Source organism: Bos grunniens, chromosome 18, assembly GCF_055505025.1.
Source record: "Bos grunniens cultivar Pamir isolate PY7600 chromosome 18, Bosgru_T2T1.0, whole genome shotgun sequence".
In the NCBI taxonomy this organism is placed as follows: Eukaryota; Metazoa; Chordata; class Mammalia; order Artiodactyla; family Bovidae; genus Bos; species Bos grunniens.
The window spans coordinates 48,803,945-48,873,631 of NC_141182.1; the positions used below are offsets into that span (position 1 = coordinate 48,803,945).

Here is a 69,687-nt window from a genome sequence, read left to right on the forward strand (position 1 = left end):
CGGGGGCCCAAGTTTGAACTAGGTCTCCTATGCCGCAACTAAGAGTTCGCCTGCCACAACTAAGACCCATTGCAGCCAAATAAATAAAAAAAATTTTAAACCATGTAAAGTCTCTTTTGCAATATGAGAGAGTATTTACATGTTCCAGGGGTGAGGACCTAGGTCATTTGGGGGCCAAATTCAGCTGACCACAAACCATGGTTCTTTTACTTATTTAACTTTATTAAATAATTTTTTTTCACAGGCATAATTCTCTTACAATTAATACTTGCTACAAAAATGACTTGAACATCATCTACAATTACACCACCATTCAGAGGCTGAATATCATATGCATGACAGTGTACTCAGATCACAAAAAATCTTTTCATACTTTCCAAATAGTCTTTTCTTTCAGCTATAAAGGTCAGTTACCTGAGCCAAACTTGTTCTTAATAAGTAGAATTTCTGTGTCCATTCCAAAAGTCTCTGATGTCTTTCTGGGCCTATTCATTTGCAGACAGGAATAGAAACTATGACCAGGGTTTTCACATCATGCATTGACAGGTGATGCCTGCTCTTCTTAGGCTGTCCGATTTCTCAAAGATAAAAGGAGTGACTCTCGGCAGGGCCACGTGGATGAGGAAGTTCCGTGCGGAGGAGATCACATCCTTGCGCATCTTCTCTGCAGGGTCCAGCTTCAGATTCAGGCTCTTGATGCAAAATACTGTGGCTCGGCTTCACCCATGGCTCTATTTTCTTCTTTTTTGACTGTGCCTCAGTGCATGCGGGATCTTAGTTCCCTGACCAGGGATCAAACCCACGCGCCCTGCAGTGGAAGTGCAGAGTACCAACCATGGTTCTTTTTATTTCAAGAGTCGTCATCATCTGGACTTCCCTGATGGCTTAGCAGTGAGGACTCCACCTGCGGATGAGAGACACGGGTTCGATCCCTGGGTTGGGGAGATCTCCTAGAGAAGGAAATAGCAACCCTCTCCAGTATTCTTGCCTAGGAAAATCCCCTGGACAGAGAGGCCTGGTGGGCTACAGTCCATGGAGTCGCAAAAAGTCAGACGCGACTTAAGGACTAAACCACAAGTCATCATCCTAATAGATATTACACAAGAATGTTCTGTAGTAATGGCTCTTAGGTGCCAGGTGCTGGGCTAAGTGCTTTAGGTATGTTATCTCATCTAATCCTTCCAGCAACCCTCGGAGGCAGGTACCACTGCTGTCCTGAAGATTCAGGCAAAGACAACACAGGGAAGGGATGAGAAGAGCTCTGACCCCGGAGCCCACCAGCTGGGCTGGTCCACCTGAGAGCATGAGAGCCATGGCTACCTCAGACGCCCCCTTCCCTGGACAGAGGTTTCCTAGGGCTTCGCACACTGAATTTTGTTCCTTGTTCTTCATGTGCTGGCCCCTTCACAAACTCCTCCTGCCATTATTTGATGAAGCTGGCCCACTCAGCAGGAGAAGCCCTGCTGAATCAGAGATCTAAGGGCTGCGGGGTTACCTGTCGGTGCCAGGTGCACAATGGGGAATCTCTGAAAGCCTCAGGCTCAGGTACGCCTACACAAGTCAGACTTGCTGGGAATTACTGCATGTGATTTTCTGTAAGGCAGTGCTTGCCAAGTATCCAGTGTCTGTAATCGGGATCACCTTTGAAGATCTATGCTTAGGAAGAAAGACAGCCCGAAGTTTTTGTCAAGCTGGCCAGCTGAGCCACCAGGAGACCATGGGTTGCCAGAGGATTGCTGGTGCAGGAGAAGATTTTGAAAAGAAATGTATGAATATAGCCTTCACAAGCAATACTTCCCTGGGGCAACGAAACGGAAGAGCAGCACTTACATGATTGATGGCACATGTGCTGGTAGGGGGTTGCCTTATGACTTATGTGAAAAAAAAACATGTACTTATCAACAATTGTAACGTTTTGGGGAAAACACTGAAAACTCATACAAAGCATGCCAAACTATAAGGTCTTCATTATCATTGATGAAAATGAGGCTAGTAAGAGAGAGAATATTGATTAAAAGATGAGGTGGGGGTTTGGGAAAAGCTGAGATTTATCTGTCAAACAGAGATCCAAGTTCGAAGTTTATTTTTCTCTTCCTCTTTCTCTCCAGGTTGACAAAACAACTCTGCCCCATGAAGTTATTCAGGGATCTTGGTTCCTCCTAGGTGCTGGTCTTATCTTTGTGGTCAGAAGGCTCATCACGACTACCATACCGCACAAGACCATGCCTGGCTGCATGGGAGGATGGGAAATGTAGGTTTTCTATCTGCAGGATCTTATGCCCAATAAGATACTATTACGATTGTATTAGTTAGCTATTACTGTGTAACAAATCACTCCCCTACAGCATTATGCGTGCGTGCTGTCACTTCAGTCATGTCTGACTCTTGCAACCCTGTGGACAGTAGCCCACCAGTCTCCTCTGTCCATGGGATTCTCCAGGCAAGAATACTGGAGTGGGTTGCCATGCCTTTCTCCAGGGGATCTTCCCAACCCAGGAATTGAAGCTGAGTCTCTTTTGTTTCCTGCACTGGCAGACGGGTTCTTTACCACTAGTGCCATCTGTGAAGACCCCTAAACACTTAGTGATTTAAAACAATGAACACTTTTTATCTTATGTTTTCTAAGGTCAGGAATCAGTCCCTCTGGGTCAGAGTCTCTTCCAAAACTACAAGTAAGGTGTTGGCCAAGGCTGCAGTCATTTCAAAGCAACAGGGGGAAGACACTTTTCCAAGATTTCCGGCATGCTTGTTGGCAGGTCCCAGGTCCTCACTGGTTATTGGTCAGTGACATCAATTCCTTGCCATCCGGGCCTCTCTGCAGGGTGGCTCAGAGTGTGGCTTCCCTCTGAGCAAGACAGCAAGTGAGAGAGACTTCACTGGTGGTCTGGTGACTAAAAATCTCCCTGCCAATGCAGGAGACACGGGTTTGATCCCTAGTCTGGAAGGATCACTCATGCCATGGAACAACTAAGCCCGTAGGCCACAATTACTGAACTCACACAACTATTGAGACCTGGAAACCTAGAACCCATGCTCTGTAACAAGAGAAACTGTCATGAGGAGCTTGCACATGCAACTAGAGTGTAGCCTCTGCTCTCTGCAAGCAGAGAAAGCCTGCATGTGCAGCAGTGAAGACCCAGTGAAGCCAAAAATAAAAATTAATTAATTAAAAAAAGAAAGAAAGAAAGAAAGAAAGTGAGAGAGGCAGAGAGGGCAAGCAAGAGAGAAGTCACATCCCTTTTGTAGCCTGATCTCAGAAGTGACATCTCACTACTTTGGCCATTTTCTGTTTGTTCGAAGTGAGCCACTTAAATCCGGGGCACAGAGGAGGGGACTGTGCACAGGATAAACACGTGGAGTTGGGGGTCACTGGAGGTCATCTCAGGGGCTGCCTGTGGACCAAAGGGAGGCGGATTGGGGGACAAAGTAGCTGTGTCTTGCACCATTTCTCTAAGTGAAAATTAGTAACTTACACCAGTGAGGGGCCGTGTAGAAGGAAATAGCAACCCACTCCCAGTATTCTTGCCTGGGAAATCCCACAGACAGAAGAGCCTGGTGGGCTACAGTCTATGGGGTCACAGAGTCAGACTCGACCCAGCAACGAAAACAACAACCACCACCAGTGAGGTGGGGTGGCTTCTTACCAGCAGAGGACAGAGGGTCCAGCAGTGTCCTGGTGTCACTGGGAAGACGTTTGTGGATGGAAAAGATGAATTACTTCGTGTTTTAAGTTAATCTTCAATACATTAACACTACCAATTAAAAATATAGTCCTCTTTAGCGTCAAACTTTTACTTCCAAATATTATTCTATTTATAAATGCAGTAAACTTTATTTTTTATTTATTTAAACATTTTTTTTGGAGTATAGTTGATTTACAATGCTGTGTTAGTTTCAGGTATACAGCAAAGTGGATCAGTTATACATGTACATATATCCAGTCTTGTTTAGGATTCTTTTCCCACATAGGTATTTACAGAGTATTGAATAGAGGTCCCTGTGCTCTACAGTAGGTCCTTATTTAAATCCAATCATTTTAACAGGCACTTTCAGGGAGATCTTTGATTAATGTTCAATCAAGTCCAGTTATAACAGCTTCACATCCTATTTAGAATTTTAGTTAATTACATTTCCTTAAGTGCTCTGCTTTCACATCTCAATTTTCTTTGACCACTCAACAGAAGCTTCTAAAAAGCACAACCTCCCCAGGTTCTTAACTCGTATAATAAATTACAAGCATATCAAGGTCTTTTAAATATTCTAGCACCATTTACTGACTTTGAAAAATGCCCTTTCACGTTTCAGTGAAAAATTCCAAGTCTAAAATAATGAATTGCTCAATTATACATGTTACGTTGGAAGACTGACATTTACAGGACACGTTTGTCCCATTTTTATGCCAAGTTCTCTTAAACATTTCAAATACATTAAATACTGAATATCCCAGATGATTCTTAAACATAACATGACAGTATTAATTCTGTGGGTTCCGTTGGCTTTCTCTATGTAATTGTAAGCCTTCTTACAACTGGGCATTAAAAAACATTCTTAAGGAAAATTTTATTAGTGTGGTGAGATTGATTCGTAGCCAGAAATTTGGGGCTGGAACAAGAACAAGAGCTCTGACTTACTGGTTATGAAAAAGTCCACAGGGTCCTTTTTAAATAGTTACCAAAACAAAGCAGCTTCACAGGCTCCTAAGTTCTGGTCCCCTGGCTTGTGTCCCAGGTCAGGGTGTACTGTTCCCTCGCATGAGTACCAGTTCACAGCCAGTGAAATCAGAGGAAGTCTGCAAGGCTACCCTGGGCTGCTTACAGCTTGGATTGGCATCAGCTGGTCTGTCTACTGCCCGGCTGTCTATTCCGCATTCTTTCCTGAGTCTTGCTGTCAGGCCTGGCCACAGCCCCTGGAGGGAGCTAAATGATGTCCAGTGTGTTAATGGTATCACTCAGCATCCGTTTGCCTGGCTCCGCTCCTGGCCAGGCTGAAGTCAGGGTTGTGACGCAGACATGCACAAGGATGTCTTAAGGTTCCCCAGGGATCAGGGATCAGGAATTTGGAGACTATCCCTGGGATAGATCAACTCTTATGTCTATAGGATGGGAATGTGGGGAGGGTGCAACCAACCTGGAATTATCCAGCCTGGGTGTGGAGGGAGCAGCTGGGCTCAAATTCTTTTTTCTATGTGTTCTTTTTTTTTTTCTGGCCATGCCACATGGCTTGTAGAATCTTAACTCTGGGACCAGGGACTGAGTCTGGGCGATGGCCAGTGAAAGTGCTGAGTCCTAACCACCGGACTGCCAAGGAATTCTCTGGGCTCAAATTGGAGGGGGATGCAAAGGGCCAACAGGGAGGAAGATCGGAGAACAGGCTCTTGTGGGGGTTATGGTGGAGGGGGACAGTGGAAGGATGCTGGCCAAGCAACCTCGCAGCCCAGCCCTGCTCCTTCCACCCTCACTGAGTAGGGGTGAGAAGGTGGTTCAGTCAGCCCAGACACGAGCACCTCCAGCATGCAGCACCTACTATGTGCAGAGTGCCTTCCTGGATCCTGCTGTCTCCAAACTGGATGAATCATAACCGAGGGAAGAGGCAATCCTGCCCAGGACTAGAGCCAGGTGGTGGCAGAGGTGAGGCTGATTCTACATACATATTTTTTAAAGTTTATCATCTCAAGTGTGTTTAAATGGTTGTTTTTCAGTCGCCAAGTCGTGTCTGACCCTTTGTGACCCCATGTACTGTAGCATGTCAGGCTTCTCTGTTCTTCACTATCCCCCAGAGTTTGCTCAGACTCATGTCCACTGAGTTGGTGATGCTATCCAACCATCTCATCCTCTGCCGTCCCCTTCTCCTCCTACCCTCAATCTTTTCCAGGATCAGGATCTTTTCTAATGAGTCGGCTCATCACATCAGGTGGCCAAAGTATTGGAGCTTCAGCTCAGCATTAGTTCTTCCAGTGAATATTCAGGGTTGATTTCCTTTAGAATTGACTGGTTTGATCTCCTTGCTGTCCAAAGAACTCTCAAGAGTCTTCTCTAGCACCACAGTTTGAAAACATCGATTTAAACGGTAATAAATAATTAAATGTACGTATTTATTACTATTATTAAAATTTTTATTGGAATATAATTGCTTTACAAAATAATACTAGTTTCTATTCCACTCTACATGTATTTTGAAGGGAAGAAGCAGGATTTTCTGTTGGGCTGGGTGGAGAGACAAGAGAGAATCCAGAACGAGGCCAGGGTCTCTGATTTGAGTGTCTGGTTAAACAAAAGGAACTTTTCCTGAGAATGACCTGAGCAAAAGGTTTAGAGGGGCCTGATATTAATTCTTTCCAGGCATGTGCTGTGGACTTCAAGGCACAATATCCTTCCAAATGTTGTAACCACAATCTGAGTATGAAATACATTTTCCATAGCAATCAGTACACAGAATTTCTTGCAGCTATTTACCCTTGCTATATGCCAAGTCAGACATGACTTGGTGACTGAACAACAATATGTCGTGTACTCTGGAAAAATCAATTTTTTATTGTATTCCATTTAAAAACAAAGTGCTAATTATGACTTGTCAATAAGTCATGGCCAGAAATTTGTAAACCACTATTCTGGGTTCTACCTCTTTGAAACTTGTTTTGAGCTTATTACTGGCCTGGAGAAGTTGGGGAGCTCGGGCTGGGCTGACCACGGGGCAGTCAGAGATGTCTCAGGTGACTGGAGCGGGGAAATGCTGATGACTGGGGAGGCCACGGGGAGGTGGGACTCCTGAGGATCCCTCCAGGGATGGCTATGCTGGGTTAGGGAAAAGTTCAAGTCTGCTGACCCAGCACGGAAAACTGGCAGGGACAGGCACTGAGGGCAGCCAGGGTATGCGAGCATGGAGCAGGGGTGAATAGGCTGCTGGGTGGCCGCGGGCAGGCACCTGCCCACGCCTACTCCTGCAGAGGATGGCCAGGGTCTGAGGCACCGTGGAAATGACACCTGGGGAGAACAGCCCCTCCGATCCAGCTTCTGGGACCGCTCTGCTTCTTGCTGCCAGTGAGTGCCTGCCCCCTGCCCTCACCAGCCCCAGGGTGGGTGCAGTAATTTAGTTATGTCCTCAAGGAGCCTGGCTGTCTCTCCTTCCCCTTCACCATCCTCAGTAAATTGGCTTTTATCCTTCAAGGCGGTGGCCTCAGTTGCAGGTGCTTTAACTACACCCATAGTCAGGAAGGAATGGGAACGGAGGGCCTCCCCTGCGGAGAACGGGGCCGCATGGCCACCTTCCTGCAGGAGCCAGCATCCAACAAAGGGAAATATGTCTGCCTCCTGAGGCTGGCCCGTGGCTGCATCTAAAAAAATATCGTGGAGACTTTCCTGGTGGTCCAGTGGGCTAAGATCCTGCCCTCCCAATGAAGGGGGCCTGGGTTCCATCCCTGGTTGGGGAACTAGATCCCATAGTGCGCAACTAAGAGTTCTCATGCCCCACCTAAAGATCCTGCTTACCGCTACAATGATCAAAGATCCTCCGTGCCACAACTGAGACCAGGTGCAGTCAAAGAAATAAAAATAAGTATTTTTAAAAATTGCAGTTCTGGGCTTCCCTGGTGGTCCACTGGTTAAAAGAATCTGCCTTGCAGTACGGGGGACATCAGTTTGATCCCTGATCCAGGAAAATCCCACGTGCAGAAAAATCCCAGTAAGCCGACGAGCCGCAACTAGTGAAACCTGCACACCCCAGGGCCTGTGCAGCACAAGAGAAGTCACTGCAGTGAGAAGCCCATGCACTGTGCCTAGAGAGTAGACCCGATTCACCGTGACTAGAGAAAGCCGGAGCGCAGCAACGAAGGTCCAGCGCAGCCAAAAATCAATAAATAATAAATAAAAACTATATATATATATATGTATATAGTGTGGTTCTGTTAGTGAGGAAAGGGGATGGCTGGCAAGTAACAAGGCTGCCACAGCAGGACTAAGATGACATCTGCATTTTTTAATAGCAGCCCAGTCATTGCTGAGCACTGGAGCGGGGCCTCAGAAGCACCCTGTGTGTCTTTTTGATTATGGGAAGTGGTGAGGAAGTCTTGAGAAGGAGCAGAAGAGAGGAGGGGGCTTGGCAGTCGATATTCACCAATCTGCGTAGAATATTTTAATATTTAAACAATCTGTTTGACTAACAGAGGTAAGTCGGGTCCGACTATATGTGACCCCATGAACTGTAGCCCACCAGGCTCCTCTGTCCATGGGATTCCCCAGGCAAGAATACTGGAGTGGGTGGCAATTCTCTTCTCCAGAGGATCTTTCCGACCCAGGGATCGAACATGGGTCTCCTGTATTGCAGATGGATTCTTTATCTACCAAGCTATGAGGGAAATCCCTGGGGATGCTCAAGAAAGGAGAACAGAGTCTTGCACATAAGGAAACAGGCTCGGAGACAGGACCTTATTCAAGATGGCTGAGAGGCGTTAAAGTAGCTTCTAAACACTAAGGGTGTGATTCTAATTACATATAATAACATATAATAACAACATAATGATACGAATTACAATCATCTGACAGCTGTCCCTCTATACCAGGCCTTATTCCAAGCATAACACACATGTTAACACACAGTTTAATATGCAGGTGCATGCTGTTATATGAGTAGATATGGTACATAGTGAAGATATACCAGGTAAATACTGTTATTGGCAATATTATGTAGAGGAGGAAGTTCTTGGAAATTAAGTGGTTCACCCAGGACAATGGTTCTCACCTGGGGTGACTTCCCCCTTTCAGGAGACATTTGGCAGTATTTGAAGACACTCTGGGGCTTCCCAGGTGGCTCTAGCGGTAAAAAACCTGCCTGCCAATGCAGGAGACATGAGAGATGTGGGTTTGATCCCAGAGCAGGAAGATCCCCTGGAAGAGGGCATGGCAACCCACTCCAGTATTGTCGCCTGGAGAATCCCATGGACAAAGGAGCCTGGCAGGCTACAGTCCATAGTCCAACTGAAGTGACTTAGCCTACACGCATAGCAAAAATAATTGTTTATGGAGATACTCAAACAGTTTAAATTTCAATCCTTCTGTTAGTGACAAAAACAAGGGAGTGTCGCACAAATTTTGATTTGGTCGCACTGGTCTTAATTGTGGCGCGTGGGTGTCTCTAGCTTTTGTGGCCCACAGGGTGGCATGTGGGAACTTAGTTCTGCTACCAGGGATCGAATCCATGTCCTCTGCATTGGAAGGTGAATTCTTAACCACTGGACCACCGGGGAAGTCCCCCTCCTCCCCTCTGCCGCCCCCCTACACCACCCCCACTACACACACTTGTTTTTGCTCTTTTCCTTGATCCAGAAGGGTTCTTTAGTGTACATTACAAGCCTATGGTATTGTCAGGCGAGTGTATTCTCCTCGGTTCTGTCTCATCACAATAAAGATTTGGAGTGACGGACATTAAAGCCCTTGGTGCTTGGACAGACCATGTTATAGCTCTTAGACAATTCAGTGTTACAGCTCCGTGTTACAGCTCTATTTTATTTAGAAAATAGCAGGAGAATCCATCCTTGAGGCATGAGACCATGCCGACCCAAAGACATGAAGAGAAGAGAGTGGGGGAGCGCGCCAGCGCACAGAAGAGAGAGAAAGAGAGGGAAAGAGAGAGAGAGCGAGCCTTTTGGCTCCTCTTTTTTATATGTTTTTCCTCCCCCTGGGCCTGCCCTGTGTAAATTGGGCTAGCCAGGAGTGCTGTTTGTTCTACCTGAGGTCCTCACTCTGGTCCTTGGACCTTCCTTTGTTCTATTTTCGCAGGCTTTTCCCTTCCTTGTCTTTTAGCCACCGCCATTTAGGACTCCTGTTTCCTATTCTAACTACCTAACAGTATTTTACTGTTTTCAGTGTCCTTTCATGAGATGGTCAGTCCATTGAAGCCACAAGAGGAGACAGAGGAGAGGCTCAGGAAAAGCAAGTTTATTGTACTCACAGGTCCTAGTAACCGGAGGTGTGTCACACAGGGCCACTTGGGAAGGACACAGTGTGGTTAAGGGATAGGAGATAGGAGCCAGGGAAAGGCTGGGATCATGATCTTTCCTGGGGTTTCCTCAGGAAAGATGGGCTTCCCTGATGGCTCAACAAGTAAAGAATCCACCTGCAATGCAGGAGACACAAGAAACACAATTTTGATCCCTGGGTTAGGAGATCCCCTGGAGGAGGAAATGGCAGCCCATATCAGGATTCTTGCCTGAAAAATCCCATGGAATCAGAGGAGTTGCAGATTGCACGGGGTTGCAGAGTGAAACACGGGACTGAGTGATTAAGAACACAGTAAAGGCAGCACTTAGTTTCATTGAGTTAGACAAGGCTGTGGTCCCTGTGATTAGATTGACTAGTTTTCTGTGATTATGGTTTCAGTGTGTCTGCCTTCTGATGCCTCTCGCAACACCTGCCGTCTTCTTTGGGTTTCTCTTACCTTGGACGTGGGGTATCTCTTCACGGCTGCTCCAGCAAAGCACAGCTGCTGCTCCTTACCTTGGATGAGGGGTATCTCCTCACAGCTGCTCCTCCTGACCTTGAACATGGAGTAGCTCCTCTCGGCCCTCCTGTGCCCATGCAGCCACTGCTCCTTGGACAGAAGAAAGCCTTCCTCAGCGATCAATGCAAAGAAATAGAGGAAAACAACAGAATGGGAAAAACTAGAGATCTCTTCAAGAAAATTAGAGATACCAAGAGAACATTACATGCAAAGGTGGGCTTGATAAAGGACAGAAATGATATGGACCTAACAGAAGCAGAAGATATTAAGAAGAGGTGGCAAGAATACACAGAAGAACTGTACAAAAAAGAGCTTCACGACCCAGATAAACACGATGGTGTGATCACTCACCTAGAGCCAGACATCCTGGAATGTGAAGTCAAGTGGCCTTAAAAAGCATCACTACGAACAAAGCTAGTGGAGGTGATGGAATTCCAGTTGAGCTATTTCAAATCCTGAAAGATGATGCTGTGAAAGTGCTGCACTCAATATGCCAGCAAATTTGGAAAACTCAGCAGTGGCCACAGGACTGGAAAAGGTCAGTTTTCATTCCAATCCCAAAGAAAGGCAATGCCAAAGAATGCTCAAACTGCCGCACAATTACACTCATCTCACATGCTAGTAAAGTAATGCTCAAAATTCTTCAAGCCAGGCTTCAGCAATACGTGAACTATGAACTTTCAGATGTTCAATCTGGTTTTAGAAAAGGCAGAGGAACCAGAGATCAAATTGCCAACATCCGCTGGATCATGGAAAAAGCAAGAGAGTTCCAGAAAAACATCTATTTCTGCTTTATTGACTATGCCAAAGCCTTTGACTGTGTGGATCACAATAAACTGTGGAAAATTCTGAAAGAGATGGGAGTACCAGACCACCTGACCTGCCTCTTGAGAAACCTGTATGCAGGTCAGGAAGCAACAGTTAGAACTGGACATGGAACAACAGACTGGTTCCAAACAGGAAAAGGAGTACGTCAAGGCTGTATATTGTCACCCTGCTTATTTAACTTCTATGCAGAGTACATCATGAGAAACGCTGGGCTGGAAGAAGCACAAGCTGGAATCAAGATTGCCAGGAGAAAGATCAATAACCTCAGATATGCAGATGACACCACCCTTATGGCAGAAAGTGAAGAGGAACTAAAGAGCCTCTTGGTGAAAGTGAAAGAGGAGAGTGAAAAAATTGGCTTAAAGCTCAACATTCAGAAAACTAAGATCATGGCATCTGGTCCCATCACTTCATGGGAAATAGATGAGGAAACAGTGTCAGACTTTATTTCTTGGGGCTCCAAAATCACTGCAGATGGTGACTGCAGCCATGAAATTAAAAGACGCTTACTCCTTGGAAGGAAAGTTATGACCAACCTAGACAGCATATTCAAAAGCAGAGACATTACTTTGCCAAGAAAGGTCCGTCTAGTCAAGGCTATGGTTTTTCCAGTGGTCATGTATGGATGTGAGAGTTGGACTGTGAAGACGGCTGAGCGTCGAAGAATTGATGCCTTTGAACTGTGGTGTTGGAGAAGACTCTTGAGAGTCCCTTGGACTGCAGGAAGATCCAAGTCCATTCTAAAGGAGATCAGGCCTGGGTGTTCTTTGGAAGGAATGATGCTGAAGCTGAAACTCCAATACTTTGGCCACCTCATGCGAAGAGTTGACTCATTGGAAAAGACTCTGATGGTGGGGGGATTGGGGGCAGGAGGAGAAGGGGACAACAGAGGATGAGATGGCTGGATGGCATCACCGACTCGATGGACGTGAGTCTGAGTGAACTCTGGGAGTTGGTGGTGGACAGGGAGGCCTGGCATGCTGCAATCCACGGGGTCACAAAGAGTTGGACACGACTGAGCGACTGAATTGAACTGAACTGAACTGAAAGGCAGGGCAGGGTAAACAGTTTGGAATGGGCCATCAGCATGATTTAAGCGGGCTTTGGACTCTTGATGTGCTTTCTAGTTGCTTGGCACTGGCTCTGGGATGTTTAAGGCAAAGGAATACAGGCAGACCTTGGAGATTTTGTGTGTTCAATTCTAGACCACTGCAAACAAAGTGAATATCTCAATAAGGCAAGTCAAACGATTTTTTTGGTTTCCCAGTGCAATGATACCATGGGGCTCCTGAGGCCTTTCTGTGTCCCTCATTTCTTTGATTACAGGAGACAGCCTTCATTCAGCCCCCATGACCTTCCCTGAGTTCCAATGGGCAAATTCAATCAGTTGTTAATAAGGGAGGGAATGCAAGATCAGGAAGAAACAAACAGCCAAGAGCAGCCTTGGGGCAAACACACAACAATATCTTTGAGCTATTTTGCAGATACTGAAATCCCCTCCAGGTGGGAGAAGTTAATGATTACCTTCTATGCTGCCCACAAGCATGTAGACCCCAGACCAGCTGGACATGAAGGTTGATGATGCTGACTCCTACTTACCTCACCACCAGCCCATCAGAAGAAGGTCCGCCATCTGATAATGTCTTCTCTGAACAATTGCTGTAAAAGCTCTCACTATCTTCCCCACGTTGGGACACATGGGTTTTGAGGGCATTAGCCTGCCATGGGCTTCCCTGGTGGCTCAGGTGGTAAAGAAGACACCTGCAATGCGGGAGACCTGGGTTCGATTCCTGGGTGGGGAAGATCCCCTGAAGGAGTGGATGGCAACCCACTCCAGTATTCTTGCCTGGAGAATCTCATGGACAGAGGAGTCTGGTGGGCTACAGTTCATGGGGTCGAAAAGAGTCAGACACGACTGAGTGACTAAGCACAGCACAGCCTGCTGTGGTCCCCCCTTGCCCAGCAAAGCAATAAAGCTATTCTCTTCTGTGTGTGCTGAGCTCAGTCGCTCAGTCATGTCCGACTCTTTGTGACCCCGTGGACTGTACCTTGCCAGGGTCCTCTGTCCATGGGGATTCTCCAGGCAAGAATACTGGAGTGGGTTGCCATGCCCTCCTTCAGGGGATCTTCCTGACCCAGGGATCGAATGCAGGTCTCCTGCATTGCAACTGGATTCTTTACTGTCTGAGCCACCAGGGAAGCCCCGATAGTTCTGCTATGCTATGCTAAGTCACTTCAGTCGTGTCCGACTCTGTGTGACCCCATAGACGGCAGCCCACCAGGCTTCCCCGTCCCTGGGATTCTCCAGGCAAGAACACTGGAGTGGGTTGCCATTTTGAGGCCAACCATAAAAGGTCAAAAAGTGAGTGGTGGTCTAGTTCCTAGAAATCTCCACCCCTTCTCCCCAAATAATCTCCCATCTTTCAGCCTATGAAATTACCCAGTCCATAAAATCTAACCACACCATATTTTGGGGCCTCTTCCCTTCTAAGATGACCCATGTTCTGTCTGTGGAATGTGTTTCTCTCTAAATAAATTTACTTCTTACCCATTATTTAGTTTCTGAGCGAATTCTTTCTCCATTGAGATATCAAGGACCTGACCTTTATTAACTCCTGAGACCAGGTATGATCTGTTAAAAGACCATGGATTCAATCTGGGTTTTGGCTGGGTTCAAGTCTCACTTGCATCATATATAAGCCAGAATGTCTTCCCTAGATGGAAATATGTTAAATTTATTTCACTGGAACTCAGGGACAGTCTAGGAAGGTGAAGCCTGTTTCCTACAAACAAGAAATGGGGGTCTTGGAAAAGCTTTTGTACCCAGGAGGATCCTACTCCGTTTCATTTCCCCCTTTTCTTTGACACCCCTCAATCTTGGGGGGAACACTATGGGACAAGAAAAGAAATCAAGTTTTGGATAGAGAGGTCAATCATAGACTTGTTAGGGGAACTCGGTTTTACGGGGACTCAGATCAAACAGAGCAGCTCAGCTGTTTCAAACCATGAGCAACTCCATGGCCAACAGGCACTGGGGTTTCCCCATTCCACCCATCCCCTCCCTTTAACAGACAGGCCATAGTTTAGGTAGCCAGGATCTTTCTAGCAATGCCACCCGACACCACTGTGCATGTGTTCGTGTATCCCCAAGGCTACCCCCATGGCTGCATATTTGCCAGAAGGACTTGGGGGTCTCAGCATACAGTTGGACTCACTCCTGAGACACACTCCTTTAGAAGGAGAGGCCAAGCTATGTTAACCGTTTCTGCTACTTCATCAGGCAGCTATTTAATCATTGTGACCTCTTCAGTCTAATGGTTGCAGAAAATACGCCCTAAAGGTGGTGATAGTGCATCCAGTTGTAAATGTGCTAAATATTTTGGGTGGAAAAATCCTCTTTGGTAACTACAACTTCTCTTTAAGTTTGAAATTGTGCCAAAAAAAAAAAAAAATGAATTTGGATGTCCCCGATGGTCCAGTGGTTAAGACTTCGCCTTCGAATGCAGAGGGTGTGGGTTTGATCCCTGGTCAGGGAACTAAGATCCCACATGCCCCGTGGCCAAAAACCCAAAACACAGGAAAAAAACAATGTTATAACAAATTCAATAAAGACTTAAAAAACGGTCTGTATATATATATAAAACAAAATTGAGGCAGTTTTGGTGAAGTGGATGAACCTAGAATCTGTTATATAGAGTGAAGTACATTAGAAAGAGAAAAGCAAGTATTGTACAGTGATGCATATATATATATATATCTCAACAGTATCTGGAAAAATAGTATTAATGAGCCTATTTGCAGAGAAGGAATGGAGATGCAGATAGAACGGAATTGTGCACACAGTAGGGGAAGGAAAGACTGGGACGAATGGAAAAATAGCATTGACATATATACACAGCCATGTGTAACATAGATAGCTGGTGAGAAGCTGCTATATACCACAGGGAGCCCAGGCTGGCACTCTGTGATGACCTAGAGGGGTGGGATGGGGGAGGACAGAGAGGCTCAAGAGGGAGGAGATATATGTATAATTATGGCTGATTTGCATTGTTGTATGGCGGAAACCAACACAACATTGTAAAGCAATTTTCCTCTAATTAAAAAATAAATAAAACAAAATATTAAAATATACATTAAAAATATAAAGAGAAGGGTGAGAATTGAGGACTGGCCTTAAGCTGAAACTGTTTCTGGGTAATAGAAAGTGACATGGAAATAACAATACTCTTCTCTCTACATTTGCTTGTATACAGAATTCTCCAAACAAAATGTTAAAACCCTGTCAGCAAAAGTGTCCTCTAAAAGTGGTTACATCTGAAAGTGAAGGGAAATTGCATTGGAGGATGCTTCATATTTGTCTGTAACATAGTATTCCTACACACACATACAGAAAATGAGAAATTCAGATATGCAAAGTGAGTAAGTACAGAAGTAACTTCTATCCACTGTTCACCACTGCGGTAAGCCTGTAATGCTTTGGTTCATATTCTTGTTATGAATAGATACATCCAGAAGTGAAGTGAAGTGGCTCAGTCATGTCCGACTCTTTGCGACCCCTTGGCCTGTAGCCTATCAGGCTCCTCCATCCATGGAATTTTCCAGGCAAGAGTACTGGAGGCGGTTGCCATTTCCTTCTTCAGGATATCCAGAAGGTAGTCCATAATACAAATGCACGGAAATATACTTAAATAAGCATGTGTATAAGTTTAATTGAGGCTTTCCACGAGGCACTAGTAGTAAAGAACCACCTGCCAGTGCAGGAGACCTAAGAGATGCTAGTTCAGTGCCTAGTTCGGGAAGATGCCCTGGAGGAGGGCATGGCAACCCACTCCAGTATTCTTGCCTGGAGAATCTCATGAAAAGAGAAGCCTGGTGGGCTACAGTTCATGGGGTCACACAGAGTCGAACATGACTGAAATGACTTACCAATGACCTAAATTTGGCATATAGGTACACACGCCTACAAATATGCATATAGGTATAATACAACACGTATATGTGAAAGTTAAATAATATGTTTATTTTTCAGGCAATGGTCTCCATCGTTCCCTTCCTGTAAATTCCTGTCTCATATTCCTTCTATCCAAAGTCCTCTAGTGGAACCAAAAATACCCTCCAGAGTTGAGTCTGAACCAGTATCTATTCCAGGACCACACACTGCATGTGGTCCTGACTCTCAGGTCTGTTTCAACCTGTCAATTCCCCTTTGGATGAAACTGACAAAACACTCTCCCCTTGGGGTGTGTCCCATCTTCTACTGCAGGTGGGGGGACACTTCAGGGTGGACACATCAAAGGCAGCAGCGGCTTCATCTGCTTTCCATCCAGAGACCTGGAGCTCCCTAGGGATCCTGCAGCAGGGAGGGGGCAGCTATGACCCCTGGACTGGTGTGGGAACAGCCGGATCCTGCCGTTGCAAGGTTCTCTCTCATCCTCGTGACCAGAATGTCACAAATGTGGTGTCACTGTGACACTGTGCCCATATCCACTGCATGCCTAAGGCTTCTAACCCTGGTTGATAACCTGTGACCCCATGATTTCCTTCCGTTCAGTTCATTCACTCAGTCATGTCTGACTCCTTGCGACCCCATGAATTGCAGCATGCCAGGCCTCCCTGTCCATCACCAACTCCCGGAGCTCACTCAAACTCATGTCCATCGAGTCAGTGACGTCATCCAGCCATCTCATCCTCTGTCGTCCCCTTCTCCTCCTGCCCCCAATCCCTCCCAGTATCAGAGTCTTTTCCAATGAGTCAACTCGTCGCATGAGGTGGCCAAAGTATTGGAGTTTCAGCTTTAGCATCCGTCAGGACTTGGGAAATAAGGTTCTGACTCTGCCATTCTCTCCACTGGAGAACACCTTCTCTAGATGTTTCCTCGACTTGGGAAATAAGGTTCTGACTCTGCCATTCTCTCCACTGGAGAACACCTTCTCTAGATGTTTCCTCCTGTACAGTTTTTCCTCAACTGAAACAGCTCCTTACTCGGAATCCAGTAGTCACCCAGGCTGTAACACTGTATTGCTATTAAAAACTGCTGAGACACTTTGGCAAGATTATATTACATTTATTACCTATGATTGGCAGATATGTTCTTGATTTATTCTCTCCATATTTGAAAAGAATTTAAAAATGTAACAAAATAATTTTATACACTGTAGGATCCAGGGTAGGGTTGGGCTCAGGGGACCACATCACTGTTCACAGGGTGGGCAGAACCCTCCGTCTCCAAACAGTTTTTGAGGCAGTTTGACTTCCTGCTCTGAGTCCTGGTCCCAGTCTTGAAACCCCATGAGGTTAAGTTCACCACCAGTGGGGGCTGGGATTTTCTTAGCCATAGGGATGAGCTTCCAGTTCAGACATGAGGAGAGGGCTTTCTGCACAAGACCAGTGAAGCCTCTGCAGCAGAACCAGAAGGAAACGAGGGCAGAGGGCACAGGGGCTGAGCCAGAGGGCCTGGCGTGGGGGGAGGACGAGGAGTCCTCTCACCATCTCTCTGTCTTCATCTGTGCGTCTCCACTTACTAGAACAGTGCCTGCCTTAGAGCAGTGGCGACCAGTAAATCTGATGTAAGAACGTTCTTCCTGTAGCTTCCAGAACCTGAAGACAGGGCCCATTAGAAACTTCAACTGGATTCATTAGATCCCCAGAGGCCAGGAGCTACAAGTCCCTAATACTGAGACGGCTCGGCAAAGGGTCCCAGAGCCTGAAAGGCATGGTCAGGTAGTGCCTGACGGACCCGCACGGTCACACTCGGGTGTAATGGATAGTCTCCGTGCTGCTCACACGAGAACTCAAAGTCCCGGACCCAGTGTTCAAAAGACACAAAGCGGACGCCTTTCTTGAGGTTGGAGAACACGTGGTTGACCTGTAGACAGAAAAAGAGATTAAGTCCCACTGTACCATGGCCTTCCCCTCAAAAGCTGAGTTGGGGGCCTTCTGGCAGATGGTATTACCTATAGATGGCTGCAACAAGGTCTCTACTTCCACACATCCTTCTAGAATCATGCCACTCCTCACCCAGGGGTGGGGTCTAATTCCCACCCCCTTGCATCTGGGTGGGTTTCATTGTAACCAAGAGTGTGGTGGGAGTGATGCTGGGTGACTTTCACCAAGTGACTTCCACAGCAGGATCACAGAGGCAATGCAGCTTCTGCTGGTTTCTCCAGCAGCCTCATGGTGAAGCCCTGAGCAGCTGACTGCCCCGAAGCTGCCATGCTGTGAGGAAGTCCAACTAGACCATGCAGGGGGATCCCATGGCCAAGCTCTGAACCTAAACCAAGAGCTGCTTGGCCAGCCACCAGCTGCTGTGTACACACTCACACCCCACCCTGCCCTTCAACTCCAGCCTGTGTCTGAAGGGAACGACATGAGACCAGAGCCAGAAACTCCCAGCAAAATCGTCCTCATAGAAACTGTGAGAGGAGATAAGATGACTGCTGTTGATATTAAACAACTAAATTCCGGGGCAATTTGTTAATGCAGCCATAGATCATCATAGGTTCCACTGTCCTTTCCCACAGCCCTCATAGAGACTCACCTCAAAGAAGAAACCGTTGCCCAACTGATCGCTGGGAAAAGGCAAAGGAGAGAAGTGATGCAGGACAACCTGGTTGGCATCTAAAAGTTGGACAATTAGACGATATAAACAGTCAGCGTCTCGGTCATCGAACCACCTATGGCAGAAGGGAGACTGTGAAGCCTGAACTGGTCACCCCATCTCTTTGGGGGTTTGCCTGCCTTCACCTGAAAGGGCTTGCCATGCATACAAGTACCAAGTGTTGTCATGGGAACTGGCACCGTCAGTGTCACGGGGCAGCTTGACCCCATTGCATATCTAACTGAATCCATCTGCACCAAACATGCTCCGCAGCTGGTCTGCACATTCATTTCAGGAGGAATGACCTAGAATCCCAGGCTTAAAGGTGCATGTGCGTGCTAAGTCGCTCAGTTGTGTCTGACTCTTTGTGACCCTGTGGACTGTAGCCCTCCAGGCTCCTCTGCCCACAGGATTCTCCACACAAGAACACAGGAGTGGGTTGCCATGCCCTCCTCCAGGGGATCATCCTGACCCAGGGATCAAACCCATGTCTCATATCTCCTGCACTGGCAGACAGGTTCTTTACCACTGGTGCCATCTGGGAAGCCTCAAGGTACCTCCTTCCATTGTCTTATTTCTCATCCTATAATATATTTCAGTGGTGGCCAAGATGTCATTTCCAATGTATACAATGGTAATGTTTTAATTTTTTAATTGTAAAAGGTAATTGTACCTTTTGAGGGTACAATTTTTTTTTTTTTATCAGTCGTATAACAGGATCCAGGGGCACCTAAATACAGTGGTGATGGGCTATCCAGCAACATCAAAGAAACGACCTCCAAATAGATAGCTATGTTTTGATGTAAGAAATTAAAATTAAAAAAATTAGGAGTAATAGGCTGTACAAACACACAAACAACTATCTTTCACAGAGACTTCATATCACTCTGCTTCTTAGAAACAGATGCCCATTCTACTTCTTCCTGTAGTATTTTGTTTGTCTTATTTCTGTATTAATATATTTGTGTGTTCTTCTGACTTACCTTTCATACTGTTCTGTGCCAATCACACACACGCGCGCGCACACACACACACACACAAATGACCTGTCAATATGAAATGGTTGGGGCTGACCACATCCTCCATTACAGTCACATAACGGAGGCCAGCCACTCCAGATAACAATGTGACTTAGCATGAAGTATGGAATATGAATTGATCTGGAGGTTAACACATGATAAAGCCCTAGTAAAAACTTGGGTGAGGGCTTCCCTGGCGGCTCAGTGTGTAAGGAACCAGCTTGCCAATGTAGGAGACAGGGGCTTGCTCCCTGATCCAGGAAAAGCCCACATGCCACAGAGGCACTGAGCCCGTGCACCACAGCTACTGAGCCTGAGCGCTAGACCCTGTGCCCTGCAACAAGAGAAAGCCACCACAATGAGAAGCCCGTGCACTGCAACTAGGGAGTAACCCCTGCTCGCCACCGCTAGAGAAGTCTCGTACAGCAGCAAAGGCCCAGCAGACCCTATAAATAAGTAAATAATACAATAAAATAAAAACTCAGGGACTTCCCTGGTGGTCCATTGGCTAAGACTCTGGATTCTTAAGTGGGGGCGGGCGGGTTTGATCCCTGGTCAGGGAACTAGATCCTACATGCCAGCCCGTCATGGTGGAATTAAGACCCAGCACAGTAAAGCAAATAGATATTTTTTTAAAAACCCACTCTTCTCTACAGCTTTTTCTCCACTGAAACAACTGGCTTTGTGGCTGATATATAACCCTGTCTTATGAAGATAGGGAAATGCAGGCATCACTGTGACTTGCCCAAGGCCACAAAGCCAGGAAGCTGGGATTTGAGTGTGAGAGGTCTGGTTCCAGAATCTGACCTCTTAGACAACTCTTCTATCTTGTCCCCTCCTGAACCAAGGAGCATCTCATTTACAGACAAGACTTAGTTGGAAAAAAAAAAAAAAAGACTTAGTTGGACCCAAATCCTCTGCTAGGATCCAACCAGGCATCTTCCAATCCAGGTCCCTTTGGGGGCTGAGAGAGGGTTCAGGGAGAGGATGTTGCTAAGTGCTAAAGCTCTGATGGTGATGAAGTCATTTACCTTCCTGCTTATCTAAGGGGCTGTTAAGAGACCTACATGAAGTCACCCAAACCAAGGCCAATGCTCAGCTAAAGGGCTGTTTTTGTCACCACACTCACCAGTCGGAGACACAGATCTCAATGTTTCCACTATCCAGGAGTTCCCGCCACAGACCCTCCTTCTCCAGGTCCAACACCTGCTTCTGTTGACACCACCTAGGAAAGAGGGAGCAAGGTCAATGAGAACCAAACAAGTACTGGACAACCGCCCTGACCCTGGGGAACTAGGGACATCACCTGTAGGTAGACAGGAACCATCTCTGTCTATAGGCCATCAGCGGGCCCACCCTTGCGTTTTCCTCTGCACCCCGGGCAGCCCCTGCGGTCAGCACCATCCGGTTCAAGAATCCTTCCATTAAAAAAAAAAAAAAAGGTTGGTGACTGAGTTCCCCGCCAGCCCACTCGTCCAGGTACAGGCCTCTCGTCTTTCCCATGCCTGCCCCGTTCGCATCCTCCAACGTGCTCCCACAAGGACCCTTCCCTGGGCTCCCACCTAGGCCTCGAGAGCTCTGAGAGTCCCTGAGGAGGTTGCGTCCTATGGGTCTGCGCTCGCAGAAGCGGCCCAGGATGCAGGGCCCGGGGTCGTCAGCAGGGGGCAGGCAGGTGCGGATGACGGGCCACAGGTCGGGGTGTTTCCAGGGCAGGATGCTCCGCCACAGGTCCCAGCCGTCCACCACGTCTCGCCAGCGCCGGCACACTGGGCGGCATTGCTGGAGCAGCGTGCTTGGGGGCAGGTAGCTCAGCACCTCCTGGAGCAGCTCGTTAGGCAGTCGGTTCAGGTCCAACACCTCCTCGGGTTCCATGTCCGGAGTGGCAACACTGGCAGGCAGGCCCCCAGAGGCCCACAGGTCGTCCTCACCAGGCCAGGCTGCCGCTGCTGGAGACCCGGTGTCAAGACGTCAGAGTTTCCATGACCTCCAGCCTCCACCAGCCCCACCCCTACCAGCCACACCCCAAGGCTGTCACTCCCCCAAACCCCATCAGCTGCCTCCCTATCTTCATCACCCCCAGCCCCGTCCTCAAGTCCCCAGACTCCCAAGCTGTCCTTGCCAGGCTCCCATCTCCTCCACTCTCCACCGTGCGCCCCACAGCCGCCCCCCACCCAGTCCCCTCTGGGGCCGTGCAGCCCCGGAGCCCCACCCTGTATCTCACTCATTGCTCCTTGCAGGCAGCCAAGCTTCAGGTACCCCCATCTCTACATCTGCCCTTTTTATTTTCTGGCCCCTCCTTTCTTCCTACCCAGCACCACCCTTCACCACCCACTCCCACTCCCTTTCTGATTCCACATTCTCTGCCTGCCCCTCCCTTCTCACTGTCCTGCCCCTCCTCCCTCTGCTTGTACTTACAAGCCTGCCCCTCCCTTTCCTCCCTGGGTGATCTCCAGAAAATCCCTCCATTGGGCTGTATTGGGACCACCACTCAACTGAAGAAAAGCCTTGGAGGAGGGAGGGGTTGGCTGAAGTAGTCAGTCTTGTCATTGTCATCCCCACCAGTGACCCCTTGGAGTGTCCCTAACCAGGTTGCAGGACTTCCCCAGTGGTCCAGTGGTTATGAATACACCTACCAATGCAGGCGACACCGATTTGATCCCTGGTCTAGAAAGATCCCACACGCCTAAGCGCAACTAAGCCTGAGCACTACTACTACTGAGCCCACATGTAGTCACTACTCAGGTCTTCGTGTGCCCTAGAGCCCACACACCCTAACAAGAGAAACCACCGCGATGAGGAAGCTGGAAGACTGAAACTAGAGAAAGCCCATGCACAGCAGCGAAGAAGCAGCACCCCCAAAAATAAATGAATAAATTGTTGTTGTTCAGTTGTGTCCAACTCTTTGCGACCCCATGAACTGCCAGGCTTCCCTGTCCTTCACTATCTCCCTGAGTTTGAATCCTTGCTTTTAATCTGTATATCAACTCTATCCAGTGTATGTTGGCAATTTGATTTCTGATTCTTCTGCCTTTTCTAAATCCAGTTTGTACATTTGGAAGTTCTTGGTTCATGTACTGCTGAAGCTTAGGTTGAAGGACTTGAGCATAATCTTGCTGGCATGTGCAACTGTATGGTAATTTGAGCATTCTTTGGCATTGCCTTTCTTTGGGATTGGAATGAAAAACTGACTTTTTCCAGTCCTGTGGCCACTGCTGAGTTTTCCAAATTTGCTGACATAATGAGTGCAGCACTTTAACAGCATCATCTTTTAGGATTTGAAATAGCTCAGCTGGAATTCCATCACTTTCACTAACTTTGTTCATAGTAATGCTTTCTAAGGCCCACTTTACTTCACACTTGAGGATGTCTGGCTCAAGGTGAGGGACCACATCATCATGGTTATCTGGGTCATTAAGAGCTTTTTTGTAACATTCTTCTGTGTATTTTTGCCATCTCTTCTTAATTTCTTCTGCTTCTGGGTCTTTGCCATTAAAAAGAAAAAGAAGGCCTTTGGTGCTGAGCAATTGCTGTTATTTGGGTCAGACATCTCAGTCGGAGGCTTCCTATTCATTAGGTCGCATAAAATTCTTATCACGTTTAAGTACCCAATATCACTAACTCAGATCACATTGCACAGGAGAAAACAGGCTCCAGCAGGAAGCAAATGCATTTCCATCTGACTCCCTAAATAAGGGCTGTTGTTGTTGTTTAGTCATGTTGTAAGTCGTATCCGACTCTTCTGTGACCTCATGGACTACAGCCTGCCAGGTTCCTCTGTCCATGGGATTTCCCAGGCAAGAATACTGAAGTGGGCCACCATTCCTTTCTCCAGGGGAATCTTCTCGACCCAGGAATGGAACCTATGTCTCCTGGTTGGCACGTGGATTCTTTACCACTGAGCCACTGGGGAAGCCCCAGTCCACCTTCATGGAGTCTTTTATTACCAATCAGGGTAGTAGTAGATATGGCTATGTCCTTACTTCACTCAGCTCAGAAAACTGAGGCCAAGTGACCTGCCCAAGGTCACACGGCTGGCAGGTGGCAGAGCTGGGATTTGAACCTAACCAGGTACCTCAGAGGACTTCCCTGGTAGCTCAGCTGGTAAAGAATCCGCCTGCAATGCAGGACACTTTGGTTCAATTCCTGGGTCAGGAAGATCTGCTGGAGAAGGGATAGGCTACCCACTCCAGTATTCTTGGGTTTCCATGGTGGCTCAGCTGGTAAAGAATCCACCCACAATGCAGGACACCTGGGTTCAGTCCCTGGGTTGGGAAGACCTCCTGGAGAAGGGAACGGCTCCAGTATTCTTGCCTGGAGAATTCCATGGACTATACAGTCCATGGAGTCACAAGCAGTCAGACATGACTGAGCGACTTTCACTCAGGCTGGCTCAAGAATCTTTAGTTTTAATCTGTATACTGACTCTATCCAATAAAAATAAAAGGGGAGTTACATATATAATTTCAATATCAGCAAGTAGAACTAGACCTGGATTCTTGCCCACATGGAACTTACCTTCTAGGGAGAGACATGGTAAGTAGGAGGCATGATAAGCAAATTAGATACTATTGGGAAATCAGTAAAAAATAAAATCCCCTGGGATTTCCCTGGCAGTCCAGGGGTTAAGACTCTGAGCTTCTGCTATAGCGGGGGGTGAGATTGATCCCTGGTCAGGAAATTAAGATCCCTGCATGCCAAGGATTGTGACCAATAAACCACCCCCCCGCCCTCCCCCACTGCTACCCTTCCCCTCCAATCCTCTCCACAAATGTGCTGCTGCTGCTGCTGCTAAGTCGCTTCAGTCGTGTCTGACTCTGTGCGACCCCATGATCTGCAGCCTACCAGGCTCCCCAGTCCCTGGGATTCTCCAGGCAAGAACACTGGAGTGGGTTGCCATTTCCTTCTCCAATGTATGAAAGGGAAAAGTGAAAGTGAAGTCGCTCAGTCGTGTCCGACTCTTCGAGACCCCATGGTCTGCAGCCTACCAGGCTCCTCCGTCCATGGAATTTTCCAGGCAAGAGTACTGGAGTGGGGTGCCATTGCCTTCTCCACTCCACAAATGTAGAAGAGAATAAAACATTTTTAACAAATGAAATAAGCATGAAATCAGACTGTGATTCACATGGGCCATCATGAACATAGACTTAACATGGAAATGACCTTGTACGTTGGAAGGTGGTCAGTGCTATGGGAAATCGAGCAGGAAAGGGGAAAGGAGGCCATCAGCAGTCTGGGTGGGAGACCCTGAATTCTGAGACATGGATTGACTCTTACACAGGACAAATTTCTTTTCAAAGTGTACACTTTCAATGCGACTTTTACTGCCGAGGTTCTCTAACATGTCCCAAATTGGAAGAATGGAAGGAGCACCCTGCTCCAACAGTTCACTCCTGGCCAATCTGTTTTCATCTCTATACCCTCTCACTTGCTCCCCCCGAGCAATTTGAAGCAAATCTTAGAAACCACCTCAGTCCCCAGGGTTGCAAAGAGTTGGACACGGCCAAACAACTCACTCTTTCACACTTTAGAAACAACACCCTTCTGTCCATCAGTTCAGTTCAGTCGCTCAGTCGTGTCCAACTCTTTGTGACCCCATGGATTGCAGCATGCCAGGCTTCCCTGTCTGTCACCAACTCCCAGAGTTCACTCAGACTCATGTCCATCGAGTCAGTGATGCCATCCAGCCATCTCATCCTCTGTTGTCCCCTTCTCCTCCTGCCCCCAATCCCTCCCAGCATTAGAGTCTTTTCGAATGAGTCAACTCTTTGCATTAGGTGGCCAAAGTACTGGAGTTTCAGCTCTAGCATCATTCCTTCCAAAGAAATCCCAGGGCTGATCTCCTTCAGAATGGACTGGTCTGATTTCCTTGCAGTCCAAGGGACTCTCAAGAGTCTTCTCCAACACCACAGTTCAAAAGCATCAATTCAGCTTTCTTCACAGTCCAACTCTCACATCCATACATGACCATTGGAAAAACCATAGCCTTGACTAGACGGACCTTTCTTGGCAAAGTAATGTCTCTGCTTTTCAATATGCTATCTAGGTTGGTCATAACTTTTCTTCCAAGGAGTAAGCGTCTTTTAATTTCATGGCTGCAGTCACCAACTGCAGTGATTTTGGAGTCCCCAAAAATAAAGTCTGACACTGTTTCCACTGTTTCCTCATCTATTTCCCATGAAGTGATGGGACCAGATGCCATGATCTTCATCTTCTGAATGTTGAGCTTTAAGCCAACTTTTTCACTCTCCACTTTCACTTTCATCAAGAGGCTTTTTAGTTCCTCTTCACTTTCTGCCATAAGGGTGTTGTCATCTGCATATCTGAGGTTATTGATCTTTCTCCTGGCAATCTTGATTCCAGCTTGTGCTTCTTCCAGCCCAGCGTTTCTCATGATGTACTCTGCATAGAAGTTAAATAAGCAGGGTGACAATATACAGCCTTGACGTACTCCTTTTCCTGTTTGGAACCAGTCTGTTGTTCCATGTCCAGTTCTAACTGTTGCTTCCTGACCTGCATATAGGTTTCTCAAGAGGCAGGTCAGGTGGTCTGGTACTCCCATCTCTTTCAGAATTTTCCACAGTTTATTGTGATCCACACAGTCAAAGGCTTTGGCATAGTCAATAAAGCAGAAATAGATGTTTTTCTGGAACTCTCTTGCTTTTTCCATGATCCGGAGGATGTTGGCAATTTGATCTCTGGTTCCTCTGCCTTTTCTAAAACCAGCTTGAACATCTGGAAGTTCATGGTTCATGTATTGCTGAAGCTTGGCTTGAAGAATTTTGAGCATTATTTTACTAGCATGTGAGATGAGTGTAATTGTGCGGTAGTTTGAGCATTCTTTGGCATTGCCTTTCTTTGGGATTAGAATGAAAACTGACCGTTTCCAGTCCTGTGGCCACTGCTGAGTTTTCCAAATTTGCTGGCATATTGAGTGCAGCACTTTCACAGCATCACCTTCCACGATTTGAAATAGCTCAACTGGAATTCCATCACCTCCATTAGCTTTGTTCGTAGTGATGCTTTCTAAGGCCCACTTGACTTCACATTCCAGGATATCTGGCTCTAGGTGAGTGATCACACCATTGTGATTATCTGGGTCGTGAAGATCTTTTCTGTACTGTTCTTCTGTGTATTCTTGCCACCTCTTCTTAATATCTTCTGCTTCTGTTAGGTCCATACCATTTCTGTCCTTTATCGAGCCCATCTTTGCATGAAACATTCCCTTGGTATCTCTAATTTTCTTGAACAGATCTCTAGTCTTTCCCATTCTGTTGTTTTCCTCTATTTCTTTGCATTGATTGCTGAGGGAGGCTTTCTTATCTCTCCTTGCTATTCTTTGAAACTCTGCATTCAGATGCTTATATCTTTCCTTTTTTCCTTTGCTTTTCGTTTCTCTTCTTTTCACAGCAATTTGTAAGGCCTCCTCAGACAGCCATTTTGTTTTTTTGCATTTCTTTTCCATGGGGATGGTCTTGATCCCTGTCTCCTGTACAATGTCACGAACCTCCGTCCATAGTTCATCAGGCAGTCTATCAGATCTAGTCCCTTAAATCTGTTTCTCACTTCCACTGTATAATCATAAGGGATTTGATTTAGGTCATACCTGAATGGTCTAGTGGTTTTCCCTACTGTCTTCAATTTAAGTCTGAATTTGGCAATAAGGAGTTCATATTGCTTCTGTCCATAGCAATACATTATTTTTTTGATGTAATCTGTTTGCTAATGAGATTATGAAAATTGATTGAATCCAATCAGAGGTTTAAAAAGTGGTTTAAAAAATAGGTAAAAAAAAATCTTCAAGTAAAGCTCAAAGGGAAAATACTGACAAGCAAGTTTGCATCTCCATTCTTCAATTTCCTCCTGAGAGACAATCACTGTTAATTTTTGGAATCATATCCCATGGAGTATGCTGATTAAGAAGAAAAACAAATATAACTGGGTTCCAAAAGGGCTTTCCACCTAGAAGATAATGATTTTAGAGTAATGGCTTCCAGGAGGGGAAGGTGTATAAGGCACCCCAGGGGCCTTTTGAAAAAGTTAGGGCTCCATTTTTGATGTCACAGTAATGGGAGTGCTTTTCAGAAGCCGTGCACGGGACAGCGCCCCCTAGGGGAGAGCCGTCCTGGATTCCTCCTTCTGGTCAATGTTGTGCGTGCTTTCCGATAGGAGGAAAGCTCCCAGATGGGCAGTCACTCCAACTCCATCTGGCTTCATGTACATTTGGAACAGAGCCAGTGCTCGTGAACACTTATCTTAACTCTTAAATGGCCAGGAGGGAGCTTTTTTGACATTTAGAGAAAGTCAGCTTGATAAAACACCTTTTCAAAATTCTGACCCTGAGAGAGTAAACGATCTCCTAGGAGAAACCTTAAAGTTATAACTCTTGGTATGTCCTTGAAAGGTAAAACAGCCCACATCATCTGAGACTACAGCCTTAGCTCAATAAGTGGAGTTTAAAACAGAAAGGGAGAGAAAAAAGTGGGAGAGGGACAGAGGCTTTCTGAAACTTAAGCAGTGAAGGTATGAGATCTCTGTCTGTGCCTATCTAGATGTATGTATGTATGTATTAGTCACTCAGTCGTATCTGACTCTTTGCGACCTCCTGGATTTAGCCCACCAGGCTCCTCTGTGCATGGGATTCTCCAGGCAAGAATACTGGAGAGGGTTGCCATGCCTTTCTCCAGGGGATCTTCCTAACCCAGGTATTGAACCCAGGTCTCCTGCATTGTCAGGCAGATTTTTTACCGTCTGAGCCACCAGGGAAGCCCAATGTCTGTGTGTACATTAAAAATATATGTCCTTATCTCTGGATGGTGCTATCAAAATATTACAACATTAATACTGTTAACAATATTCATTTTTTCCCATCTAAAAGTATGGGATATCTTTCCATTTCTTTGAATCACCTTCAATTTCCTTTATCAATATTTTATAGTTCTCAGCATATAAGATTTTCACCTCCTTTGTCAAATTTATTTCTAAGGTATTTATTTTTTGATGGAATTTTTTGTTTGTTTAAATATTTATGTATTTGGCTGTGTTGGGTCTTAGCTGTGGCATGCAGAATCTCTGCTGTGGCTTTCTAATTGTGGCTCACAGGCTCCGGAGTGTGAGGGCTCAGTACTTGTGTGTGGGCTTAGTTACTCTGAGGTATGTGGGATCTTAGTTCCCTGACCAGGGATCGGACCCTTGTCCCCTGCATTGCAAGGTGAATTCTTAACCACTGGATCACAAGGGATGTCTGTGTTGAAATTTTAAAAGGGCTTTTTTTTTTCACTTTTTGGTATTTCATTGTCAGGGTAAAGAAATGCAACAGATTTCTGTGTGTTAATCTTGTATTCTGCTACCTCACTGAATTTGTTTGTCAGTTCCAGTATTTTTGTGTAAAGTCTTTAATGCTTTTTCTATATATTAGCATGTCATCTGCATTTAAGGCAGCTTCACCTCTTCTCTTCCAATTTGGATGTCTTTTATTTCCTTTCTTGTCTCATCCTGGTTGCTAGGACTCCCAATATAATATAGTATAGAAGTGGTGGGAGTGGGCCTCTACGTCTTGTTTCAGATTAGTGGGAAGGCTTTCAGTTTTTCACTGTTGTGCATTATGTTGACTGTAGATTTGTCATAAGTAGCTATAATTATGTTGAGATGTGATCCCTCTATACTCACTTTGACATGAGTTTTTATTGTGGGTGGATGTTGGATTTTATCAAATGCTTTTTCTGCATCTATTGAGATGATCACGTGGTTTCTGTCCTTTGTTGATGTGATGTATCATGTCGATTGACTTGCATATGTTGAATCATCCTTGTGATGCTGGGATGAATCCAGCTTGATAAAGGTGTGTGCTCTTTGTTGGATTTGGTTTACTAGTGTTTTGTTGAGAATTTTTGCATCTATATTCATCAAAGATATTGGTCCGTAGTTTTCCTTTTTGGAGTGGTTTTATCTGGTTTTGGTATCAGGGTGATGGTGGCTCATAGAATGACTTTGCGAGTGTTCTCTCCTTCAGTTATTTGGAAGAGTGTGAGAGCAATCAGTAAAGGTTCTCCTTACGTTTGGTAGAATTCCCCAGTGAAGCCATCAGTCCTGGACTTTTGTTTGCAGGGAGTTTTAAAATTGCAAAATCGATTTCACTTCTAGTGATAGGTTTATTCAAATTATCTATTTCTTCCTGATTCAGTTTTGTTGTATGGGTTGTATGTTTCTAGAAACTTGTCTATTTCTTCTAGGTTGTCTAAAATGTTGGCATATAATTGTTCATAGTATTCTCTTAATTTTTTAAAAATGCCTGTAATATCCGTTGCTATTTCTCCTCTTTGGAAGTTTGTTCACTTTATTTTTTGGCTGAGCTGGGTCCTAGCTGCTGTGCCGGGTCCTAGCTGCTATGCCCAGGCTTTGTCTAGTTTTGGAGAGCAGGAGCTACTCTTGTGTGCAGTGTGTGGGCTTCTCACAGCGGTGGCTTCTCTTGATGCGGAGCGTGGGCGCCAGGCAGGAGGCTTTAGAAGTTGCAGCACATGGACTTAGTAGTTGAGGTTCATGGGCTTGGACGCTCCGTGGCATGTGGGATCTTCCTGGACTAGGGGTTGAATCTATGTTCTCTGCATTAGCAGATGGATTCTTAACCACTGGGTCACCAGGGAAGTCCAGCATGTGGGATCTTAGTACCTGGACCAGGAATTGAACTGGTGCCCCTGAAATGGAAGCAGAGTTCTAACCGCTGGACCATGAGGGAATTCCCATTTTTTCCCCATTTCTTCTTGTTGAATTCTTATATTATTTATTTGGGTCCTCTCACTTTTCTCCTTGGAGAGCAGGCCAGAGCTTTGTCTATTTTGTTTACTCTTTCAAAAAACTGGCTCTTGATTTTATTATTCTTTGAAAAAGTGTATGTTATTTTTTTCCTTCTGCTGACTTTAGGCTTTCTTTAGTCTTCCTTTTTCTTAGTTCTTTAGGTGCTAGGTTAGGTTGTTTATGTCAGGGCTTGTTGGTTGTTTGTTTTTTGGGAAAGCCTGTGTCACTATGAATGCTCCTCTTAGAACTGCTTTTGCTGCATCCCATAGATTTTGCATGGTTATGTTTTCAATGTGATTTGTCTCAAGATAGTTTTAAATTTCCTCTTTGATTTCATCATTGACCCATCGTTTTTTTTTAACTAGCATGTTGTTTAGCTTCCATGGAACAATTATTTTTCCAGTAGTTTTCTAGGTTTCATGCTGTTGTGGCCTAAAAAGGTATATATATACACACACCCATATATATACATACACCTACACACATGCATATATATATGTATATAGTGTGTGTATACACACACACACACACACACACACACACACCTACATATATGGGTGTGTGCTAAGTCATTTCAGTTGTGTCTGACTCTGTGAGTAGCCAATGGACTGTAGCCCAAATGGCTCCTCTCTCTGTGGGATTCTTCAGGCAAGAATACTGGAGTAAGTTGCCATGCCATCCTGCAGGTGATCTTCCAGACCCAGGGATTGAACCTGAGTCTTATTTGCATTGGCAGGTGGGTTCTTTCCCACTAGTGCCACCTGGGAAGCCCGTACATACTTACACATATGCATATATGGACAATAAAAATAGAAGTGTATTTATATGTCCAAATTAAATTCTATGGTTGCCTTTCCTTTTTCTTGTTCGTCGGTTTTGTCTGTACTGGGTCTTTGTTGCTCTGTGCGGGTTTTCTCTAGCTGTGGTACGTGGGCTTCTCACTATGGTGGCTTCTCTTGTGGAGCACAGGTTCTAGAGCATGTGCTCACTGGTTGTGGCCACGGACTTAGTTGCTCCTCTGCATGAGGAATCTTCCTGGAGCAGGGATCGAACCCATGTCCCCTGCATTGGTAGGCAGACTCTTAACACTGGACCAGTGATTACTTTTCCTTTAGGGCAATTGTCTCCACCTTTAATTTTCTGTAAACGCCTGATTCATATTCCTCATATCCAAATTCCTCCAGATGACCCCAAAATATTCTCCAGAGCTAAGTTGTCCTAACTATGACCCACGCCAGAGCAATAGAGCTCATTAGAGCAAGAGGAAGGACCACACAGGATCCTTCAGGACCCACATTACATGTGGTCACAACTCTTAGGTCTGTTTCAACCTGTCAACTCCCCTTTGGATGAAACTGACAAAATACTCCCTCAGGGTGTGTCCCATCTTCTACTGCAGGTGGGGGGGACAGTTCAGGGTAGACACATCAAAGGCAGCAGCGGCTTCATCTGCTTTCCATCCGGAGACCTGGAGCTCCTTAGGGATCCTGCAGCAGGGAGGGGGCAGCCATGACCCCTGGACTGCGGTGGGGACAGCTGGATCCTGCCGTTGCATGGCTCTCTCACCCTTGTGGCCAGAATGTCACAAATGTGGTGTCCCTGTGACACGGTGCCCAGGTCCACCATAGGCCTAAGTCTTTTAATGCTGCTTGATAACCTTTGACCCCATGATTTCCTTAGGGCTTGGGAAATAGGGTTCTGACTCTTCCATTCTCTCCACTGGAGAACACCTTCTCCTGATGCTTTCTTCTGCACAGTTTTTCCTCAACTGAAACAACTCCTTACTCTGAACCAAGTAGTCACCAAGGCAGTAACAATGTATTTCTATTAAAAAAGAGCTGAGACACTTTTGGCAAAATTATATGTATTACCTATGATTTAAAAGATGTTCCTTAATTATCCTCTCCATATTTGAAAATAATTTCAAAATTACAAAGTAATTTTACATACAATACAATCCAGGGTAGAGTTAGGCTCAGGGGACGACTTCATTGTTCACAGGGTGGGCAGAACCCTCTGTCTGTCTCCAAACAGTTTTTGAGGTAGTTTGACTTTCTGCTCTGAGTCCTGGTCCCAGTCTTGAAACCCCACGAGGTTAAGCTCACCACCAGTGGTGGCTGGAATTTTCTCAGCCATGGGGATGAGCTTCTAGATATGAGGAGAGGGCTTCCTACATGGGACCAATAAAACTTCTGATGCAGAACGAGGAGGAGACAAGGGCAGAGGGCATGTGGGTTGAACCAGAGGTGCCTGGCGTTGGGGGAGGGTGAGGAGCCTTGTCCCGCTACAGCATTTCACGGGTTCACTGTTCTCCTGTGGTAGAACAGGAGTTGTCTTAGAGTAGCAGCAGCCAATAAGTCTGATGGAAGAGCTTTCTTCTTGTAGCTTCCGGAATTTAAAGACAGGGCCCAGTAGAAGCTTTGACTGGATTCATGAGGTTCCCAGAGGCCAGGCAGCTACAAGTCCCCGAGTACTGAGATGGCTCAGCCACTGGTCCCAGCTCCTGGAAGGAAGGTCAGGTGGTCTTCAAGGACAGCCCTTGATTAGGGTAGACAGACCCGCACGAAGACAGTGGAGTTCATCAGACACACTCCATACTGCTCATTTCTGAACTCCAAGTCCCAGATGTGGCGTTCAAAAGACACAAAGCAAACGCCCTTCTTGATGTTGGAGAACACGTGGCTGGCCTGTAGACAGAAAAAGAGGTTAACTCTCAGTGTGTTTTCAAAAGCTGAGTTAGAGCTTCTGGCAGGTGGTGTTTTCCCTTGATGGCTGCAACAATGTCTCCACTTCCCCATGTCCTTCTAGAATCATGCCTCTGCTCACCCAGGGGTGGAGTCTAATTCCCACCCCCTTGAATCTGGGAGGGTTTCACTGTAACCAAGAGTGTGGTGGGAGTGATGCTGAGTGATTTTCACCAAGTGACTTCCATTGCGGGGTCAGAGGCAATGCAGCTTCTGCTAGTTTCTCCAGCAGCCTCATGGAGCCCAGAGCCACCAGGAAGCAGCTGCCTGCCCTGAAGCCGCCATGCTGGGAGGAAGCCCCAGCTAGAGCAAACAGGGAGATCCCAAGGCCAAGCTCTGAGACTAAACCCAGAGCTGCCTGGCCAGCCACCAGCTGCTGTGTACACACTCACAGCCCACCTTGCCCTTTGGCTCCAGCCAGTGTCTGAAGGGAACTACACGAGACACCAGAGCCAGAAACTCCCAGAAGAGCCCTCCTCATAGAAACCATGAAACGTGATGAAATGAGTGCTGTTGTTATTAAGTCACTAATTTGAGGGCAATTTGTTATACAGCCGTAGATCATCATAAGCCCCACTGTGCTTTCCCACACCCCTGCAGAGACTTACCCGAGAAGAGACACTGTTTCTACCACGCCGGATGGGAAAAGGCAGTGGAGAGAAATGGTCCAGGATGGCCTGGTTGGCATCTAGAAGATGGACAGTTAGCTGATATATGCAGTCAATTCCTTGTCGGTCGTTCCGCCTGTGGGAGAAGGGAAAACCTGAAGGTTAAACTTGCCTTCCCATCTCGCTGGGGGTCTACCTGCTTCATCTGAATGGCCTTCTCATGCATGCAAGTGCAAAATAGTTCTGTGGTCCCCAGGACTTCTACCATCAGTGTCATGTTGGAGCTCAGCCCCTCTGCATCCCCAATGAATCAGTCTACACTAAAGAAGCTCCCCAGCCACTCTGCATGCACATTCATTTCCGAAGTAATGAACTAGAGCCATGCTCTTCAAGGTACTTCCTCCCATATTATTTCTTATCCTGTGTTCCACTGGCGGTAAAAGATGTGACTTCCAATGTGAACAATGGTGGTGTTTTTAAGATACAATTTTCTTTCCTATCATTTAAACAGATCCAGGGAAATCTACTGGAGAAGAGCATGGCAATCCACTCTAGTATTCTTGCCTGGAGAATTCCGTGGACAGAGGAGCCTGGTGGGCTACAGTCCATGGGGTCACAACTGAAGTGACTGAGCACAGCACAGCATAGAGAAATCTACATAAATTAGTGATGGGATATCCAACAAGATTCAAAGACAGAACATCCCATGTCCTTCAGTGGTAAATGGATAAATTATGGTATATTCCCGTAATGGATATTATAAACCAGTGAAAGTAAAGTTACAGCAGCTCCATACAATTATGGATGAATTTACAAACATGTTATTGGTTAAAAGAAGACCATATACTATATACTGTACAACTCCATATATATTAAATGTCCAAATGAACAAAACTGATCTATGGCAACAGAATTCAGGATGGTACTACCCTTGGGTTGAAAGTGATGGGGAACAGAGCATGAGGCATATGGGGGTGGGGTTTGCTAGCAATGTCCTGTTCTTGATTGAAATGAATGTGTTCACTTTGTGATAATTCACTGCACTGCACAACCAAGATACGTGCTTTTTTGGTGATTGAAATTAAAAATGTAAAAATAAGAGTAATAACTGGTGTAAATACACAGTTATCTCGTTTTACAGAGACTTCCCATAGCCCCACTTCTTTAGACATAGAAGTCCATTCTACTTCTCCCAGAGAATTTTGTCCTAATGTATTCATGCATTTTTATATTCTTCTGATTTGCCATTCATACTGTTCTGTGCCAACCCCACACAGGTACATACAAGGAATATAATTAGAAATTTAAAAAATTTCAAGCCAAGATCAGCGATCAGCCAAAGGGCCGTTTTTGTCATGACACTCACCAGTCAGAGACACAGATCTCAATGTTTCCACTATCCAGGAGTTCGCGCCACAGACCCTCCTTCTCCAGGTCCAACACCTGCTTCTTGTGATACCTCCTAGGAAAGATGGGGAAAGGTCAATGAGAACCGGGCAAGTACTCAACAACCGCCCTGGCCCTTGCGGAAGAGGGACGTTCACCTGTAGGAAGACAGGAAGCTGGTTTGCATATAGGCCCTTGGCATGACCTCCAAGTTTTCCTTCTCCTCCGTCCAGTCATCTTCACGGCTCAGCACGGTCCATTTCTGGGAGCCTCCTGTTAAATGAAAACAGTTAGTGCCCAAGTTCCTTGCCAACCCACCCGCCCAGGGATAAGTCTCCCCGGGGGTTTCCCTTGGGGAAACTCCCACTCTTCTCTTGGGATCCAGTTCCACCCGGTTCACGGAGTCCAAGCGCCCCATGCGTCTGGTGCCTCCCACGTTCTCCCTGGAGTAAGACCTCTTTCCTGGGCTCCCCACCTAGGCCACGAGGGCTCCGGAGGAGGTTGCGTCCTATGGGTCTGCGCTCGCAGAAGCGGCCCAGGATGCAGGGCCCTGGGTTGTCAGCAGGGGGCAAGCAGGTGCGGATGACGGGCCACAGGTTGGGGTGTTTCCAGGGCAGGATGCTCCGCCACAGGTCCCAGTCATCCACCACGTCTCGCCAGCGCCGGCACACCAGGCGGCAGTGACGGATCAGCATGCGTGGAGGCAGGTAGCTCAGCACCTCCCGGAGCATCTCGATGGGCAGTTGGTTCGGGCCCGGCGTCTCTTTGGGTTCAGGCTTCAGAGAGCAAACACCGACTAGCCAGTTTCTGGAAGCTGAGGTACACATGGTCTCCTCTCCAGGCTTGGTTGCCGCTGCGGGCGAGTCAGTGTCCAAATGTTAGGGACCTGCAGCTCCGACGGCCAGACCCCGCCAGCTGCCCTCCAAGAGTGCCATTCCCAAACCCTGCCAGCTGCCTGTCCATCCTCACCACCCCCACCAGGCCCATCCTCAAGTCCCCAAACTCTCAACCCATGCTTTGCCAGCCGACTACTGCAGACCCTCTCCTCCACAGGAAGCACAGCACAGCACAGCCGACCCCCACCCAGCACACCCCCGTGGCCTCGCAGACCCCAGAGTCATACCCTGCATCGCAGCCAGTGCTCCTGGTGGACTAGCCGGTCACCTTGTCTTCTGCGCCTCCAGCGCCAAGTCTGCCCTTTTTATAGGCCACCCCATCCCTAATACGAGCACCGCCCACCACGCCCCGCCCCTTGCCCCACCTTCCCACTGACAATCCAATCTACCCCTCTGCTCCCTTCTCACTGTCAGGCCCACTCCTCCCTCGGCCTTGAACCAATTTACTAGCCAGCCCCTCTGGCCCCGCCCCTCATATTCTCCAGAACCCCTTCATCAGCTTGTACTCAGACTAGGGGAATTAATATGGAGCCAAATGTGACATGGACAATGTTGTCGGACGTTTATTAATACACATGTTCTAGAAGTTCCCCAAATTTTAAGTATTCCAAGATACAGTCATGTTTATAGCTATTGCTGCTGCTGCTGCTGCTGCTAAGTCGCTCCAGTCGTGTCCGACTCTGTGTGATCCCATACACGGCAGCCCACCAGGCTCCTCCGTCCATGGGAGTTTCCAGGCAAGAGTACTGGAGTGGGTTGCCATTGCCTTCTCCCTTCTAGCTATTATTAATATCTTAAAATTTGTATGTCACAGAAATAGCCAAATTTCTTTGACGATTGCATTGTTATCAGGTCTTTAACCACGCGTAAGTCTTTTGCCCTTGTAGACAGACGGTTATTGTCTTACTCCAATGCTTTTACAAAAATGCTTGTCGATGACTTGCTTTTATGCTACAAAACTAAATTAGACTTGGTAGCAAAGGGACTTTCACTTTGTGTGATGGTTATTTCAGAAACGACTCTCTTATGGAAGGCTACTGAAGAAGTAGTAATGGGGTCTCCTTTAACTATGTCTTACAGTCTCTTCTATACTTTCAAAACACGCCACACAATTCTATAAGCCAACAGACTTCTTATGAAGTATTGTTGCTTTAATACTCTGGTTTTTGTGGGTTTGTTTTGTTTTGTTTTTTTGGCCACGTGGTATAGCTTACAGGATCTTAGTTCTCTGACCAGGGATCAGACCTGGATGCCCCACAGTGAAAGCACCAAGTCCTGACCACTGGGTGGCCAGGGAATTCCCAGTACTACTCTGGCTTGATCTACTCTAGTCTTGCAACTTCCAGCATCACAACAGAAAAAAAAAAATGATTGCATTTTGTTAACAGATTGGATTAACTTCTTGCTCCCAGGAATGACCTGTTAACACAAGAAACCCCTATTGATAATACTGATATAATTAGTTTATGGATGTGTCCTACGTAAAGGATGAGCAGGGACATTATTGAGCTGGATATGCAATGACACCCACAGTGGACATAATTTGAAAGCTCTTATTTACCAGAAACAAAGGTAGCACAACATGCTAAATTAATTGCCTTAATTTTTTAGCTTGTCAATTAAAGACCAGGTAACAAATATTTATACTGACAGTCATTATGTTTTTGGAGTGGTACACAACTTTGGAATGCCATGAAAACAATGAGTACTTTTAAGAAATTATTTATTTGATTGTGCCCAATCTAGGTTTTGGCAATTGGGATTTTCGATCTTCATTGCTGTATGTGGGATCTAGTTCCCTGACCAGGGATCGAACCCAGCATGTGGAGTCTTAGCCACTGGATCACCAGGGATATCCCAACAATAAAGTTTTTAACATCTTCAGGGCAACCTACCAAAAAAAAAAAAAAAATAGAAAACCGATTGACAAGTTATTAATTGCTATACAACTGCCAAAGCAGCTATCAATTATTAAAACACCAGGCATTCCAAATCTGACACTATGGAAGCTGAAAGGAATCACTTGCTGATGCTGCAGGCCAACAGGCAGCTTTAAATATTTATTCTGTCCAGCTGTGAAAATGTCCACTTTTCTCCATTAACCCTGCTAACCCAATATAAGGTTTTTTCCTATGGGTTCAAGAAATTGCTACTAATGAAGAGAAACAGATACAGCAACAAAAAGGAGGAATTTTGACCCCAGCACACAAATATGGTTTAGCTCTAATAAAACCAAACCAAACCAAACATTAGTGTCTGTTGAAACCCAATTGTTGATACTTCATCATGTATATTGGACATCTGAGAAAGTAGTTTTATGGGGAAAACAGTGTTTTGAAAATTTTCACCCAAGATGGCTCAAAGGAAACACATTACATTATTGAGATACTTTTAAAAAATTGGGAACTACTTTTACAAAGAGCTCCCAGGAGATGGGGAGGATCATGGATTACAATCCAGAGATTTTGTTTATTGGAAAGGACATTAAAAAATGATTCTTTGCAGCCATTATAGAAAGAAACTTATAAGATATTATTACCAACCTATGCACTGACAAACTGAGAGACATTAATTCATGGATTCACATCTCTCATTCTCCACCTGAAGGGACTCTGATGGCTATTTCTAGCATTTAATTTAAACTAAGACAAGCATCACCAAGCTCAGAAGAGAAGAAAATGACAAGAGTAGCAGGCAGTTGACTGAAGAGTCTGGGCCACACCTGAAAGACACGTTGCACCAGTTCAAATGTGCTGTTACCAAATGTCTGTCTTGCAGTCAAAATTAAAATTTATTAAACTCTTCAGTGACACCATCACTACTGAGGGCAGTGACTGCTGCTGCTGCTGCTAAGTCACTTCCGTCGTGTCCGACTCTGTGCGACCCCCGAGACGGCAGCCCACCAGGCTCCCCCGTCCCTGGGATTCTCCAGGCAAGAACACTTTAGTGACTATCACTACTGCGGGCAATGACTACTGGGGGCAATTTAACCAATCACTGGATTTTGTCATCAAATTCATCGGTCAATAAGACTCATAGGAGCCCCTTGTAATTCTCATCACTGACTTTTGAGATGTTCCTACGCGCTATTAAAGTATTCCCATTGGCATATAGCCCATGTTTGTTTATTACAGTCAATTAATTTATACGATTCTGAAGTTTCTATGATGAAAAGCTGATGCTGCAAAGCCAAATGGCTCTTGATTTTTAAAACTACTTTGCAGGGACAAACTTGTGTGGTAATTCAGACAATGTTGTATTTTCACATCAGATGAGTCCTCTAACATAAACATCTAATGACTCACATACAAAGTAAAAAGTCCTTCAAAGGACACACTTTTTAGTCTAAATGAAATCTTTGGTAAATGGTTCAGTTCTGGTTGGCTTAAATATCTGCTTCTGATTTTGTTATTGTTGTTGGCTCTGTTGATTTTATTCTATATCATTTGTAGAGTAATAAAGTCTTGCACATTGCAGTGTATATTCAAAACTCCAATTAAATAAGGATGTCTAAACGACCTGAAACTATCGATTTTATCTATTGTTCTCTATAAAGGCCATGCATAAGGCACATACAGGATGAAGTTGGCATAAGTCCTATTGGAGAACCTAGAATCGATTATCAGTCCTTGTGAAATATTCTCTAGCATAACCCCCTAAAAGGAAAGGAAAAACTGGGCTCTTAAGACTGGCATCAAAGAACATGATGACTTCAGGGCAGGTGAGCAAGCACCCTGGCATTGGGGGCCAGATCACCTAATGTTTTCTATTGAAATAATAATACTCGAAAGAGGGAAATGATTAAATAAAATTTATATTTGAAACAGGAAGAGAAAAAAAAATAAGCATAAGGGACTTCCCTGATGGTCCGCTGGGTAAGAATCTGCCTTGCAATCCAGGGGACCTGGATTTGATCCCTGGTTAGGGAACTAAGATCCCACATGCTGTGGCGCGACTAAGCCTGCATCACAACTCCAGAGCCCAGGAGCTCTGGAGCCTGCACACCACAGCTTGAGAGCTGCAAAGAAAGATTCTGTGTGACCCAGCAAGGATCCCACAAGCTGCAACCAAGATGTGACACCACCCTGGAGGCACAAGAGGCCAGGTCTGATTTCTTAGCCATTAGCTGGTTACAGATGGGCTTAGATTGCACTTCTCTGTGCATATCTTATAATTTCAGTACAAACTTAAAACATAACACAAGAAGTGAGCTTGATAACAGTTGAATCTGGGTGATGGGATATGAGGTTTTATTATGCTATGTTCTCTTCCTTTTGTGTGTATGTGTGAAAGCTCAAAGTTAAAAAAAAATTAATTCCATAAATGATCCAGTAATTCCACTTCTGGATAAATACCCCAAAGAACTGAAAGCAGAGTCTTGAGGAGATATTTTTACACCCCTGTTTATAGAAATATTCACAACAGCCATAGGTGGAAGTAAGCCACGTGTCCCTTGACAGATGACTGGATAAGCAGAATGTGGTGTTTTTAAGGCTGGGAATGTTATTCAGCCTTAAAAAAGAAATTCTGATACATGCTACAACATGACCTTTGAGGACATTACTCTAGGGAAATAAGCCAGACACAAAAAGACAAAAACTGTATGATGCCACTTAGACAAGGTCCCTAGAGTAGGGAAATTCATAGAGACCAAGTGGAATGGTGGTTGCTGGGGGTGAGGTGGAGAGAATGGAGGATTGTTGATTAATGGGTAAAAAGTTTCAGTTTTACAAGATGGAAAGTGTTCTGGAAATTGGCCCCACCACAGCGTGAATACGCTTAACATTTCGTGCACACTAAGTTGCTTCAGTCGTGTCCGACTCTGTGCGACCCTGTGGGAAGCCCATACTTAATATTACTGAATGTAGAGAAGGTAAAGATGGTAGTTTCGATAATTAAGAATTATTTTGTTAAACAAATTTTAGGGATGTCCCTGGTGCTCCAATGGTTAAGAATCCACCTGCCAACGCAGGGGACATGGGTTCTATCCCTTGTCTGGGAAGATCCCACATGCCTCGGCGCAACAAAGCCCATATTCCACAACTACCGAGGCCCGAGCACTGCAGAGCTCCTGATCTGCGACAAGAGAAGCCGCCACAGCGAGAAGACTGAGCGCTGAGCAGTCTCTGCTCGCCACAAGTAGAGAAAACCTGTGCGCGGCAATGAAGTCCAGCACAACCAAGAATAAATATAGAAAATTAAAGATTTTAAAGTCCGTTTACAAAAGCCTAAGGTAGCTCAGAAGAAATGTAACAAAAAATATGCAGTATTCTATAAAAAATTTATGAAACGTTATTGAAGGGCACTTAAAAAAGAGTTAAATACTGACACACAAAAGGACAAGATCTCTAGGTAATAATATGGACTAATTCAAAAGCAGGTCCTCAGAGTAAACATGAAGTTGTGGGTTGGTGAGTACAATATTTCCACGTAACTTAAAAACAGAACAATGCTGTATGATAATTGTGGGACAAACATAGGTAGAAAAAGGAGAAAGTAACCCAAAGTGTGTACCTTCCCAGGATAGTAATTGGAAATGGGAAGTGGGACTGGAGGGATGGGACAGATACGGAGTATCTAGTTTGTCACAGCTGGAATTTGAAACCTGGCAGTCTTGGCTTCCCTGGCGGCTCAGATGGTAAAGAATCCACTTGCAATGCAGGAGACCTGGGTTTGATCCCCAGGTTGGGAAGATCCCCTGGAGGAGGGCATGGCAACCCACTCCAGTATTCTTGCCTGGAGAATCCCCATGGACAGAGGACCCTGGTGGGCTACAGTCCATGGGCTCGCAAAGAGCTGGACATGACTGAGAGGCTAAGCACAGTTTTGGCTTCAGAAGTGATGCTAACGATTCCTCTAGGCTCTATGCCAAGTTCATGGATGGCTGGTGCAGAAGGGTCATGGACTTAGACACCTGCCTCCACTCCCACCCTAGTCACTGCTGGATCAGACATTCCGCTCATAACTGTCACCATTCAGCACATGCAGAAGAATCCAGACCCTTGAATGGACCCAGGAGATCCCAGGAGGCCAGGGAGCTACAAGTCACTGATTACTGAGATGACCCAGCCAGTGGTCCCAGCTCCTGGAAGGTACGGTCAGGTAGGGTAGTCTTCAAGGTCAGCCCTGGACTAGGGCAGATGAACCTGCCTAGCGACACTGGAGTGAAATCATGGAGTCCTAACCACTGGACCACCAGGGAAGTCCCCTTTCAATCAAGGCACACACTGAAGTTGGAGAGCACATGGCTGACCTACAGAAAGGAAGAAGTGATTCTCCTTGAGCCTTCAGAAGCTGAGTTGAGGGCCTTCGGGCAGGCGATATTTTCCACAGATGGCTGCCATAATGTCTCCAGTTCTACATCCTTCTAGAATTGTGCCACTCCTTACCCAGGGGTGGGGTCTTATTCCCACCCCCTTGAATCTGGGCGGGTTGATTCATTGCAACCAAGAGTGTGGTGGGAGTGATGCTGAGTGACTTTCACCGAGTGACTTCCATGGTGGGGTCACAGAGGCAATGCAGCTTCTGCTGGTTTCTCCAGCAGCCTCATGGTAGAGCCCTGAGCCACCAGGAAGCAGCTGCCTGCCCCGAAGCCGCCATGCTGTGAGGAAGCCCCAGCTAGAGCAAACAGGGAGATTCCAAGGCCAAGCTCTGAGACTGAACCAAGAGCTGCCTGGCCAGCCACCAGCTGCTGTGTACACACTCACAGCCCACTCTGCCCTTTAGCTCCGGCCAGTGTCTGAAGGGAACTACCTGAGAGACCAGAGCCAGAAACTCCCAGCAGAGCCCTCCTCATAGAAACCATGAGAGGAGATAAAATGAGTGCTGTTGATACTGAGCCAGTAAATTTGGGGGTAATTTGTTATGTAACATTAGTTCATCAGAAACTCCACCATCCTTTCCCTTCACCCCTGTCAGAGACTCACCACCTAGGAGACACTGTCCACTGCCGATGGGAACAGGCATAACATAGAAATCACCCAGGATGGACTGGTTGGCATTTAGAAGTTGGACAATGAGATGATACAAATTGTCAGAGCCACGTCGGCTGGTCCACCTATGTGATAAGGGAGACCTTGAAGGCTGAACTTGCTGCTTCATCTTTTTGGATGTCTGCCCGTTTCACGTGTATCGCCTCTGCATGTATGCAAATCCAAAATGTGGTCCCCAGGCCAAGCACCATCAGGGTTCCTTGGCAGCTTGGATCTTGCCTATACCCAACAAATCCCAATGAATTGCATTAAATAAGCTCCCCAGGGACTTTCCTGGCAGTCCAGACCCCATGGTCCCAATTCAACAGGAATGGGTTTGATCCCTGAAGAGGGAACTAAGATCCCACAATGAGCCCATTAAAAAAAAAAGCAGCCAGCTGGTCTTCACGCACATTCATTTCAGGTAATTAATTGGAGTCACGGGCTTCAAGGTACCTCCACCCACTGTTGTTGTTTAGTTGCTAAATCATGTCTTGACTCTTTTTTTGCGACCCCATGGACTGTAGCCCGCCAGGCTCCTCTATCCATGGGATTTCTCAGGCAAGAATACTGGCGTGGGTTGCCATCCCCCTTGCCAGGGGATCTTCCTGACCCAGGGATCAAACCTGAGTCTCTGGCATTGGCAGGCGAATTCTCTACCACTGAGCCACTTGGGAAGCACCTCCTCCCATAGGCAGGTCCCAACGTATGGTCTTTGCTCTCTGCTTCTGGGATGTAATCTCTGGACCCTTAGGATTTTATGTCTGACAGGAGTAACCTTGTTTGCCTGGGGACAGCCTGCCACTGTGATTGTCGAGTGCTGGCCATGTCCACATGGATAGTCTATAATGGGGGCTGGTCACTCCAGGAAGACCAGCAATGTGACTTAGATGCTTCAGGCAATATTAGCTGACCTGGAGGCTGAGATTAAACACATGATAAAGCCCCTATAAACTCAGGTGAGCTTCCTGGTTGGCATTACTCCCTGTATACTGTCACCCATGAAGGCCAGGGCAATTGTACATCCTGACTCCACGGGGAGGAGAGGGCAATGGAAGTCTGGTGTTGGATACTTCTCCTGGATGCTTCCCTGTGATCATCCCCTTGGCTAATTTTATCTGTACTTTTTTCTCTTTAATAAACTAATTGTATAGAGTTTTCATTCAAGTCTATGTCTTTCTAGTCAATTACTGAGGCTGAGGGTGGCTTTGAGAATCCCCCTACCTGGCAGTTGAAAGGTGCTCTTGACATTGTGACCTCTAACCTTGCAGTAGGCTCTAAACTTCAAAGATCTTGACACCTGGCTCTCTCATCCTAGACACTCCTGTTTACTTGGTATGGAGTGTGACCCAGGCATTGGGAGTTTTCAGGGTTGCTGGGTGATGTATGGCAAAACTGAGGCTGCTGCTGCTAAGGTACTTCAGTCGTGTCCGACTCTGTGCGACCCCAGAGACGGCAGCCCACCAGGCTCCCCCGTCCCTGGAATTCTCCAGGCAAGAACACTGGAGTGGGTTACCATTTCCTTCTCCAATGCATGAAAGTGAAAAGTCAAAGTGAAGTCTCTCAGTTGTGTCCAATTCTTTGTGACCCCATGAACTGCAGCCTACCAGGCTCTGTCCATGGGATTTTCCAGGCAAGAGTACTGGAATGGGTTGCCATTGTCTTCTCTGAAGGAGTTACTGATTATTACAATCAACTGGTACACTATTGCTCAAAGCCATACAAATATGCTACAATAGTTTGATAAAGAATTAAAAACAGAAGTTGACTGTAAATACATCTTCTAATGAGATGGATTTGCAGAGGGGGCAGTTTATGGTGCCTTGATTGAAAGTAAGTTTGGGGGACTTCCCTGGTGGTCTTGTGGTTAAGACTCCATGATTCCACCGCAGGGGGCATAGATTCCATGCCTGGTGGGGGAACTAAGATATTTATATTTTGGTGCAGCACAGCCAAAAAATTTAAAAAGGAAAAAAATGAAATAAGCACAGGACTTCCCTGGTGGTCCAGTGGCTAAGACTCTGCACTCCCAGTGTAGGGGGCTGGGGTTTGATCCCTGATCAGGGCACTAGATCCCATGTGCCATACCTGAGGGTTCACATGCTGCAAAGTCAAAGATCCCGCATGCTGGAAACTAAGACCCAGTGCAGTCAAAAAAACAAAAGCCCTTGAGTTTCCGAAATCCCCAACCTTCATCATCAGGCTGTGCACAGAATGGACCATTAAAAAAAAAAAAAAGGAAATTTGGTAAGGCCAAAATTTCAGCTGATCACTCTGCTTATCTCTCAAGTAGTCTTTACATCTGGGGACCATATAACACAATAAGGGGCTTTCTTTTTCTGTAAAACTGGAGGATTATGAGATAGCAATTGGGAAGAATAACTATATGATGCTCCCACCATAGATGTGATCTGTAGCTGAGTTATTTAAAACAGAGAACAAAGATGCGGAGGTTTGGAATTTGCCTCCCTTGAAATTGTCTGAGGCAGGTATCCCACGGAAGGTGCTCACGGACCATCATGGTTTCAAAACCATCATACAGAGCACAAGCTCTGGAGTCAGCAAGCATGAGCCTAATGCCAGGTTCTCCTTTGCCACTAGGGGAAGTCATCTCCCCTTTCTGAACTACTCAGTTTGAGACTTCAAAACACACGCTAACCCACAGGATCAAGGATCATGAAGGGCGATGAAACAGGTCACACTTCAAAGCACTGGCTCTGTGGCTGATGTGGAACCCTGTCTTGCACCTGTGACTTCCCCAAGGCCACAAAACCAGGAAGCCACGGTTTGAGTGTGGGAGGTCTGGCTCCAGAATCTGATCTCTTAGCCAACTCTATCTTGCCTCCTCCTGAACCAAGTCCTCTGTATAGGATCTAATCGGGCATCTTCCCATCCAGGTCCGTTTTGGGGGTTGGGCGAGGGTTCAGGGAGTGGACACCGCTAAGTACTAAAGCCCTGGTGGTGGTGAAGTCATTTCCCTTCCTGCTTAATCTAAGAGGTTGTTGGGAGGCCTATATGCTTTGTCACCCATGCCAAGGTCAGCTTTGTTTTTAAAGCTGTTTTTGTCACACTCACCAGTCAGAGACATAAATCTCAATCTTTCCACCATCCAGGAGTTCTGGCCACAGACCCTCCCCTCCTCCAGGTCCAACACTTGTTTCTTTTTATGACACCACCTAAGAAAGCAGAACATAAATCAATGAGAACCCATAACAAGAACTCAACACTGTCCTGGCCCTTGGGGAATAGGGATATTCATTGGTAGGCACCCTGGAAGCTCATCTGAGAAGGGCCCTAGGCATGACCCTCTATTGCCAAGGGGTCCCAACTTTGCTGAACCATGGATTTCTGGAGGTCTTGTGTAAAATGAAAAAGGTGTGTGATGGGGGCGGGGAAAGGGATAGTTAGGGAGTTTGGGGTAGGCATGTATACACTGCTATATTTAAAATGGATAACCAACAAGGACTGATTGTATGGAACTCTGCTCAATAGGTGGCAGCCTGGATGGGAGGGGGTTTGGAGGGGTGGGGGATGAATACACGGATATGTATGACAGTCCCTTCGCTGTTCCCCTGAAACTATCACAATATTGTTAATCTGCTATACCTACAAAATAAAAAAGTTAAAAAAAAGAGAGATTTGTGACCAAGTTCCCGACCAGCCCTCCAGCCCACGGAGAAGTTCCATAGGTTTCCCATGAGGCTACACCTCTCAAAACCCTCCCATCCGCATCCTTGAGTACCCCTTTCCTGGGCTCCCCACCTAGGCCACGAGAGTTCTGAGAGTTCCGGAGGAGCTTGCGTCCTATGGGTCTGAGCTCGCAGAAGCGGCCCAGGGTGCAGGGCCCGGGGTCGTCAGTAGGGGGCAGGCAGGTGCGGATGACGGGCCACAGGTCGGGTTGTTTCCAGGGCAGGATGCTCCGCCACAGGTCCCAGCCGTCCACCAAGTCTCGCCAGCGCCGGCACACCGGGCGGCAGTGCCGGAGCAGCGTGCCTGGGGGCAGGTAGCTCAGCACCTCCTGGAGCAGCTCGTTTGGCAGTTGGTCCACGTTCACTGCCTCCCGGATTTGGGATCTGGAGGCGGGACCCAGGCGGGCAGGCCCCACCGGAGGCCGAGCTATCCATTCTCGTTTTACCAGGCTGGGCTACCACTGCGAGAAAACCAGGGTCATACTTCAGGGTTTCGGGGGCCTGAAACCTCCGCCAGCCCCACCCCTGCCAGCCATACCCCGAGACTTTCAGCCCCTAAATCCCGCCAGCTGTCTCTCCATCCTCACCACCCCCAGTCCCGTCCTCAAAACCCCAGACTCTGCATCCACCCTCGCCAGCAAACTCCTGCTGTCCCTCCTCCGCGTGCAGCACAGCCCCCGCAGCCAACCCCTTGGGACTCTGCAGCCCCCCGAGTCCTACCTTGCGTCTCAGGCATTGCTCTGCAAGCTTTCACCTAGCTAGCTTCAGGCGCCCGCTTTTTATTCCCCGGCCCCTCCCTTCTTAATACCCAGCACCACCCGGCGACACCCCCACTCTCTTCCCTACGTCACATTCTCTGCCCACCCTTCCCTTCTCGCTGGCCTTCTCCTCCTCCCTCTGCCTCGACTTACTAGTCCTTCCCTCCCATCTCCACCTCCAGTGATCTCCAGAAACCCTCTCTATTTGGGGCTGTATTGAGACCTTGGAGGTAGCTGCTCAATTGAGCCGAAACTTCAGAAGAGGGAGAGGTTGGTGGAAGTATTCAGTCTTGTCACCTGCCATCCTCACCAGTGACCTCTGGGAGTGTCCCTAACCAGGCTCTGAGTTCAGTTGGTGCTAAACACTTGCTGTTGTTCAGTCAGCCATTTGGGTGGGAAGCCTCATATCGTTTAGCTCCTGTAACAATTCTCATCACCTTGGAGGATCCAACCTCACTATTCCAGAGATCATTGCACAGGAGAAATCAGGCTGCAACAGGAGCCAAATGCTCTTTTTTAATTTTTAATATTTAATATTTATTTATGTATTAGGTTGTGCTGGGTCTTAGTTGCAGCACTCCAAGTCTTCAGTCTTTGCTGGGGAATCTTTAGTTGTGGCTTGTGGGATTTAGTTCCCTGACCAAGGATCAAACCCGGGCCCCCTGCATCCGGAATGTGGAATCTTGGCCACTGGACCACCAGGGAAGTCTCCCAAGTGCACTTCTATTTGACTCCCTAAAAGAGTGCTGTAACCTCTAATAAACCCAGCCAACCTTCATGGAGCGTTTTACTACCAGTCAGAGGAGCATCACTGACTCAATGGACATGAGTTTGAGCAAATTCCAGGAGACAGCGAAGGACAGGGAAGCCCATCGTGCTGCAGTTCATGGGGTTGCAGAGTTGGACATGACTTAGCTACTGAACAACAACAGGAGCGACCCACTAAGATTGGGGCTATGTCTCCACTTCACAGGTTGGAAACTGAGGCCAAGTGACCTGACCAAGGTCACACAGCTAGTAGGTGACAGAGATGGGATTTGAACCTAGCCTGGTGGGCTCTAGAATTCTTGCTTTTAACCTCTGTACCAACTCTATCCAAGAAAAATGAAATGCAAGCTACACATTTAATTTTAAATATCAGCAAGTAAAACCATCATGGATTTTTGCCCACGTGGAACTTAGGAGAGTGATATGGTGAGCAGGAGACTGAATAAGCAAATTAGATACTTTAGGAAATCTCCTGTCAGCTCCCCAACATCTTCTTCACAATTGTAGAAAAACTGTTTGATTATGGAGTAATCGTTAAATCAGACTGTGATTCACATGGGCCATGATGAGCAGTAGACGTGACATGTGAATGACATCTGTGTTGGAAGGTGATCCATGCTGTGGGAAATAGAGAAGGGAAAGGGAAAGGGAGCCATAGCAGTTTGTGCAGGGAGACCTTGAATTTTAAGAGGTGGACTGACTATAATACACGGCACATTTCTTTTCAATGTGTATATTTTTCAATGCAGTTTTTCCCAAAGTGCAAGAGTGGAAGGAACACCACTAACAGTTAGCTCTAACAGTTAACTCCTAACTAATCCGGTTTCATCTCTACTCCCACACACTTGCTCCCTCAGGCAATTTGAAGCAAATTTTAGAAATCACACCCTTCTGTCCAAAGCAATACATTATTTTTTGATGTAATGTTTAAACTGTGGGACTCTGTTTAATAATGAGATTATGAAAATCAATTAGGATCCAAACATGAGTTTGGGCTTCCCAGATGGCAGTAGTGGTAAAGAATCCGCCTACCAATGGAGGAGACATAAGAGTTGTGGGTTCGATCCCTGGGTCAGGAAGATCCCCTGGAGGAGGGCACAGCAACCCACTCCAGTGTTCTTGCCTGGAGAATCCCATGGACAGAGGAGCCTGGTTGGGCTACTGTCCAGAGGGTCGCAAAGCGTTGGACACGACTGAAGCAACTTAGCACCCATGCACACATGAGTTCAAAAAGTGGTTTAAAAAACAGTCTAAAAGTTTCAAGTAGCATAAAAGGGCAGAAACTGACAAGTCTGTTTCCATTCATCAGTTTTTCCTCAGACACCATCTCTGTTAATTCCTGGAATTACTCTCCATGATGTACTCCAGTTAAACAGAAAAAAATCATTGGATTCCAGGAGCCTGCTGCCTGGAAGGTAATGATTAGAGCATAATAGCTCCCAGGAGAGGAGGGTGTACAAAGCACCCCAGGGGCCTTTGGGGAAATTATGGGTGCATTTTGGTGTCACAATACAGGACAGCACCCCTTAAGGGAGAACTGTCCTGGATTCTTCCTCCTTTTCGTCAATGTCCTGGGTGTTTTCTTGCAGGAGGAAAGCCTGTTAAGCTGAGCCTAGAACCTAATTCCAGTTTGTCTGTAAATGTAGAGTGTGTAAATAGACCCTGAAGGGTCCAGGAGTTCAACTGCTGGGTCAATTGGAAGAATATTCTTGGCATTGTGGGCACTTTACTAGTTATTATGCTCCAATTCAGAAAAGGGCAAAATCTCTTCATCTAGGCAGTGCCAGCTGTGGATGTTATGAAACCTTGCCTGCCCTGCGTGCTCAGCTGCTTCAGTGATGTCCAACTCTTTGGGACCCTGTGGACTGTAGCTCTCCAGGCTCCTCTGTCTGTGGGATTCTTACCAGATTCTCCAGGCAAGAACACTGGAGTAGGTTGCCATTTCTTCCTCCAGGGCATCTTCCTCACTCAGGGATTGAACCCATGTCTTCTACATCTCCTGCATTGGTAGGCAGGTTCTTTACCACTAGCACCACTTGGCAAGTGAAGGTTATGGAGCCCACTCCAGTATTCTTGCCTGGAGAATCCCCATGGACAGAGGAGCCTGGTGGGCTACAGTCCACAGGGTCACAAAGAGTTGGATACGACTGAGCGACTGAGCACACCCACACAAGAAGTCTGTATACCCTGGGGATTTTTCACATATCCTGCAGAGGTTTTAAAATCTGACTCTGAATGAGGTCTGCACTTGTAACAAATTCCTAAGGGGTGCTGATGGCTGTCCTCCATGGACCGCACTTTGAGTAGCTGAAACTTACTGGAATCAAGTTCAGGTATCATTTGCATATTGAAATATGTATTCTTTTACTCATGAATTTCTCTCCTTTTATTTCAGCTTTCCACTATACATAAATACTTTGGGACATTTTATTAACATTTAAAGAATTCTCAGTGGAGGTAGGTTTCATTATCTAGGTATTTCATTTCTTTTTTAAAAAAAATTAATTATTTTTATTGCTCTGGGTCTTCATTGCTGTACTCTGGCTTTCTCCAGTTGTGGCAAGCTGGGGCTACTCTTCACTGCGGTGCTTGGGCTTCTCGTTGCCGTGGCTTCTCTTGTTGAGGAGCATGGGCTCCAGGCACACAGGCTTCGGTAATTGCAGCACGTGGTCCATGGGCTTAGTTTCTCAGCAGCATGTGGAATCTTCTCAGGCCAGGGATCGAACCCATGACCCCTGCACTGGCAGATTCTTATCCACTGTGCCACCAGGGAAGTCCCTAAGTATTTCATCTCAAGGTGGTAAAGGCTGCATGAGAAGCTATTTGCTATAAATGCAGGGAGGTTATGGTGGGCTCTGACCCAGTGAAGCCACAAGGATGGGCAGGGAAGTGTTGAGTAGGGACCGAGGCGCATCTCTGGAGGTATGCTTGGGAAGTGGGAGGTAGGGACCTGCCAGTCTGGTTTGCAGAAGTAGAAAATTCCTGAACCTTGGAGGAGCACCAGCAGGCTTGCTACATGAATATAATGAAGGCATTAAAACCTCCGTCAACTTGGCTTCCCTGGCCCTGGTTCTCTTATCTTGTTAACAGGAATAGAGTGGTGAGCTGGGAGGTATTTTGATTCCAGGGAAGGAACTGAACTGGGAATGGGCCCTTTTGTGTGGATGGAGGGTCCCAGGGATCCTAGGAGGAAGTGGGTAAGTAGTTAACAAAATCTCCTCTCTCTGGAGAGTGGGAGGGATTAGAAAAGAGCCCCACTCCCTAGAGGTAGGGTTGAGTGGGGCAGCCCTGGGTGTTGGGTTCAAGCCCTTTGCCCAAGGTGGTTCAGCCCTGACGTGCCCATGTCTCCTGGAGTAGTGGTCTGGGGGATGCGGGTTTGGAGCTGGGATTTCTGACAAAGGCTTCTCAGCTCCCCATCCAACCCAGAATGGCAGGGCGGGGGGGATGTTCAGAGCAGAAAAGGGCCACAAAATCCATATAACTTATTCTGCCTCAAGAAGTAATTCCTTCCACTGAAGCCATGCTTGGAAATGAAGTAATCAAAGCCTTAAGAAAACTTCAGGCCAGAGGCAATTTTGTAGGCTTTACAATAAAATAAGAGGCTTTAAACATCAAAGCACCGGGAATTCTCTGGCGGTCAGGGGTTAGGATTCTGAGCTCTCAGTGCAGGGGACCCGGATCCCTGGTTAGGGAACTAAGATCCCACAAGCCTCCCTGTGCAGCCAAAGGAAAAAAAAAAAAAAGATCAAAGCACCAACCTATCTGGAGAAGGACACGCGCACCTTGGGGGTTTTGAAAAGAAAGAGCTGGGTGGGGCAGGGAGTGGGACAGGAAGGTCTGGAGGGAGAGTCTGTTATGGAAGGTCTGCAGAGGGGGTGGGGGATGGGGAGGAGGGCTCCGGCCTGAGGGGGAGATGGGCTTGGTGGGTGTGGAGGGGTTCCCTCCTTCCAGAAGAAGCCACTACTTGCTTCTCATCAAACTGTCTAGCTGGAATATCCAAAATCACAGACTATGTGAACATTCCCAATAAGGGTTCAGCCAAAGTTGCCTGCATCTCTGGCGTATCCTGCCCAGGCAGGATACATATTACTCCATGCTGGCAACTGCTCATTTAGAAAATATCAGTAATGGGTGATCTCATGTATTTTAAAAGACATTAATAATTCCTTGTGTGGGGGACTTCCCTGGTGGTGCAGTGCAATACAGGGGATGTAGGTTCGATCCCTGGTCCGGAAACTAAGACACCACATGTCTGGGAACAACTAAGCCCATGTGCCACCGCTACTGAGCCCAAGGGCTCTCAAGCCTGCAGGACACGACTAGAGAGTCTGTGTGCAGACAAAATTAAATACATAAATAAATCTTTAAAAAAAATGTATCATGAAGAAACAGTTTAAAAAACAAACAAAAAAAAACAAACCTATGTCTAGAAGTGAAATAGACTCTGTAATTTAAAGACTCCCTACAGGGGCTTCCGTGGAGGTCCAGTGGTTAAGATTCTGCCTGTCAATGGAGGAGACTCGGGTTCAATCCCTGGTCTGGGAAGATCCCACAGGCCATAGAGTAACCAAGCCTGTGCACCACAACTACAGAGTCCACAGCATAAATAAATAAATCTTAAAAAAATAAAAACTCCCTACAAACAAAAATCCAGGACCAGATGGCTTCACTGGGAAATTCTAGCAAACATTCAAAGTAGAACTTAACACTGATCCCTCTCAAACTCTTCCAAGAGATTGAAGTGGAGGGACCACTCCCAAAGTCAATCTCACAACTCATTTGTTTGACCTACACAATAATAATAGTAATAACAATAATGAAGTGATCAGATGGAAAGATCATTTAACCTCTTACTGGATCTTAAGCTGTGGGTACTATGGCTCCTCCCATTTACAAAAGAGTAAACCAAGGCTGGAGCCTCAGTAAACGGGGGAGCCTGGTGGGCTGCTGTCTATGGGGTCACACAGAGTCGGACACGACTGAAGTGACTTAGTAGTAGTAGTAAACTGAGGCTCAGGCTTCCTTAGTGGCTCAGTGGTAAAGAATCCACCTGCCAATGCAGGAGATGTAGGTTCGATCCCTGGGTCAGGAAGAGCTCCTGAAAGAAGAAATGGCATCCCAAGCCAGTATCCTTCCCTGGGAAATCCCATGGACAGAGGAGCCTGGTGGGCTACAGTCCCAGGGTCGCAAAGACTTGGACACGACTGAAGCCACTTAGCACGCATGCATGTTCGAGGAGAGGTACATCCAGGTTCAAACATTGCAGCGCTTTTCAGCAAAGGGTCCCAGGTCCCAGGTCTGTCTCAGACTCACCCCTGAAATATACTACAGGAGTGCAGAAAGGATGCACAGCCGGATCCTCAGGGGAAAACACTAAAGCAGAGACTGGGAGAATCCATGTGCCTCTTCTCTCTGTCCTCCCCCTTCCCTCTTGGGGGTCATGCAGAGTGAAATTTTCCCACAGCAACAAAAAGGCAGTCACACATGAGCGATGTCCTGGGAAGCTCATGAGAGACCCAGCACCTTGGAGTGTCACTGGGACCTGGACATGGAGGACCCTCTTTCTGGCATGTAACAGAATTATGGATTCCCCAAATGAAAGTGGGGGTCAAGCAGAAACCATCTTGGTTGCACAGTCTAAGTATAATGAGCCTTCTTATCAGTTAAGAAACAGTGGGGACACTTCCAAAATTCAAGTTTCCAGCTGCCAGCCAGGGCTCACCTTGCAAACAGGTATTTCCAAGAAGAGAGAAAAGCTATGTTAAGCCTTTCTGTTATTTATTCAACACGAGCTTCATTATTCCAATGGTTGTATTGTAGTTATGTAGAAGAATGTCCGGATTTGCAGAAAATACACACAAAAAGATTTTGTAGTGAGGTTGGTGGTGCATCAAGTTGGAAATTTACTAAATGTTTCACAGGGAAAAAATGTTTATGTGCCATAATTACAATATCTCTTTAAGTTTGAGATTCTGTCAAAATAAAAATATATATTAAATATATATATAAGAGGAGAGAACTGATAGTGCTGTGGATTGAAGACTGGCCATAAGTCAATATATGTTTCTGGCTAATAGATATGTGGAAGTTATAATACTCTTCTCTCTACATTTGCTTATAATTTAGAATTCTCTATGCTGTTGCTGCTGCTAAGTCGCTTCAGTTGTGTCCGATTCTGTGCGACCCCACAGACGGCAGCCCACCAGGCTCCCCTGTCCCTGGGATTCTCCAGGCAAGAACACTGGAGTGGGTTGCCATTTCCTTCTCCAATGCATGAAAGTGAAAAGTGAAAGTGAAGTTGCTCAGTCGTGTCCGACTCTAGCGACCCCATGGACTGCAGCCTACCAGGCTCCTCCGTCCATGGAATTTTCCAGGCAAGAGCACTGGAGTGGGGTGCTATTGCCTTCTCCGAGAATTCTCTATAACAAAGCAAAAAATCTAGTCAGCAAAGATGTCTTCTAGGACTTCCCTGGTGGTACAGTGGATAAGAATCCGCCTATCAACGCATGGGTTCGATCCCTGGTCTGGGAAGATTTCACATGACACGGAGAAACTAAGCCCCTGTGCCCCAACTACTGAAGCCTGCTCACCTAGAGCCTGTGGTCCTCAACAAGAGAAGCCACCTCAGGGAGAAGCCCACACACCGCAACGAAGGGTAGACTCAGATCGTTCCAATTAGAGAAAGCCTGAATGCAACAAGGAAGACCCAGTGCAACCAAAAATAAACTAATCTTAAAAAAAATTAACTCACTTAGAAAAAAAAAAAGATGTCTTCTAAATGTGGTTATATCTGGGGAATGCCCTTGCAGTCCAGTGGTTAAGATTCTGCACTTTCACTTCTGAGGGCATAGGTTCAATATCTGGTCAAGGAACTAAGATCCAGGCAAATGGTGCAGCTCAGGCAAATTTAAAAAACAATAAATAAGTAAATAAGCATAGGTATTTCTGTAAAGGAAGAGAAATTGCATTTGGGGGATGCTTTACATGGTAGGTACAGTCCATGGGGTCGCAAAGAGTCAGACACGACTGAGCGATTTCACTCACTCGCTCACTTACATTTGTCTATAACATTATATTTCTAGACACACAGGTAGAAAGTAAGAAATTCAGATAGGCAAAATCAGTAAGTACAAAACTCACCTCTATTCACTGTTCACCACTGCAGTAAACCCTGTAACACTTTAGTTCATATTCTTATTCTATATACACATATCCAGAAGATAGTCTAGAATACAAACACAAGGCTATGTAAATATACATTAATTTATTTTAGCACATATGGATATGCCCATATATGCACATGGAGAAGGCAGTGGCACCCCACTCCAGTACTCTTGCCTGGAAAATCCCATGGACGGAGGAGCCTGGTAGGCTGCAGTCCATGGGGTTGCTAAGGGTCGGACATGACTGAGCAGCTTCACTTTCACTTTTCACTTTCATGCATCGGAGAAGGAAATGGCAGCCCACTCCAGTGTTCTTGCCTGGAGAATCCCAGGGACGGGGGAGCCTGATGGGCTGCCATCTGTGGGGTCGCACAGAGTCGGACACAACTGAAGCGACTTAGCAGCCGCAGCAGCGTATATGCACATATGTTCTACATAACATATAAGAGTATATATGCTATGCTACACTATGTCGCTTCAGTCCTGTCCAAATTTAATACTGGCATAGGTTGCCATGCCCTCCTTTAGGGGCTCTTCCCAACCCAGGGATGGAACCTGGGTCTCCTGCATTAGTAGGTGGATTCTTTACCACTAGTGCCACCTGGGACTCTTTAAGGAGTATATATATATAAATCTGTGCTTGCTTTTTCCCCAGGCAATGGTCTCCATCTTTCCCTTCCTATAAATCTATAAATTCCTATCTCATTCCTCCTATCTAAATTCCTTCAGTTGACCCAAAAATATCTTTCAGAGCTTAATTGTCCAAACCAGTATCTACTCCAGAACCACACACTACATGTGGTCACTACTCTTAGGTCCCCACAACTCTCAGGTCTGTTTCAACCTGTCAACCTGTCATACTCCCCTTTGGATGAAACTGACAAAACACCCTCCCCTTGGGGTGTGTCCCATCTTCTACTGCAGGTGGGGGGACACTTCAGGGTGGACACATCAAAGGCAGCAGCGGCTTCATCTGCTTTCCATCCAGAGACCTGGAGCTCCTTAGGGATCCTGCAGCAGGGAGGGGGCAGCCATGACCCCTGGACTAGGGTGGGGACAGCCGGATCCTGCCGTTGCACAGTTCTCTCTCACCCTCGTGGCCAGAATGTCACAAATGTGGTGTCACTGTGAAACTGTGCCCACATCCACCGCCTGCCCAAGGCTTTTAACCCTGATTGATAACTTTTGATCCCATGATTTGCTTAGGGCTTGGGAAATAGGGTTCTGACTCTTCCATTCTCTTCACTGGAGAACACCTTCTCTTGGTGTTTCCTTCTGTACAATTTTTCAACTGAAACAGCTCCTTACTCTGAACCCAGTAGTCACCAAGGTTGTAACATTGAATTTCTATTTAAAAAGAGCTGAGACGCTTTTGGCAAAATAATACTACATTTATAATCTATGATTGGCAGAGATATTCCTGATTTATTCTCTCCATATTTAAAAGAATTTAAAAATGTAACTATTTTATACACCACACGATCCAGGATAGGGTTGGGCTCAGGGGACCACATCATTGTTCACAGGGTGGGCAGAACCCTCTGTCTCCAAACATTTTTTGAGTTGGTTCACTCTCAGCTGTGAGTCTTGGTCCTGGTCTTAAAACCTCACAAAATGAAATTCATCCCCTACGGGGGCTGGAATTTTCTCGGTCATAGGAATGAGCTTCCAGTTCAGACATGAGGAGGGGGCTTCCTGCACGGGACCAATGAGCCTCTACAGCAGGCCTGGGAGGAGACCAGGGCAGAGGGCAGGGGGGCTGAACCAGAGGGCCCCTGGTGAGGAGCCCTTTCATGACCCAGCCTTTCCCTGTGCTCACCCATGGGTTTCCAATCAGAAGAACAGGGCCTGCCTTATAGAAGTAGCAGGAGTTTTCTTCTAGTAGGACCCTCAACTGGACCCAAGAGATCCCAGAATGGCCAGGAACTACAAGTCCTTAATTAGAGAAACAGTGTGCCCGCACGCAAAGTTCCTGACATCCGTGGGGTGGTTGTTCTCCAAGGATTAGCTCTTGACTAGGATAGGCGACCTGCACAATCAAACTGGAGTTGAGCAAACTGGTGTTGGTAAGTTCGACTCCACTTGGCTCACTGTTGAGATCCATGACTAAGATCCACTGTTCCACAGACACAAAGCGAACACCCTTCTCAAGGCTGGAGAACACATGGTTGACCTTCAGGGAAAAAAAGAGATAAGCTCCATTGTGCCCTCAAAGGCTGAGTTGGGGGCCCTCTGGCAGGTGGTATTTTCCCTAGATGGCTGCAACAATGTCTCCACTTCCACACATCCTTCTAGAATCATGCCACTCCTCACCCAGGGGTGGAGTCTAATTCCCACCCACCTTGAATCTGGGCAGGTTTCATTGTAACCAAGAGTGTGGTGGGAGTGATGCTGAGTGACTTTCACAGCAGGATCACAGAGGCAATGCAGCTTCTGCTGGTTTCTCCAGCAGCCCCATGGAGCCCTGAGCCACCAGGAAGCAGCTGCCTGCCTTGAAGCCACCATGCTGTGAGGAAGCCTAAATTAGACCACGCAGGGGGATCCCATGGCCAAGCTCTGAGACTAAACCAAGAGCTGCCTGGCCAGCCACCAGCTGCTGTGTACACACTCACAGCCCACCCTGCCCTTTAGCTCCAGCCAGTATCTGAAATGGAACTTCATAAGAGACTGGAGTCAGAAGCTCCTAGTAGCTCCTAACAGGAAACCATGAAAGGAGATAAAATGAGTGCTGTTGATATTAAGCCACTAATGCTTTGGGCTGTTTGTATGTTATACAGTAGTGGATTAACATAGGCTCCACCAACCTTTCCCTTCACCCTTTTCCCCACACAGACTGACCTTCAAGGGCTCTCTCCTTCTGCACCGCCCGATGTGAAAGCTACTCTTAGAGAACTGATCCAGGATAGTCTTGTTGACATCTACAATTTGGACAATTAGCTGATATACATGCTTATTGCTTCTTCCTTAGAACCACCTGTGGGAGAAGGAAGACCTTAAAGGCTAGACTTGCCATCCCATCTCTTTGGGCGTCTGCCTCCTCCACCAGAGAGGCCTTCCTATGTCTACAAATCCAAAATGGTACCGTGATCCCCAGGACTAGCACCATCCATGTCCTTTGGAAGCTTGATCCCTCTGCCTCTGCAATGAATCCATCTGCACTAAACCCAGTCCCCAGCTGGCCTGCATGTATGTTCATTTTAGAATGAACCTTGGGGTGGGAGATGGGAGGGAGGTTCAGGAAGGAGGGGACATATGTATATTTGTAGCTGATTTATATATGGAGAAACGCAACACAACATTGTAAAGCAATTATCCTTCAATTAAAAATAAATAAAAATTTTAAAAAAGAAGTAATGACCTAGAGCCATGCTCTTCAAGGTACCTCCTCCCACATTATTTCTTCTAGGTCTCATTGGTGGCAAAGATGTTGAGCTATTTCAAATCCTAAAAGATGATGCTGTGAAAGTGCTGCACTCAATATGTCAGCAAATTTGGAAAACTCAGCAGTGGCCACAGGACTGGAAAAGGTCAGTTTTCATTCCAATCCCAAAGAAAGACAATGCCAAAAATGCTCAAACTACCGCACAATTGCACTCATCTCACACGCTAGTAAAGTAATGCTCAAAATTCTCCAAGCCAGGCTTCAGCAATACGTGAACCGTGAACTTCCAGATGTTCAAGCTGGTTTTAGAAAAGGCAGAGGAACCAGAGATCAAATTGCCAACATTCACTCGATCATGGAAAAAGCAAGAGAGTTCCAGAAAAACATCTATTTCTGCTTTATTGACTATGCCAAACCCTTTAACTGTGTCAATCATAATAAACTGTGGAACATTCTTCAAGAGATGGGAATACCAGACCACCTGACCTGCCTCCTGAGAAACCTGTATGCAGGTCAGGAAGCAACAGAACTGGACATGGAACAACAGACTGGTTCCAATTGGAAAAGGAGTACATCAAGGCTATATATTATCACCCAGCTTATTTAACTTACATGCAGAGTACATCATGAGAAATGCTGGGCTGGATGAAGCACAAGCTAGAATCAAGATTGCCGGGAGAAATATCAGTAACCTCAGATATGCAGATGGCACCACCCTTATGGCAGAAAGTGAAGAACTAAAGAGTCTCTTGATGAAAATGAAAGAGGAGAGTGAAAATGTTGGCTTAAAGCTCAACATTCAGAAAACTAAGATCATGGCATCTGGTCCCATCACTTCACGGGAAATAGATGGGGAAACAGTGTCAGACTTTATTTTGGGGGGCTCCAAAATCACTGCAGATGGTGATTGCAGCCAGGAAATTAAAAGACTCTTACTCCTTGGAAGGAAAGTTATGACCAACCTAAGTGAAAAGTGAAGTCGCTCAGTCATGTCCGACTCTTTGCGACCCCATGGATTGTAGCCTACCAGTCTCCTCAGTCCATGGGATTTTCCAGGCAAGAGTACTGAAGCAGGTTTCCATTTCCTTCTCCAGAGGATCTTCCCAACCCAGGGATCGAACCTGGGTCTCCCACATTGTAGGCAGACGCTTTACCATCTGAGTCCTAAACAGTATATTAAAAAGCAGAGACATTACTTTGTCAACAAAGGTCCGTCTAGTCAAGGCTATGGTTTTTCCAGTGGTCATGTATGGATGTGAGAGTTGAACTATAAAGCTGAGCTCCAAAGAATTGATGCTTTTGAACTGTGATATTAGATAAGACTCTTGAGAGTCCCTTGGACTGCAAGGAGATCCAACCAGTCCATCCTAAAGGAGATCAGTCCTGGGTGTTCATCGGAAGGACTGATGTTGAAGCTGAAATTCCAATTCTTTGGCCACCTGATGTGAAGAGCTGACTCATTTGAAAAGACCCTGATGCTCAGAAAGATTGAAGGTGGGAGGAGAAGGGGACAACAGAGGATGAGATAGTTGGATGGCATCACCGACTCAATGGACATGGGTTTGGGTAAACTCCGGGAGTTGGTGAAGGACAGGGAGGCCTGGTGTGCTGCGGTTCATGGGGTTGCAAAGAGTTGGACATGACTGAGTGACTGAACTGAACTGAACAGTGGTAATGATTTAAGGTATAATTTTCTTAGTGTTTTAAAAGCATCCAGGAGAATCTAAATAGACAGATGAAGAGATACCCAGCAACATTCAAAGTAAACAACGTCTAATGTCCATCAGTGGTAAATGGATACATTATAGTATATTCAATAAGATATTATACAGTCATGAAAGTAAATTAATTGTAGTTATAGACAATTATGAATGAATTTACAAATATGTTATTGAAAGAAGTCAGATACATACTACATATGACACCATATATAATGTATTCATATATATATTAATATATATGTATATATATATAGTATCACAATGGGTAAAATTGATCTATGGTAACAGAATTCAGGATGGTGCTACCTTTGGGTTGGAAGTGTTGGGAATGGGGCATGAGGGGTGCTGAGGGTGCTATTTGCTGGCAACTTTCTGTTCTTTTTTTTAACATTCTGTTCTTGACTTAAGTGAATGTGTTGAATCTGTGTTGAATCCAACCAGGCATTTTCCAATCCAGCTTCCTTTGGGGGTTAAGGGAGGGTTCAGAGACTGAACTCTGCTAAGTACTAAGGCTATGAGACTGGTAAAGTCATTACTATTCCTTCATCTTAAGAGGTTGTTTTTTAGTCACTGAAGTTGTGTCTGATTCTTTTGCAACCCCGTGGACTGTAGCCAGCCAGGCTCCTCTGTCCATGGGACTTCCCAGGAAAGAATACCGGATTGCGGTGTCAATTCCTTCTCCACATGGGCTTCCCAGGTGGTTCAGATGGTAAAGAATCTCATGGCAATGCAGAAGACCCAGGTTCGATCCCTGGGGCAGGAAGATCCCCTGGAGAAGGGCATGGCAACCCACTACCGTATTCTTGCCTGGAGAATTCCATGGACAGGGTACAGTCTTTGTGGGCTACAGTCCATGGTGTCACATAGAATCGGACACAACTGAGCAACTAACACTTTACTTTTCCTTCTCCAGGGGATCTTCCTGACTCAGGGATCGAACCCAGGTCTCCTGCATTGCAGGCAGATTCTTTACCACTGAGCCACCTGGGAAGCCCAAGGGATTGTTAGGAGGCCTAAATGACATCACCCATGTCAAGGTCAGCACTTAGCTAAAGGCTGTTTTTATAATCACGGTCACCAGGCAGAGACAGAAATCTCAATCTTCCCACTATCCAGGAGTTCTGGCTCTCTTCCCCTAGGTCCAATACTTCCTTCTTTAGAAACCACCTAAGAAAGAAGGAGAAAAGTCAAAAAGAGGCAAGTTCTCACTACCGCCCTGGTAGTTGGGGAATAGGGAGGGACATTTACTTGTCACCAGGACTGTGGCAGAACGGAGAAAAGACTTCAGGAATGCCTCTATAGGTTCCCTCCATCGTGCAGTGCATCACTAAGCTATGTTTTGGGAAGCCACGTGTTAAGTAAAAAAGACTTGTGCCCAGGTTCGTCGTCCACCTGTGAGCTCAGCTAAAGTCTCATGGGTCTCCCCTATGGTCCCCTGCCGCGCCCCCACCAAATACAAGGCTACCGCACCCTCCCTCCCACTCCCACAAGGACCCTTCCCTGGGCTCCCACCTAGGCCACGAGAGCTCTGAGAGTCCCCGAGGAGGTTGCGTCCTATGGGTCTGAGCTCGCAGAAGCGGCCCAGGATGCAGGGCCCGGGGTCGTCAGCAGGGGGCAGGCAGGTGCGGATGACGGGCCACAGGTCGGGGTGTTTCCAGGGCAGGATGCTCCGCCACAGGTCCCAGCCGTCCACCACCCAGCGCCGGCACACCTGGCGGGATTGCCCGAGCAGCGTGCTTGGGGGCAGGTAGCTCAGCACCTCCTGGAGCAGCTCGTTAGGCAGTCGGTTCTGGTCCAGCACCTCCTCGAGTTCGCGGTCCGGAGCGGGGACCCTGGTGGGCAGGCCCCCAGAGGCCCACAGATCGTCCTCGCCAGGCCAGGCTGCCGCTGCTGGAGATCCAGTGTCAAGACGTCAGAGTGTCCATGACCTCCAGCCTCCACCAGTCACGCCCCTGCCAGCCACACGCCTGTCATCCCCCCACCCCCTAAACCCCATCAGCCGCCTCCCAGCCCTCTCCTCAAGTTCCCAGACTCCTCCCATCCCCTCCATTCTCCCCTACTTGCACCACAGTCCCAGGCAGCCAGCCCCCTCCGGGGCCGCGCAGAGCCCTGACTGAGTCCCACCCTGCATCTCGGCATGCTCCTCCTCCCCAGCAGGCCATCACCTTGCTCCACATGCCCCGATTGCCTTCTCGGCCTTTTTCATACTCCTGCCCTCCCTTCTTAAAACCCAGAACCACCCACCGGCCCTCATTTGCTCTTTCTTACTCCGTGGTCTCGCCGCCCCTCCCTTCTCATTGTCCCGCCCCCTCCTCCCCACTGCTTCGACCCCAACTGACAAGCCAGCTTCTCCCATCCACGCCTCCGGTATTCTCCAGACACCCTCTCCTTCTGGCTGTATTCAGATTGTGAATTAATCAACAAACAATCCGCAGAAGAGGAAGGGGTAGGGTCACCAAGATCCAGAGTCTGTCGTTCTTAGTCCCCACCACTTGTCCCTTGGAGAGTCCCTAACCAGGCGCTAAGTAAGGACCTGGTGTTGAACACCTGCTGTTACTTAGGTATCCAGGCAGGAGGTCTTACATTCTTTAGTTCCATGAAGAATTCCCATCACGTTTAAGGATCCAGCATCATCACTAACTTGGAGATCCTTGCACAGGAGAAAACAGGCTCCAGGGGAAGCCAAATGCATTACTATTTGACTCCCTAAATGAGTGCTGCAATCAGTATAATCCAGCCAAACTTCATGGAAATTTTTACTACTGGTCAGGTTAGAAACCTCTGAAGCAGGTATGACCATATCCCCACTTCAGAGCTGAGAAAACTGAGACCAAGGGACCTTCCCAAGGTCACACAGCTAGTAGGTGAGAGAGCTGGGATTTGAACCTAGCCAGGTTCATGGTCATGGTCACTGTTTGGTGGTCTGCTGCCTGACCGATCCACTACAGCTTTCTGAATCCCAACCATTACGTCTGAGAAGCATGCTCAGCAAATCGATGAGATGCACCCAAAACTGCAACGCCTGCAGCCAGCATTTGTCAACATGTCTGCTTGTCACTCAGTCATGTCTGACTCTTTGGGACCCCTTGGGACCCACCAGGCTCCTCTGCTCACGGAATTCTTTAGGCAAGAATACTGGAGTGGGTTGCCATTGGTCAACAGGAGAGGCCCAATTGTTCTCCATGACAATGCCCAACCACACATCACACAGCCAACGCTTCAGAAGCTGAAAGAATTGGGCTATGAAGTTTTGCCTCATCCTCCATATTCACCTGAACTCTCGCCAATCAACTATCACTTCTTCAAGCATCTCAACAACCTTTTGTAGGGAAAATGTTTCCACAATCAGCAGGAGGCAGAGAATGCTTTCCAAGAATTCCTTGAATCCTAAGGCACGGAGTTTTAAGCTACAGGAATAAGCAAATTTATTTCTTGTTGGCAAAACTGTGTTGATTGTAATGGTTCCTATTCTGATTAATAAAGATGTGTTTGAGCTTAGTTATGATGACTGAAAATTAATGGTCAGAAACTGCAATAACATTTGCACCAACCTAATAGTTAACTACAGAGGATGACAGAAAATGAGATGGCTGGATGGCATCACCGACTTGATGGACATGAGTTTGAGTGAACTCTGGGAGTTGGTGGTGGACAGCGAGGCCTGGCGTGCTGCGATTCATGGGGTTGCAAGGAATCAGACACAACTGAACTGAACTGAGGAGACAGGATTTCAGATAAAATCCTCTCAGCTCCCCACCTAACCCAGCCTCTGGGGGTCAAGAGCAGAAAACAACTACAAAATTCACAAAACATCTTTGCCCTAAAGAAGCAATTCCTTCTACTGAAGCCACGCCTAGAAATGAAATAATCAAAACATTAGGAAAAATTCTGCTAAAATTTCTAATCTCTACAACAGAATAATGATCAAAACATTGGCCTGTTTGAAGGAGAAACACACCAAGGGGGATTTGAAAAGAGAATCCTGGGTGGAGCAAGGAGTGGGACAGGCCAGGTGACTGAAGGGAGAGCCCTGATATGGAAGGTCTGCAAAGGGGCGGAGGGCGAGGAGGAGGATTGCTCCAGCCTTAGGGGAAGATGGGCTGGGGGCATGTGGAGGGAAAGAATCCATCCTGTCTAATGTCCTTGGAACTGTCCAGCCAGAACCTCCCTAATCGCAGACCATGGGAACGTTCCTAATAAAGCTTCAGCCAGAGCTGAACATCTACCCGGTAGCATTACTGCTTGCAGGCAACTGCCCATTTAGAAAATATAAGTAATAGGTGAAGGTGAAGTCGCTCAGTCGTGTCTGACTCTTTGCAACCCCGTGAACTGTAGCCTACCAGGCTTCTCCGTCCATGGGATTCTCCAGGCAAGAATACTGGAGTGGGTTACCATTTCCTTCTCCAGGGGATCTTCCTGACCCAGGGATCAAACCCGGGTCTCCCGCATTGGAGGCAGACGCTTTAACCTCTGAGACACCAGGGAAGCCCATAAGTCATAGGTAATCCCATATATTTCAAAAGACATTTTTTTATTTTTAATTTTTTTTTGGCCATGCCATGAGGCACGTGGGATCTCAGTTCCCTGACCAGGGGCCAGAGATCAAATCCATGCTCCTTGCAGTGGAAGCACAGATTCTTAACTGTTGGACCTCCAGGAAGTCCCCAAAAGTGGTTGCTTGTATTTTTTTTTTTATTGTTTGTTTGTTTTTGGACACGCCACACAACTTGGATCTCAGTTCCCCAACCAGGGGTTGAACCCAGGCCCACGGCAGTGGAAGCACTGAGTCCTAACCACTGGACCACCACGGAATTCCCCAAAAGACGTTAATAATTCCTTAAGTGTGCTAGACTATTGCAGTTTCTTCTTTAAAAACAATTTAAAAATTTTTATTTCGCTGCATTGGGTGTTAGTTGTGGCATGTTAGATCTAGTTCCATGACCAGCAATTGAACCCCGACCCCCTGTATTGGAAGCATGGAGTCTTCCTCAATGCACTGCCAGGGAAGTCCCAATATTGCAGTTTTTCTTTCAAGGAGAGAGATCTTATCTTTTAGAGATTTATACTGAAATGTTTTTGGAGGAAACAATATGATGCTTGGGAGGCATTAAGTCCCGTGGGAGGATGGATGGAAGTATAGATCCAAAAAAGAGTGACCATGTGGAGAAAAGGGAACCCTCCCTCACTGTTGGTGGGAATTAAATTGCACCAATATAAATTGGTGCGGCCAATATGGAAAACACTATGGAGTTTCCTCAGAAACTAAAAACAGTTGCCATATGATCCTGCAATACCGTTTCTGGGCATAAAATCCAAAACACACATGCACCACAATGCTCACTGCAGCACTGTCTACAATAGCCCAGACATGGAGCCAACCTAAACGTCCACTGCCAGAGGAAAGGATAAAGATATGCTACACAGATAAACACAATGGAATACTCAGTTCAGTTCAGTTCAGTCGCTCAGTCGTGTCCGACTCTTTGTGACCCCATGAATCACAGCACGCCAGGCCTCCCTGTCCATCACCAACTCCCAGAGTTCACTCAAACTCACGTCCATCCAGTCGGTGATGCCATCCAGCCATCTCATCCTCTGTCGTCCCCTTCTCCTCCTGCCCCCAATCCCTCCCAGCATCAGAGTTTTTTCCAATGAGTCAACTCTTCGCATGAGGTGGCCAAAGTACTGGAGTTTCAGCTTTAGCATCATTCCTTCCAAAGAACACCCAGGGCTGATCTCCTTTAGAATGGACTCGTTGGATCTCCTTGTAGTCCAAGGGACTCTCAAGAGTCTTCTCCAACACCACAGTTCAAAAGCATCAATTCTTCGGCACTCAGCCTTCTTCACAGTCCAACTCTCACATCAATGGAATACTACTCAGCTACAAAAAATGATATCATGCTATTTGCAAGGATGGACCTAGAGATTATCATACTAAGTGAAGTGAGTAAGAAAGAAGAAGATAAATACCATATGATATCACTTCTATTTGGAATCTAAAACATGACACAAAAGAACTTATCTATGAAGTAGAAACAGACTCAAAGACATTGAGAACAGATTTGTGGTTGCCAAGGAGGCAGTGTGGGTGGAGGGATGGATTGCAACTTGGGGATTAGGAGATGCAAAGTATTGTATCTAGAATGGATAAACAACAAAAACCTACTGTATAGCACAGGGAACTGTACTGAATATCCTGTGATGAGCCATAAGGGGAAAGATTATGAAAATGAATGTACAATATATATGTATAACTGAATCCACCACTTTGCTGTACAGCAGAAATTAACGCAATATTGTAAATCAATTCTACTTCAATAAAATAATTGTAACAAAAGATTGACCATGCTCAGGCCAAGGGGCACCTCCCACGACTGCTGCTACCAGGACCCCCATCCCCACAGCGAGCCACTGCTGACCAACACTTCTGCAGGAGACCCTCCAACACTAGCAGATGAAGAAACTGCGTCCAAAAGACAAGAAGAAGTCAATTGCCCCATGGCACAGTTTAGGTCTCACTTCTGTCTTGAATGAACACTTCTGGTTACGACTGGTTAGAAGATTCACCATGGAACCAGGTCATGGCCTATTGTGTAGGGGTGGCCTCCTCCATGGAGGCCTCCTCCCATTTTGCAAGATGGGAAATAAATACATAGAATGGTTAAAATAAAATTGACCACAAGTTGCAATAAACACATGAAAAGGTGCTCTAGCTCCTTAATCAACAGGGAAATGCAAATGAACACCACCCCACATCTATCAGAACTGGCTAAGCAAAAATTAAAATCCCAAGAATAAACCAGTAACAAAGAAAAACAACAAAAAACCAATAACAGAATAAATCAGCATTAGTGAGATTGTGGAGTGCTGAAATAAAATGTACATTTCGAGGCAGGACAAGAGAAAATTAAACACAAAATTCTCCCTACGTGTCTGTCTAATGTGCAGTGTTCAACTTCATTACAGCAGAACTCCTGAAAAACATCAGTGTCCGCTCTATCGTAAAGATCATTTGCTTTCTCTTTCTTCTGATGTTAGCAGTGTCACTTCCTGAAGAGCAGTGTTCTCTCCCAGCTCACTGGGGTCCTGTTGACTTATTGCTTGCTTTGTACATTCTTACCTGGATTATGTATCCTTGGTAAACGTTACGTAAAATATTATATGTCATTTTGTGGTACGATCCTTTGTTTAGAAAATGTATCAATACATAACTCTACCTTCACCTTCTAACAGGTGGTACAGTTCTCAGAGGTTTCTGAGTATCTGCTTCCCCAGCTGTAATCCTGTTTGACTTTAATAAAATTCCCTTTTCCTCTTCTTGAGAGGTGAGGAATTTCCATTGACATTTTTCTTGGAAGAGTCAGCAGGATCTCAGAGACATCCAACAGAGAACATCTGGAGGCTCCCCTGACACCTTGAGCCCCACTAGCTTCTTGGCATTCCTTGGGTGCTTCGGCAAGTTCTGATACCCAGACATCACTGCTTACATGATGTTCTGAATTTTACTCCAGCTCTTTTTCTTGGGACTTGGAGTCCTGAAGGAGTGTGTGTGTGTGTGTGTGTTCAGTTGCTCAGTTGTGTCTGACTCTTGGCAACCTCATGCCAGGCGCCTCTGTACATGGTATTTCCCAGGCAAGGATACTGGGGTGGGTTTCCATTTCCTTCTCCAGGGATTCTTCTTGACCCAGGGATCGAAACCACATCTCCTGCATTGGCAGGCAGACTTTACCACTGAGCCACCAGGGAAGCATATGTATGTATATTATCTTCTGGAGATACGTATATCCAGAATACCAATGCAGGATATATTCCATTTTGAACTTGGCACATATATATACACACCAACACTTACATATAGTCATAGATGTACAATATATATGTGTATATATATGTGAAAGTGAAAGTTGTTCAGTCGTGTTTGACTTTTTGCAACCCCATGGACTGTAGCCTGTCAGGCTCCTCTGTCCATGGAATTCTCCAGGCAAGAATACTTGAGTGGGTTGCTATTCCCTCCTCCAGGGGATCTTCCCAACCCAGGGATCCAACCCAGGTCTCCCGCACAGGCATAGCAGGTGGATTCTTTACCATTTGAGCCATCAGGAAATCCCATATGAATGTATGTGTATATATATATATATGTACATATGTATGCATGCACACAAACACACACACACACACACTACTACTTCTACTACTTCCCATCTTCTACTGCAGGTGGGGGACACTTCAGGGTGGACACATCAAAGGCAGCAGCAGCTTCATCTGCTTTCCATCCGGAGACCTGGAGCTCCCTAGGGATCCTGCAGCAGGGAGGGGGCAGCTATGACCCCTGGACTGGTGTGGGGACAGCCGGATCCTGCCGTTGCAAGGTTCTCTCATCCTCGTGACCGGAAAGTCACAAATGTGGTGTCACTGTGACACTGTGTCCATATCCACACCTGCCTAAGGTTTTTAACCCTGGTTGGTAAACTTTGACCTCATGACTTCCTTTCTAACTCTTCTATTCTCTTGACTGGAGAATACACCTTCTATTGGTATTTTCTTCTGTACAGTTTTCCCTCAAAGGAAACAACTATTTACTCTGAACCAAGTCAGTGAAAAAGCTGACTTAAAACTCAACCTTCAAAAAACTAAGATCATGGCATCTGGTCCCATCACTTCATGGCAAATAGATGGGGAAACAATGGAAACAGTGACACACTTTTCTTGGGCTGCAAAATCACTGCAGATATGAAATTAAAAGATTAAATTAAAAGCTTAGAAGGAAAGCTATGACAAACCTAGACAGCATATTAAAAAGCAGAGACATTACTTTGCCGACAAAAGTCCGTCTAGTCAAAGCTATAGTTTTTCCAGCAGTCAATATGGATATGAG

The 69,687-nt window shown here is 46.4% G+C and overlaps 4 protein-coding genes and 1 pseudogene across 15 annotated transcripts; all 5 read right to left on the reverse strand.

Moving 5' to 3' along the window:
- Positions 1-249: 249 nt before the first annotated feature.
- LOC147353798 (mitochondrial import receptor subunit TOM5 homolog pseudogene) lies at positions 250-719 on the reverse strand (annotated as a pseudogene).
- A 16,650-nt stretch (positions 720-17,369) lies between these two features.
- Positions 17,370-22,325, reverse strand: LOC147353799 (F-box only protein 27-like). Of its 9 annotated transcripts, none has more exons than XM_086352411.1 (6): positions 22,157-22,300; positions 21,498-21,881; positions 21,242-21,353; positions 21,065-21,160; positions 18,857-18,992; positions 17,370-18,184 (listed from the first exon to the last, which is right to left on the reverse strand). In XM_086352411.1, exons 1-6 carry the CDS (start codon positions 22,158-22,160, stop codon positions 17,987-17,989), a joined length of 930 nt encoding a protein of 309 aa, XP_086208537.1. In that variant the 5' UTR covers positions 22,161-22,300; the 3' UTR covers positions 17,370-17,986. The 9 variants fall into 9 exon arrangements, 7 of the variants coding, with proteins under 7 accessions (XP_086208537.1, XP_086208538.1, XP_086208536.1 ...); XM_086352412.1 differs by having other exon boundaries at positions 18,857-18,887; positions 22,145-22,277; XM_086352410.1 differs by having other exon boundaries at positions 22,145-22,276.
- A 10,248-nt stretch (positions 22,326-32,573) lies between these two features.
- On the reverse strand, positions 32,574-36,793 carry LOC147353800 (F-box only protein 27-like). 3 transcript variants are annotated; one of them, XM_086349637.1, is made up of 6 exons: positions 36,588-36,793; positions 35,940-36,317; positions 35,623-35,737; positions 35,445-35,540; positions 34,079-34,214; positions 32,574-33,413 (listed from the first exon to the last, which is right to left on the reverse strand). In XM_086349637.1, exons 1-6 carry the CDS (start codon positions 36,592-36,594, stop codon positions 33,270-33,272), a joined length of 876 nt encoding a protein of 291 aa, XP_086205763.1. In that variant the 5' UTR covers positions 36,595-36,793; the 3' UTR covers positions 32,574-33,269. The 3 variants fall into 3 exon arrangements, with proteins under 3 accessions (XP_086205763.1, XP_086205762.1, XP_086205764.1); XM_086349636.1 differs by having other exon boundaries at positions 35,832-36,317; positions 36,588-36,709; XM_086349638.1 differs by lacking the exon at positions 35,940-36,317 and having other exon boundaries at positions 36,588-36,702.
- A 1,273-nt stretch (positions 36,794-38,066) lies between these two features.
- LOC147353801 (F-box only protein 27-like) lies at positions 38,067-48,557 on the reverse strand. The gene is made up of 4 exons (XM_086349389.1): positions 48,552-48,557; positions 47,094-47,475; positions 46,407-46,507; positions 38,067-38,251 (listed from the first exon to the last, which is right to left on the reverse strand). The coding sequence occupies exons 1-3, from the start codon at positions 48,555-48,557 to the stop codon at positions 46,425-46,427; spliced, it is 471 nt and encodes a 156-aa protein (XP_086205515.1). The 3' UTR covers positions 38,067-38,251; positions 46,407-46,424.
- Positions 48,558-57,114: 8,557 nt separating this feature from the next.
- On the reverse strand, positions 57,115-63,018 carry LOC147353802 (F-box only protein 27-like). Of its 2 annotated transcripts, XR_015145149.1 has the most exons (4): positions 62,937-62,993; positions 62,325-62,702; positions 58,548-58,683; positions 57,115-57,882 (listed from the first exon to the last, which is right to left on the reverse strand). XR_015145149.1 is itself a non-coding variant. In XM_086349640.1 (3 exons), exons 1-3 carry the CDS (start codon positions 62,941-62,943, stop codon positions 61,969-61,971), a joined length of 396 nt encoding a protein of 131 aa, XP_086205766.1. In that variant the 5' UTR covers positions 62,944-63,018; the 3' UTR covers positions 61,858-61,968. The 2 variants fall into 2 exon arrangements, 1 of the variants encoding a protein (XP_086205766.1); XM_086349640.1 differs by lacking the exons at positions 57,115-57,882; positions 58,548-58,683 and adding an exon at positions 61,858-61,979 and having other exon boundaries at positions 62,937-63,018.
- Between the last annotated feature and the right edge of the window lie 6,669 nt (positions 63,019-69,687).

Bases quoted from the DNA above. Each gene is read 5' to 3' on its own strand.
- LOC147353801 (XM_086349389.1), bottom strand. The intron at 46,508-47,093 runs GTGGGGAGCCCA...CTGCTTTCTTAG, and splicing joins TCAGAACTCTCGTGGCCTAG to GTGGTGTCATAAAAAGAAAC.
- LOC147353800 (XM_086349636.1), bottom strand. The intron at 35,738-35,831 runs GTGGGAGTTTCC...TTCATTTAACAG, and splicing joins AACTGGATCCCAAGAGAAGA to GAGGCTCCCAGAAATGGACC. The intron at 34,215-35,444 runs GTGAGTGTCATG...CTTCTCCCACAG, and splicing joins GAGATCTGTGTCTCTGACTG to GCGGAACGACCGACAAGGAA.
- LOC147353799 (XM_086352410.1), bottom strand. The intron at 21,161-21,241 runs GTGATGTCCCTA...CCTCTTTCCTAG, and splicing joins TGGTTCCTGTCTACCTACAG to GTGGTGTCAACAGAAGCAGG. The intron at 18,185-18,856 runs GTGAGTCTCTAT...TTCTGTCTACAG, and splicing joins GCAACGGTTTCTTCTTTGAG to GTCAACCACGTGTTCTCCAA.